Genomic DNA, 72,089 nt, shown 5'->3' on the forward strand with positions numbered 1-72,089 from the left:
ATTCATTAAATGGATGGTGTGACAAAAGATCTTGTAGTACAAAAGCATTTAATAGCTCTGAAAGAACTAATTTGTTACTACCCGGATGAATAAAATTGTTCATGACATTAATATTGTAGTAAGTCTCAATAAAAACATTTTGATTTGAAAATATATTAGCCAAAATGGTTGGCATATTGAGACTATAAATGAAAAGAAGATTGAATATCTTTATATTACTATAATCATACCGGGTAAATATGAAATGTTACCTGACTTTTCTTCTATTTGTACTACACAAGTATAAGTATGATAATGCAATCACAAGCCACAAGTAAACTAGAGGTTTACTGAAATAAATATTAGTTGGCATGACCGGTTGACCATCTCGGTTCAATTATGATGCGAAAAATTAATTGAGAATTACATTGGCATATATTAAAAAAAATATAAGATTCTTCAAGAATTCTCTTGTGCTGCTTATTCTCATGATATACCAGTTAAGGTTGGGATTGAATCCCTTGATTTCTGGAACGAATAAAAGGTGATAAATATATGGGCCCAGTCACCTTCCATGTGGACCGTTTACTATTATATGATTTTAATATATGCATCTATTCTATGGTCACATGTGCATTTGTTATCAACTTGCAGTTTGGCTTTTGAAGATTGATTGCTCAAATTATTAGAGCACAGTTCCAGAATATAATTATGATGATTTATCTTGATAATACTGATTTAAATCCAAGTTGGTTTAGCAGAAATTATATGCCTCCAATTATATCTAAACCATTGGTTATGAGAACAAAACTGCCAAAATAAAATTTGGTATGTGATGTATTATTTAATATACAACATCACTTGTACGCATCTAGCCAAGTTATGATAAGTTCTCCCTATCACAATTGGTTGAGGGTCAGGAACTAAATAATTTCCATCTAGAAATATGAATGCACTATATGATTTAATTGTTCCACCACAATGCACAAAGATGGATCCCCGAATAAGGCTAGGGATATGTGTTGGTGATCCCAATAATATGGAGAGAAAATGGACAGCTGAAAAAGTAACGCATGTAATGAATTATTATGAGTACATCTAGATTCTCGTACGAGAAAATGTGAACTTGAAGTTCAAGTGATAATTCATTTGCAAAATATTGCCAGGCGTATTTGCTGACCCAAAGCTAAATGTCATATTCAGCTGCTAATGCTCCAAATAAAATAAAGTTCATAATGAATAGAGTCTATGGCATGCATGAAGCATAATAGACTAATCGGTTCCAAAGATAAAACTCCTTGAAGAAGGAGAGAGGCAAATGTTCAAGATGGTCAAATTAAGAGGCAAGTGCTCTAGAATAGCACCACGACATAACACTTCATAAAACCTCATGGGAGAGGCTCAGGTACCTGAAAATAATAAGATAAAGAGATCTCAATAAGTTATGTCTTTATTGGGTAATAGTAGAACTGATATAAAATGATCGTCGACGATATTGTTAATATAATGTAGCGCTCAATATTATTAATATTGACGAGGATCTTGAGCTCAAATCTGTCATAAAATTTGGATAGATAAATGATTTGCCAAATGAAAAATACGCAATGAAAATTAATTTCACCTGAAAAATATGAAGTTGGACGGATAGTCCCAACACCTAAAAGTATAAAGCCAGTGGAGGTATAAATGTATTCTTGTAACGGAAAAAAAAAGGTCAAGTCGATAGACATAGCATTGATTATATAGAGACATGTTCTCCTATGGTGAATGTCGCCATTTCAGGTTTTAATCTGGCAATACAAGAAAAATGTGATATGCGTATAATGGAAATCATTCAAGGATTTAAATTGTTCTGAAGAATATTAAGGTTTCCAAGAAATTTATTAAATAAAACTTCAAAAATCCTTATACAGATTGAAACAATCGGGGCGCATGTGGTATAATCGCCTGAGTGAGTACCTGCTGAAAGAAGGGTACAAGAATGATTCAATTTGTCCTTGTGTCTTTATAAAAATATCTGGATCTAAATTTATTATAATCACCGTGTATGTTGATGATTTAAATATCATTGGAACTCCTAGGGAGCTTTCTAAAGCAGTAGACTATTTAAATAAATTTGAAATGAAAGATTTGGGAAAGACAAAATTTTGTCTTGGTCTACAAATTGAGTATATGAAAGATGTCCATCAATCAGCATACACTAAAAAGATTTTAAAGCGATTCTATATGGATAAAGCACATCCATTCCAACCTCATGAAAATAATAAAGAGCTTCTTGGTCTCGAAGTACCATATCTTAGTGCAATCGGTGCACTAATGTATCTTTCTAACATTACAAGGTCTGACATAACTTTTTCAGTTAATGTCTTAAAAAGATATAGCTCTGCTCCTACAAAGAGATATTGGAATGGAATCAAACACATATTGCAGTATCTAAAAGGGATTACCGATATGGGATTATTTTATGGCAATGATTGCAGTCCCGATCTTGTTGGTTATGCCGATGTTGGGTATTTATCTGACCCACACAAGGCTCGATCTTAAACAGGCTATGTGTTTACATATGGAGGCACTGCCATATCTTGGCAATCGACTAAGCAATCAATCGTGGCTACTTCATCTAATCATGCTGAGATAATTGTTATTCATGAAGCAAGTCGAGAATGTGTATAGTTGAGGTCTATAATACACCTTATTCGAGACAAATGGGGTTTGAAGTGTGACAAACTACCCATAATTTTGTATGAAGACAATGCAGCATGCATAGCCCAATTGAAGGGAGGATTCATAAAAGGGGATATGACAAAGCAAATTTCACCAAAGTTATTTTTCACACATGATCTTCAAAAGAATAGTAATATCAATGCGCAACAGATCCGTTCAAGTGATAATATGGCTGATTTGTTCACCAAATCTCTACCGACGTCAACATTCAAGAAACTAGTGTACAAGATTGGGATGCGAAGGCTCAAGGATGTGAATTGATGCTCTCATCAGGGGGAGTTAATACGCGTTGTACTCTTTTTCCCTTACAAAGTTTTGTCCCACTGGGTTTTCCTTGCAAGGTTTTTAACGAGGCAACCAAAAGACGTATTTCTAAACATGTGTACTCTTTTTCCTTCACTAGAATTTTTTCCCATAGGATTTTTTCCTAATAAGATTTTAATGAGGCACATTATCTATGGACATCCAGGGAGGTATTCTAAGAAAAATCAAATTATGGTGGATGCCTACTCTTCTTCCATGATCTTCTCAAATGCTTAATGACATATTCAATGACATATTTTTCTTCACTTTTCATGCATATATAAAGGCCTTGTAATAGATAAGAAAATATACACAATTGAAGAAGAAAATCTCTTCCTTCTCTCTATCTGCATTTTTTGTTCATATTTTACTAAATTGCTTTTATTTTATAACAATATCTAAATTTTTAGGCAATTTGTTGAAGACTTTGAGCAGGTTTAATAGGATTTTCAGTCATAGGTCGAAGGAGGAAGAAAAACGTGCTTCAATTTAATGAATTGTACACATTTTTATAACTGGAATGACCATCCAAGAAATTAATTCATTTATATTTACGCTATTGTTTCTTTCAGTTAGGAGCTACATTCTGATTTTTGTGGTGAGAACCAGTCAAGAAATAGATAATACTTTAAAAAAGCAAAACTTTTGAATTACTAAAATACCTGCAACTGAAATCATCCGAATATATAGAATTTTGTATATGGGTGAAACCAAGCTCTTTGGACGCCTCGGTTCCCGATGAAGTAAACGGAGCACATATGTGACTGTAAGGAACTGGAGTCGGGGCAAGGAGCCCCTAGAGTCGGGGTCCGGGCAATACACCTGCCCTCATAAGAATCGAGGCCACGTCCCCCAGGTCCGATTCGAACCCCAAAACTTCTAAGAGCATTACCAGATAATCGATCACGACAAACAAAGGGTCGTGATATATCCGTGCCCAGTCGAATGTTACGGCGTGAATCTCGATACGTATCGGCAGAAAATCAGTGATTAGTAAAACGGAAGATTTTTACCTCTTTTGGAATTGTACTTAGGGTAAAACTCCCCTACTATATAAAAAGGGGAGTCTAACTATTCATTAGGCATCATTGTTGTCACGACCCAAAATTTCACTATAGGTCGTGATGGCGCCTAACGTCACCGTCAGGAAAGCCAACCTTGATTTATCAATTTATTCATGCATTTTATTACCTTGGAATTTCTAATTACAAATAATTTAACAGTATAAAATATAATTTACAGAGTAAATGGTGATAATTATGTGATCTACGATAACAACAACCAACAAGAACTCCTAAAAATCGGTGTCACAAGTGCATGAGCATTTTTCTAAGGAGTACAACAATAATACACATTTGTCCCAGAGGTAATAAGACAGGGTAAAATGAAAGATGCAATGGATACTCGGTGGACTACAGTGCGTAACCTAGATTTGCAGCTCACATAAAGTCTCCCCAGCATGTGCGCCTACACGCCAAGATGATCACCAAGCGACCTGTCAGATCCTGCACATTTAGTGCAGAAGTGCAGCATGAGTACGTAAATCAACGCGTACCCAGTAAGTATCCAACCTAACCCCTGAGAAGTAGTGACGAGGGATCGACATTGACACTTACTAGAGGTCCAAATAAATAAGTGATACGATAATTCATAACAAATATGAAGTGCATAGCAATAGTGGAGTAAATCTGAAATCTCATAATTTTTCTGATTTCCTCTTTTAAAACATAAATCCTTCGATCTTTTATTCTACTATAAGAGCTCAGAAAGATGCCAAGTGCCAATATCAAATAAATAAGAAATACCATAAAAAATTCTGGGCATCAGTGAAAGGTTTATCTCGTGAATATTTGGACTAGTAACGATATAACGCACGATTGTACCGACGTCGTTCGGCCCGATCCAGAGTGGTATGTACACTGTCGAGGGTCGAACGGAACGAAACAGAGATGTACCTCTATATACTACCGAGGCATTCGGCCCGCTCCACAAAAAAGGAAGGAAGTTTCTGAATCACGAGACACGTGTTTACAACATAGTACATGAGCACAAAGTGAATATAACCTTTACTGTTTTCTCAATTTTTCTTGCCAACAATTCAAGTGATAAGATTGGGCCTAAGATGTATGAAATTTCTAAATCAAGTTCAATCATATTTCCAATTAATTAAGTCAACAGAATAAGTTCAAGAAATTCAGATATTGCATGATAAAATCCTAAGTCTACTCGGGCATAAACACGCTTTAGCTACGTATGCACTCTCGTCACCTCGTGCGTACGTAGAACCCACAACTAGTAGCACATGACAATTAATATCACCTAGGGGTAGCTTCCCCCTCACAGGGTTAGACAAGAGACTTACCTCGCTCCGAAGTTCCATAGCCGGCTCCAACGCCACTCTAACACCTCAAACCAATGCTTGACTATCCAAAACTATGAAAATAATGTGAAAACCAATCAAAATGTGTTCTAATACCCATAATTACTTAATTTAAACAATTTTCAACTCCGGTCGAAAGTCGATAAAATCAACCCTCAGACTCACGTGCCTGGATTCCGAAAATATTCGAAGATAAACTTCACCCATAACACCACGAACTCAAATATATGATTTATTCCAAATTCCATGTCCAATTTCATGGTAAAAATCCAAAATTATCAATTCTAGGTATTCTCACCAAAATCCCACAAATTTTCCTAAATTCTCTTCTATAAATCCACATATAAACCTTACGCTCACAATAAGCGGAAAATTACTTACCTCATGTTACATGATGAAAACTCCTCAAAATTACTCAAGAACCGAGCTCTAAAAATCCAAAACGAAGTGGGAAAAAAGACTAAGTTCGACCCCTTAATAATCTGCCCAGTTTTGCTTATGCGGCCAATTATACGCATATGCGGACCCGCTTCTGCGGTTAAACCTCCGCTCCTGCGGAATTCACTTACCCAGCATGCCTCCGCTTCTGCGACCCTTGCCCCGCATTTGCGCAATCGCAGGTGCGGAATTCACCATCGCACCTGCGAGCATTCCGCTCATACGCCCCTAAACCCGCATCTGCGTTCACGCAGGTGCAGAAAATGACCTCGCACCTGCGACTTCTGCCCGCTTCTATGGCCCTCTTCTCGCTTCTGCGAGCTCGCACCTGCGGTGCCCACTCCGCAAATGGGTTTACACTAGCAGTGGCAAATTCTTCAGCAACTCTTCAACTTCAAACCTTATTCCGAAAATCATCCGAAATCAACCCGACGCCCACGGGACCTCGACCAAACATACCAACAGGTCCTATAACACAATACGAACTTAGTCGAACTCTCAAATCACCTCAAACAACATCAAAAACACGAATCGCACATAAATTCAAGCCTAATGAATTTTGAAACTTCCAATTTCTACAACCGATGTCGAAACCTATCAAATCAAGTCCGATTGACATCAAATTTTGCACACAAGTAATAATTGATATTACGGACTTACTCCCACTTCCGGAATCAGAATCCGACCCCGATATGAAAAGTCCACTCCCAGTCAAACTTCCCAAAAATTATCCAAATTTCCAACTTCCGCCAATTGACATCAAAATGACCTACGGACTTCCAAATCAACATCCGAACACACTCCTAAGACCAAAATTACTATACGGAACTATTCCCTGGCTCGAAATCCCAAACGGACATCGATAACATAAAGGTCCACTTCAACCCAAACTTAGGGAATTCAACCTTCTGTAATAAGCGCCGAAATACCCTCGGGCCACCCGATACTCGACCCGAACATACGTCCAAATCCGAATTCATCATACAAACCTATTGGAACCTTCAAATTCCGATTCCGACTTTGTTTACTCAAAAGTCAAACCTTAGTCAATTCCTCCAATTTAAAGCTTCTAAAATTAGAATTTTCTATCCAAATCAACTCCGAACTTCCCAGAATTCAATTATGACAACACATACAAGTTATAATACCTGAAGTGAAGCTACTCAAGGACTCAGACCGCTGAACGACGTGCTAGAGCTCAATTCTCCCCCGTAATTTCACGAATCTGATGCCCACAATAGACCTCATGACGCATGTAAGTCATGTTCCAACTCTCGCAATTCTGCCACGACGGAAGAGCTATGTAGAAATTCATAACCACCTGCCGAATCACCAAATCAGTGAGTCTCTCCTCCTGACAAGAACCATTACCTCATTCTGAACTACATAACGATATTTGCTCTTTAATATGCCTTATATAAATCCGATCGCACTGATCCCAGGTCCAATAATATCGTCTCACCCAGTACAAGCTGCTCCAGCAATAAGCCACCGCAAACACTATCTAAGATTTCATATGACGCCATCAATGTGCCAATAAGCTACAACTTGAATATGACACATAAGGAAGAACGAACTCTGAAAAGGAACTATCCAGCCCGTGTAACGAATAAAATGGCCATCAAATACTATGAGCCTTTCTCAAAGGTAAGAAATAGGACATCCAAAATAAATATATAGAATTGTGCTTAACATCTTGCTGTTGCAACGTGCAACCCGATCCAATGTGACACTATTGCGGCGTGCAACCCGATCTAAACATAACAATATTGCGGCTTGCAATCCGATCCACATTACATACCCGTGGCGGCATGCCACCCGATCCAAACAATATACATGTGGCGGCATGCCACCCGACCCGTACATAACAATCAAAAGTAAACACACATCAAGCTATAACACTTACACTCACGAAATGTCTGAATATCAACCACAAGTACGCTAAGTGCATAATACAAATCCTGGGGAGACGGATAGCGCCATACGCTATGAAACGCAAGCACAACTAAGGTGCGATATATGATCTGCATCCCGAGAGTCATCCTGCTCACATAACACCACAGCTATACGGGACCTCAACACATATGCGAATAATCAAGTTGTTTCACAACCCACATGGCACCATAGAGTATTACATAAAATAGCCGACGACAAAAACAACATCCATTGCTCGAAGACTCCTCCATAAGGAATTTTTATGTTGAATGAACACACTTGGCCTGGCGTAGGCCACACATCCACATTTGGATTCATAACGGACCTCAAGCCGATATTGATCAAACTATACTGGGCTAATAACCTTTCAAGGATCCACAATAACCTATTCATGACACATAAGAACAGCCATCAATTTCGGAACAAACTCACACGACCCACAACCCAAGGAATAGAACGCCTCTCAGGCATAAACTCTCGCATTTTCGATATTACCATAACCTCCATACTTGGTTTCAATCTTTAACGATCAAGTGACTAACATGCCACACTTATACAAATCTCTTCTTGGGGGTACACTCCCACGACCTTCCGCTCAGGTAGCAAAGTCTGTACATCTATACCACCATCCTCTCAAATTCTATAAAGCAAATCAAAATCCGTAAGTCAATACACAAAGCCTCTTCCACAGAACACCATTCTCAGGTGACACTAAAGAAAATGCCAGCTTACTCTGAACATCTGTATTCACCCCTGTTCATCCGAGCTCGTGACATTCTATCAACACCGAACCGCAACCTTGACCTTCAACCTCTAGTTCCCATGCCGCTCACTGCACTTATCATGCCGCTACGCGAGAATACCAGAATCCATCATACCTAATGAACTACTAGTAGAATAAACATTTCATTGGCTGGAAAGCCTTTCACTTAGCTCATTTCAGAAGAACCAACGCAACACGCAACTGAACTCTCAAACCGCAAAAAATACAAACCTCAAGTTGTGATCTAAACCGCCATAACTCTTTCGGAATTCCATTTACATAATAAAGCCACTCAAATCAAATACCTCCAAAATCAACCAAGTTGTGGCGGTGCTCAAGCCCAAGTGTACAACCACCAACTACATGTATAACTTCACGCTGAAGAAATTGATCTTTGCCACGATCATACTGATTCAACCATTACTAACCTACCTAACTTCTTCCAATTTATTCTCGACATGCCTTAGAAATAATAATAATAGCTCCATTCAAAATATAACGAACTCAATCTGCACTCATCCCGAGTGACCCGCATCACGAGACCACATCGTCTCATTACTCATGAATCATCTCTTATTCTCTTTACGCGCACAATAGCATCACCAACAGGTACGCCCAGTCTGCAAGACCTTTCGCGAATACGAATCTATTTCGTCCCTTCCTCCAATACTGCACTGCATACCCAATGATAATGTAAATCATTCCAAGTCCTTAGGCACTGCACTTAAATTCTTGAACCCACTAGGACCACTGTTGAGAGTCACCCACTTTGACTTGGCCCCGAATATAAGCGAAACTCTAGTACGTTGTTAGCACGGGAACACCCTATCAAAGAAGCACCCGACTGAATTATTTTCCTTGTACATTACCCCCACAAGAGACATAAACTCTGAGTTTTCCCAAAACCTGAACATGAATCGATAAGGCCAAGTATAGCACACACTCCTCAAATCCTTTGCTCGAATTACCACTAATATTTTCTTTCGTTAGTCATAATAACCCACCAATACACCGATGACCAGAAACCACACCAGAAGACAACCACGTGATCCAAACATTGATGGTAGGGCTCCCTAACTTAGCTTGAAGCTATGATTTCATAACCCTGGAACCCGCCAAGATTCCTCCTTCCCAATTACCATGATCTCGCACAATCAACCCGCCAAATTTATCGAAATTTTTCTGTTAAACATTTCATGAACATTCTGAATCACTAGCCACATTCACATATTCGACCTATTACCGGATAGCCAGTACATTCTTCGTAGAAGCTTCATCAACACCATACAACCGCTAACCTGCTTACAGGAGATAACTCACCTGTGGAAATTCCATGACGATATCTCCCAACGACGCTGCACTGGGTACAATTACTATGAAATCAGTAAACCCTCCTGAGCCCGTGCTCACTCACTAGTTGTACAAGTCCGTTCACTCCCCATTGACATCAACTAAAAGTATGACAATACATTCCAATCCAAAGTCATGTTGCATTCCCCTTCATATCAAGCAAACTCCTTTTTGTCGTATCCAATCTTCCTCAGTATAGTACCCAACATTCCAAATTAAGTTCGTAGACCTAGTCTCTATCCACAAAGATTCCCAAATCACTCTAAACATTTCTCAAGTCATGTGGCTATCCTACCACAGAACCTATACGCTACTCTGTCACTCCCACTTCGGTTAAACCATCTCCTTTAAGCAACTTCTCGACCTCAGTTTATCATACTTGACCTTCTAGAAATTCAACCACCGCAAGACACCTCCCACATGTCCTTCCTCATCCTTCACTGCCCAATTATTGTCTAAAATCAAAATCCATCTCTGTAGCACTTGAACTTATAAGTCGCTACCAATTCTAAACCTCTTCGAAGATCATCTCTCTCGTTCCATCGGCATTAGAAACACCGATTCGATTATGAAACCGCCATACTCTGCTACCCTAACAACCGCTTCTCAAGCACCACTCCACCACACCCTGCCCCGAAGGCGAATCAAAGAAGTCCATAACACTGGCGAACATTAATACATTCAAACAAGGACAACGACACCACATAATTAATGAAAATTCTACCACACTCAAAATATCAAGTCTCAGTACCCCACCAACTCAAGCCTGAACAGTTATAGCTCGATCGCATTTCTTTTGCTAGAATGAAATGCTGAACCTCCAAATCGTGCACTGAGAAATCCTCCTTTCAAGTCGTTCACTGCTTTGACGCATTAACAAGCACCCTACCACTACATCAATACTGTGAGATAACAACTCATGAACATAATAGCAACCCGTGCATAGCCTCAAAACCATCAGAAATACAGCTACTGAGCCGAAATGATAGAACATCCTTCCGTAAGAAGACGATAATAACCTGCTCCAATGAGTAGGGAGAAATATCCTCCTCCACATCTGTAGTACCACTGCAACTCCTCGAGGCCCAATTGACATGAGTGCTCAACACCGTACAAGAATGAATAGGAAGGAAATAAAGGCATAAGCCTCGAAGGAATCAAATCGCACGATGAGGAATCAAGAAGGGAAGTGCTCCTAACAGCCTTGTAACCTCTTGAAGATAAGTACAGACGTCTCTGTACCGATCCGCAAGACTCTACTAGACTTGCTCATGACTCGTGAGATCCAAGTGAATCTAATGCTCTGATACCAAGCTGTCACGACCCAAAATTTTACTATAGGTTGTGATGGCACCTAACACCGCCGTCAGGTAAGCCAACGTTGATTTATCAATTTATTCATGCATTTTATTACCTTGGAATTTATAATTACCAATAACTTAACAGTATAAAATATAATTTACAGAGTAAATGGTGATAATTACCTGATCTATGATAACAACAACTAAGAAATCCCAAAATCCGGTGTAACAAGTGCATGAACATTTTTCTAAGGAGTACAATAATAATACATATCTGTCTCGGAGGTAATAAGATAGGGTAAAATGAATGATGCAATGGACACTCGGTGGACTGCGGTGCATAACCTAAATTTGCAGCTCACATAAAGTCTCCCCAGCAGGTGCGCCTAGGTGCCAAGATGATCACCAAGTGATCTGTCAAATCCTGCAAAAACTTAGGGAATTCTTAAACCTTCAAAATGCCAACCTTCCGTAATAAGCGCCGAAATACTCTCGGGCCACCCGATATTCGACCCGAACATATGCTCAAATCCGAATTCATCATACGAACCTATTGGAATCTTCAAATCCCGATTCCGAGGTCGTTTACTCAAAAGTCAAACCTTAGTTAATTCCTCCAACTTAAAGCTTCTAAAATTAGAATTTTCTTTCCAAATCAACTCCGAACTTTCCGAAATTCAATTCCGACCACACGTACAAGTCATAATACCTGAAGTGAAGCTACAAAAGGCCTCAGACCGTTGAACGGCATGCTAGAGCTCAAAACAACCGGTCGGGTCGTTACATTCTCTCCCACTTAAACATACGTTACTCCTCGAACGTGCTAAGAACTACTCCGGAGTTGTCCGAAATCACTGTTTAACACCCCATGTACCTACCCGTGCCACCACATTCTAGTTGAGCACATTAGCTCAAGCTAGTCAGAAGATCCCTCCCTATTATTTAGTCAAGTAATCCAAATTCCAACATCCGAAATTCTCTACCAGGCCTATTCCCAAAATACGAATACCGTATCAATCACTACACATTGTACCAAAACATGATTATATACCTTTTCCGAATTCACACCATGCACCGCATAATTCACATGACCATAGTAACATCCGCTGGCAACAATATGAATTCCCCTTCATATCAAGCAAACTCCTTTATGTCGTATCCAATCTTCCTCAGTATAGTACCCAACATTACAAATTAAGTCTGTAGACCTAGTCTCAGTCCACCAAGATTCCCAAATCACTCTAAACTTTTCTCAAGTCACGTGGCTATCCTACCACAGAACCCATACGCTACTCTGTCACTCCCACTTCGGTTAAACCATATCCTTTAAGCAACTTCTCGACCTCAGTTTATCATACTTGACCTTCTAGAAATTCAACCATCGCAAGACACCTCCCACATGTCTTTCCTCATCCTTCGCTGCCTAATTGTTGCCTTAAATCAAAATCCATCTTTGTAGTACTTGAACTTATAAGTCGCTACCAATTCTAAACCTCTTCGAAGATCATCTCTCTCGTTCCATCGGCATTAGAAACACCAATTCGATTCCGAAACCGCCATACTCTGCCACCTCTAACAACCGCTTCTCAAGCACCACTCCACCAGACCCTGCCCCGAAGGCGAATCAAAGAAGTCCTTACCACTAGCAAACGTTAATGCATTCAAACAAGGACGACGGCACCACATCATTAATGAAAATTCTACCACACTCGAAATATCAAGTCTCCGTACCCCACCAACTCAAGCCTGAACAGTTATAGCCCAATCGCTTTTCCTTTGCTGGAATGAAAAGTTAAACCTCCAAATCGTGCACTGAGAAATCCTCCTTTCAAGTCGTTCACTGCTTCGACGCATAAACAAGCACCCCACCACTATATCAATACTGTGAGATAACAACTCATGAACATCATAGCAACCCGTGCATTGTCTCAATACCATCAAAAATACAGCTACTGAGCCGAAATGATAGAACATCCTTCCACAAGAAGACGATAATAACCTACTCCAATGCGCAGAGAGAAACATCATGCTCCACGTCTGTAGTACCACTGCAACTCCTCGAGGCCTAATAGACACGAGTGCACAATACCGTACAAGAATGAATAGGAAGGAAATAAAGGTATAAGCCTCGAAGGAATCAAATCACACGATGAGGAATCAAGAAGGGAAGTTCTCCTTACAGCCCTGTAGCCTCCCGAAGATAAGTACAGATGTCTCCGTACCGATCCGCAAGACTTTACTAAACTTTCTCATGACTCGTGAGACCCAAGTGAACCTAATGCTCTGAAGTTGTCATGACCCAAAATTCCACTATAGGTCGTGATGGCGCCTAATTACCAATAATTTAACAGTATAAAATATAATTTACAGAGTAAATGGGGATAATTACCTCATCTACGATAACAATAACCAACAAGAAATTCCAAAACTCGGTGTCACAAGTGAATGAGTATTTTTTTAAAGAGTACAATAATAATACACATATGTCCCGGAGGTAATAAGATAGGGTAAAATGAATGATGCAATGGAGACTCGGTGGACTGCGGTGCATAACCTGAATTTGCAGCTCACATAAAGTCTCTCCAGCAGGTGCGCCTACGCGTCAAGATGATCACCAAGCGATCTGTCAGATCCTGCACATTTAGTGCAGAAGTGCAGCATGAGTACGTAAATCAACGCGTACCCAGTAAGTATCCAGCCTAACCCTGGAGAAGTAGTGACGAGGAGTCGACGTCGACACTTACTAGAGGTCCAAATAAATAAGTGATACGATAATTCATAACAAATATGAAGTGCATAGCAATAATGGAGTAAATCTGAAATTTCATAATTTTTCGATTTCCTCTTTTAAAACATAAATCCTTCGATCTTTTATCTACTATAAGAGCTTAGAAAGATGCCAAGTGTCAATATCAAATAAATAAGAAATACCATAAAATTTTCTGGGCATCAGTGAAAGGTTTATCTCATGAATATTTGGACTAGTAGCGATATAGCGCACGATTGTGCCGACGTCGTTCGGTACGATCCAGAGTGGTGTGTACATTGTCGAGGGTCGAACGGCATGAAACAGAGATGTATCTCTATATACTACCGAGGCATTCGGCCCGCTCCACAAGAAAGAAAGAAAGTTTTCGAATCACATGACACGTGTTTACAACATAGTACATGAGCACAAAGTGAATATAACCTTTACCGTTTTCTCAATTTTTCTTTCCAACAATTCAAGTGATAAGGCTAGGCCTTAGATGTATGAAATTTCTAAATCAAGTTCAATCATATTTCCAATTAATTAAGTCAACAGAATAATTTCAAGAAATTCAGATATTGCATGATAAAATTCTAAGTCTACCCGGACATAAACATGCTTTAGCTACATACGGACTCTCGTCACCTCGTGCTTACGTAGAACCCACAACTAATAGCATGTGACAATAAATATCACCTAAGGAGTAGTTCCCCCCCCCCTCCCCCCCCCCTTACAGGGTTAGACAAGAGACTTACCTCGCTCCAAAGTTCCATAGCCGGCTCCAACGCCACTCTAACACCTCAAACCAATGCTTGACGATCCAAAACTATGCAAACAATGTGCAAACAAATCAAAATGTGTTCTAATACCCATAATTAATCAATTTAAACAACTTCCAACTCCGCTCGAAAAGTCAATAAAATCAATCGTCGGGCCCACGTGCCCAGATTACGAAAATTTTCGAAGATAAACTTCACCCATAACACCACGAACTCAAATATATGATTTATTCTAAATTTCATGTCCAATTTCGTGGTAAAAATCCAAAATTATTAATTCTTGGTTTTCTCACCAAAATCCCACAATTTTTCCTAAATTCTTTTCTTTAAATCCACATATAAACCTTACATTTAGCTCACAATAAGTGAAAAATTACTTACCTCATGTTACATGATGAAAACTCCTCAAAATCGCCCAAGAACCGAGCTCCAAAGAAAAAGACCAAGTTCGACCCCTTAATAATCTGCCCAATTTCGCGTCTGCTGCTAATTATCCACACCTCCGGACCCGCTTCTACGGTTAAACCTCTGCTCCTGCGGAATTCACTTACTCAGCATGCATCCACTTCTGCGACCCTTGCCCCGCATCTGCGCAATCACAGGTGCGGAATTCACCATCGCACCTATGAGCATTCCGCTCATGCGCCCCTAACGTCGCATATGCGTCCACGCAGGTGTGGAAAATGACCTCGCACCTGCGACCTCTGCTCACCTTCTCATTACCCGCTTTTGCGGCCCTCTTCCCGCTTCTACGGGCTCGCACCTGCGGTGCCCACTCCGCAGTGCGTTTACACCAGCAATTGCAAATTCTTCAGCAACTCTTCAACTTCAAACCTTGTTCCGAAAATTATCCGAAATCAACCCGAGGCCCCCGGGACCTTGACCAAACATACCAACGGGTCCTATAACACAATATGAATTTAGTCGAACTCTCAAATCACCTCAAATAACATCAAAAACATGAATCGCACATAGATTCAAGCCTAATGAACTTTGAAACTTTCAATTTCTACAACCGGCGTTGAAACCTATCAAATCAAGTCCGATTGACCTCAAATTTTGCACACAAGTCATAATTGACATTACGGGCCTACTCCCACTTTCGGAATCGAAATCCGACCCCGATATCAAAAAGTCCACTCCTGGTCAAACTTCCCAAAAATCATCCAAATTTCCAACTTCTGCCAATTGACGCCGAAACGACCTACGGACTTCCAAATCAACGTCTGAACACGCTCCTAAGACCAAAATCACCATACGGAACTATTCTCACGCTCGGAATCCCAAACGGACATCGATAACATAAAGTCCACTTCAACCCAAACTTAGGGAATTCTTAAACCTTCAAAATGCCAACTTTCCGTAATAAGCGCTGAAATACTTCCGGGCCACCCGATACTCGACCCGAACATACGCCCAAATCCGAATTCATCATACGAACCTATTGGAACCCTCAAGTCCCGATTCCGAGGTCGTTTACTCAAAAATCAAACCTTAGTCAATTCCTCCAACTTAAAGCTTCTAAAATTAGAATTTTCTTTCCAAATCAACTCCAAACTTCGTGAAATTCAATTCCGACCACACGTACAAGTCATAATACCTGAACTGAAGCTACTCAAGACCTCAGACCGCTGAACGGCGTGCTAGAGCTCAAAACGACCGGTCGGGTCGTTACAATTGTAATACGCATATCAAGATAATATACTCTTATTTTCTTTGTTATTCAAAGTTCTTACTTTTGTTCATTAGTTCTTCGTTATCAAATTTACATATCACCAATGCAGTTGCGTCTAACGGTCTAACCTTGCAATTAATTTTCCCTCCCAGTTTTAAGGTTGGCATCATAGTAATGAATGACATTGTTTCTCCAGCACCCACTAGCAGATGGTGACAATACTACACCTTTCTAGTTGCTAGTCATGGAATCTTGGGAACACATCTTTCTAGTTGCTAGTTCCTGAATCTTGGGAACACATCGTATAATATAACAAATCTTTAATCATGATTCTATCAAGGAAGATCCTTTCATCTAAAGGAGCGTGAAGCTTTAGGTTGGTAAATCTGTCGGCCCAAAGGAGATAGATTTGGTAAAAATAGCAGTCTAATGCACAAAGTATCTCGCGTTCACACAAGGTACAGGGAAGAGCCGCACCCCATGCATATGGTATGGACAACCTACCCTAATACAAACATTAGTGGTTGCTTCCACGGCTCGAACACATAACATATAAATCACACGAGGACAACTTTACCGTTGCCCAAAGGCTCCTATCCACGAGATAGATTTGGTAATACTAAAATATTTTCTCATTATCTGCCCAAAGGGGTACTATTTGTCAACGTCATAAACCAAATACACAAATAATGAAAAGTTGCAATTTATCATAGTTCCCTTCCTTTCTTTTTCTTTCATACGGTGTTTTTTTTTTTTTTCGGTTCTGTTATGTTCATTCATTTTTTATTTTGGCAAGGAGAACAGAAAAGTCATAATTTGGACTAATGTGAGATGGTAAAAGCACTTGATTTTCAATTTGAATTTGGACATAAATTCTTTAAGTTTTTGGGAATAAAATTTGCATATATGAAGACTATATAAAAAATATCATAAGTCAAAAAATTTAATAATTCAAAATATTAAAACAAACGTGGGCAAAGAAGAATCTTCTAACTCTTCAAATAGTAAAGTGAAATAGGGGAGTATGTATTTATTGTAAAGATTTTTACCTGCTTATACTATATTATAAACTTATTTACCACTATTCTTTAGATTTCTTAAAAATTATATTGTGTATTTATATTTACTATTTATATACAAAACATAATAAAATAAGGATTCCTTAAATTTAGGGATTAAACTGTACCCCCCCCCCCCCAACCAAAATTCCCACGTCTATCAGCTTAATTACCCCCTTAAAATCACGATTTTTTTCCAATTTCAAAATTATTCTATCTTTTTCATAAAAATCAATCAAAACCTCTCTTTCTTTCACACAAATCAAGCGCCTATCTCTCTAAAATTGTACATCATATGTTTCTTTGAATCAATTCCACCAACAACCATTCAAAAGCTTCAACTATTGATAAATTCATCGATATTATTTCTTAAATTGTAGCAGTAAAGGGTTTACCATTAATAGCTATTAAAAAAAAACTTGAAGCTTTGAATTCGATATTTGGATTTTACAAATTTGTGATTTGTTTGGATTGGGTGTTCTTGCAAACGATTAAAAATATCCTTTGGAGTTTATATCTCAATTTTGAGTGAGATTGGTTAAGTCTAAAGTTGATTTTAGGTGAAATTTCAGATTGAAGAAGAAGAAGAAGAAGAAGAAGAAGAAGAAGAAGAAGAAGAAGAAGTTGTTGGAATTGTATGATAATTGTATCGTAATTGTATCATAATTATATGTGATACATCAATTCCTAAAATATAATTGTATCATACTTGTATCAGAATTGTATTTAACTTGTAGCAAGTACATTAATACCCAAAATAATTGTGTTTGGGTAATTGTATCAAATTTGTTTCAAAATTGTATCACAAATGTATCAAAATTATATGTGACTTGTATATGATACATCAATACCTAAAACAATACATGATACAATACTAGTACAATTATAATACGATGTTATATTATATTTCAAGTTTAGAGTTGTGATTGAAACTTGAAGAAGATGAAGATCATAAATGTATCATAATTTTTCAAAAATGCATCGCGATTGTATCATAGTTGTATTCGTATCATAATTATTGCAGGAATTGTATTACAAATGTATGATAAATGCATATTAATTGTATATCATTACAAGCAGTTGTGAGTTTGTAACCAATTTCATAGTGTGTATCACAAATATATGATAATTGTATATTAATTGTGTTAGTATTATATCAAGTATTATTTTTTAGTATTAATGTAACAGATACAAGTTAGATACAATTATGATACAAGTATGATACAATTATGTTTTAGGCATTGATGTATCAGATACAATTCTAATACAATTACAATACAATTATCATACAATTCCTATAACTTCTTTTTCTTCGAGTTTCAATATGAAATTTCACCTAAAACCAACTCTACACTTAACTAATCTCCTCAAAATTGAGATATAAACTCCAGAGGACATTCTCAATCATTTGCAAGAACACCCAATCCAAACAACTCACAAAATCGTAAAACCCAAATATCGAATTCAAAACTTTTTAATGGAACGACATTGAAAATAATTCTAACAACAATCTCAATGATTCTTCATTTTCAGTGTTGTCCAGAGCGATGCAATTGACAATTTTTTTAGTAATACAGAGCTATCGTCAATGATTTTTTTCCTCGAATCTGTTATGCGTTGAACTTTGTTCTTCAATTGTAGCAAAATACCGATTCAATCGATGTTATTTTGATTATACGGAGGTATTGTTAATGGTAGAAAAGAAGAAAGGGAGATTTTGGGCGCAGATTAATCGATTTTGAGGTAATATGAATCCAATCTTTTTCGCTTGTAACTGATCGCGCATATCACAGTCGTATTAAAGGAAAATAATACGGGCTGGGACAGCTAATACAATAATTGTATATAAATTGTAAAAAACCTAGGGTATTTGTTGAAAACTACTAAACCTAAAGAAAATAGGTAATAAAGTCCTAATTATAGTATATCTAAGAAAAGTTCCCTTGTAGTGTACCTCCATGTAAAAGTCTAGTCCAATAGATCTTCGAATACAAGAAGAAAGATGAGTGCCCAAAAAAAAAAAAAGGGAAACGAATTTCTATATTTGGTTAATTTGATTTATAAATTTAGTAAACTAACATAGGGAAGCAAATATAAACATGAACAACCTTACTCGCAATGCAACGAATTGAAGGAGTTAAAACTCCAGAGAGCGCTTACTGCTTACATCCTCAACAAAAGCAAATGGCAACCTTACGTACCCCACGTTTAAATATTTGGATAACTTCTCCCTTATGGCGCGTGGGTTACAGCCACCTGAATCTAACACAATCTCTGTATTCAATTACATTCTGGATTTCTTTTCCCCACATTCTGGATCAACTTGTGAAACCAACAATTACCGTCATCTGACATTTCTCGGCCTTCAAAAATAACAATATTATACAATAATAATTCATTGCATACGCTTTTCATCGCTTATAGTCATGGTATCATCACATATTCATTGCATAACCGGATAAATGATTTTAAATATATATAAGTAAATCTTCATATTTTCTGCTTATAAATAAGGAGTTAAAGCCATATTTGAAACAAGGAAAAAAAAGGAGGAAAAATGGAAAAGAGCTCAGCTTCACCAAATGATTCATTTACTAGTGCCATGACACTTACCGAAGAGGGTCTAACCAATGTTCCCAAACGTTACATTCTTCCGGCATCCTTACGCCCCGATGGAACCCTGTCTAACACATGCCACCCTCTTCATCGATCTATCCTTTCTGCGACACCCTCTTCATCGGCCTCGGATAATCGAGAAAGTACACCTGGCTTGCAAGGAGCTAGGTTTCTTCCAGGTGCTTCTCTCGTGTCATGTCACCTGCAATCATGTACTAAAATGATATAGTTTTTTATCCTATTTTGTTACATATAAAGTTCCTTCATGCTGATATGATTCAAGGAAGAACAATATACACACACCACGTAAATAGAAGATGTTGTCAGATTCCCCACAGAGAGACAAAAGCATTTGGAAATCAAGAAAAAGAAACTTCATGCAGCACACATGGTGCATTTGGTTTCTAGACATATCTCCTCCTCTTCCTCCTCCTTCTCTCTTCCCTTTATTTTCAGTTGATCAGTTAAAAGAGATGTCCTAGATTTTACATACATAGCGGTTTAACAGGAAAGAGAATAAGATCACGTGCTTCGCTAATTCAACCTGGACGTAAAATAACAGCATGCATGCAATAAATGACTCTGTAGGTAGTCAACCATGGAATCCCATTGTCAGTCATGAAAGATGCCTTAGAAGCTGCGACTGAGTTCTTCGATTTACCAAATGAAAAGAAAATGCATTTCTTGTCTTCAAATGTTCATGATCCCGTAAGGTATAATACCAGCCTAAATGATATCAAAGACAAAGTATCCTTTTGGAGAGACTTCCTCAAGCACTATGCTAATCCAATCTCAAATTGGATTGATTTGTGGCCATCGAATCCCACAGGTTACAAGTTTGTTTTGCACCCTTATCTGAAATGATTTCTGATATATTTTCTCACCATTCAAGAATGATATAATTATAGGTGCCTAAAGCAGTTTATCATGCAGGGAGAAAATGGGAAATTATACTATGGCAGTACAACAGTTGCAAGAAGAACTCATGGGAGTGATATTTGAGAGCTTAGGACTAAACCCTAGTTACTTACATGAAGGCATTGCAGAAGGCTCCCAGGTCATGGCCGTTAACTGCTATCCAGCATGTCCTGAGCCAGATCTTACACTAGGCTTGCCACCACACACAGATTATGCTTTGCTATCAATCATTCTTCAAAATCATCAGGGCTTACAAATCATGGATCATGACGGAAAGTGGCATTCAGTTCCAGTCATAGAAGGAGCCCTCATTGTTCAGCTGGGAGATCACATGGAAGTATTAAGCAATGGTCGATACAAAGGTGTTCTCCACCGAGCAACAGTTAACTCAGAGGAAAAGCGCCTTTCCATTGCCAGCCTTCTCAGAGGAGATTAACTAGTCTAAAACCAACTCTACACTTAACTAATCTCCTCAAAATTGAGATATAAACTCCAGAGGAGATTCTCAATCATTTACAAGAATACCCAATCCAAACAACTCACAAAATCGTAAAACCCGAATATCAAATTCAAAACTTTTTAATGGAACGACATTGAAAATAATTCTGACAACAATCTCAATGATTCTTCATTTTCAATGTTGTCCAGAGCGATGCAATTGACAATTTTTTTAGTAATACAGAGCTATCGTCAATGATTTTTTTCCTCGAATCTGTTATGTGTTGAACTTTGTTCTTCAATTGTAGCAAAATACCGATTCAATCGATGTTATTTTGATTATACGGAGGTATTGTTAATGGTAGAAAAGAAGAAAGGGAGATTTTGGGCGCAGATTAATCGATTTTGAGGTAATATGAATCCAATCTTTTTCGCTTGTAACTGATCGCGCATATCACAGTCGTATTAAAGGAAAATAATACGGGCTGGGACAGCTAATACAATAATTGTATATAAATTGTAAAAAACCTAGGGTATTTGTTGAAAACTACTAAACCTAAAGAAAATAGGTAATAAAGTCCTAATTATAGTATATCTAAGAAAAGTTCCCTTGTAGTGTACCTCCATGTAAAAGTCTAGTCCAATAGATCTTCGAATACAAGAAGAAAGATGAGTGCCCAAAAAAAAAAAAAGGGAAACGAATTTCTATATTTGGTTAATTTGATTTATAAATTTAGTAAACTAACATAGGGAAGCAAATATAAACATGAACAACCTTACTCGCAATGCAACGAATTGAAGGAGTTAAAACTCCAGAGAGCGCTTACTGCTTACATCCTCAACAAAAGCAAATGGCAACCTTACGTACCCCACGTTTAAATATTTGGATAACTTCTCCCTTATGGCGCGTGGGTTACAGCCACCTGAATCTAACACAATCTCTGTATTCAATTACATTCTGGATTTCTTTTCCCCACATTCTGGATCAACTTGTGAAACCAACAATTACCGTCATCTGACATTTCTCGGCCTTCAAAAATAACAATATTATACAATAATAATTCATTGCATACGCTTTTCATCGCTTATAGTCATGGTATCATCACATATTCATTGCATAACCGGATAAATGATTTTAAATATATATAAGTAAATCTTCATATTTTCTGCTTATAAATAAGGAGTTAAAGCCATATTTGAAACAAGGAAAAAAAAGGAGGAAAAATGGAAAAGAGCTCAGCTTCACCAAATGATTCATTTACTAGTGCCATGACACTTACCGAAGAGGGTCTAACCAATGTTCCCAAACGTTACATTCTTCCGGCATCCTTACGCCCCGATGGAACCCTGTCTAACACATGCCACCCTCTTCATCGGCCTCGGATAATCGAGAAAGTACACCTGGCTTGCAAGGAGCTAGGTTTCTTCCAGGTGCTTCTCTCGTGTCATGTCACCTGCAATCATGTACTAAAATGATATAGTTTTTTATCCTATTTTGTTACATATAAAGTTCCTTCATGCTGATATGATTCAAGGAAGAACAATATACACACACCACGTAAATAGAAGATGTTGTCAGATTCCCCACAGAGAGACAAAAGCATTTGGAAATCAAGAAAAAGAAACTTCATGCAGCACACATGGTGCATTTGGTTTCTAGACATATCTCCTCCTCTTCCTCCTCCTTCTCTCTTCCCTTTATTTTCAGTTGATCAGTTAAAAGAGATGTCCTAGATTTTACATACATAGCGGTTTAACAGGAAAGAGAATAAGATCACGTGCTTCGCTAATTCAACCTGGACGTAAAATAACAGCATGCATGCAATAAATGACTCTGTAGGTAGTCAACCATGGAATCCCATTGTCAGTCATGAAAGATGCCTTAGAAGCTGCGACTGAGTTCTTCGATTTACCAAATGAAAAGAAAATGCATTTCTTGTCTTCAAATGTTCATGATCCCGTAAGGTATAATACCAGCCTAAATGATATCAAAGACAAAGTATCCTTTTGGAGAGACTTCCTCAAGCACTATGCTAATCCAATCTCAAATTGGATTGATTTGTGGCCATCGAATCCCACAGGTTACAAGTTTGTTTTGCACCCTTATCTGAAATGATTTCTGATATATTTTCTCACCATTCAAGAATGATATAATTATAGGTGCCTAAAGCAGTTTATCATGCAGGGAGAAAATGGGAAATTATACTATGGCAGTACAACAGTTGCAAGAAGAACTCATGGGAGTGATATTTGAGAGCTTAGGACTAAACCCTAGTTACTTACATGAAGGCATTGCAGAAGGCTCCCAGGTCATGGCCGTTAACTGCTATCCAGCATGTCCTGAGCCAGATCTTACACTAGGCTTGCCACCACACACAGATTATGCTTTGCTATCAATCATTCTTCAAAATCATCAGGGCTTACAAATCATGGATCATGACGGAAAGTGGCATTCAGTTCCAGTCATAGAAGGAGCCCTCATTGTTCAGCTGGGAGATCACATGGAAGTATTAAGCAATGGTCGATACAAAGGTGTTCTCCACCGAGCAACAGTTAACTCAGAGGAAAAGCGCCTTTCCATTGCCAGCCTTCTCAGAGGAGATTAACTAGTCTAAAACCAACTCTACACTTAACTAATCTCCTCAAAATTGAGATATAAACTCCAGAGGAGATTCTCAATCATTTACAAGAATACCCAATCCAAACAACTCACAAAATCGTAAAACCCGAATATCAAATTCAAAACTTTTTAATGGAACGACATTGAAAATAATTCTGACAACAATCTCAATGATTCTTCATTTTCAATGTTGTCCAGAGCGATGCAATTGACAATTTTTTTAGTAATACAGAGCTATCGTCAATGATTTTTTTCCTCGAATCTGTTATGTGTTGAACTTTGTTCTTCAATTGTAGCAAAATACCGATTCAATCGATGTTATTTTGATTATACGGAGGTATTGTTAATGGTAGAAAAGAAGAAAGGGAGATTTTGGGCGCAGATTAATCGATTTTGAGGTAATATGAATCCAATCTTTTTCGCTTGTAACTGATCGCGCATATCACAGTCGTATTAAAGGAAAATAATACGGGCTGGGACAGCTAATACAATAATTGTATATAAATTGTAAAAAACCTAGGGTATTTGTTGAAAACTACTAAACCTAAAGAAAATAGGTAATAAAGTCCTAATTATAGTATATCTAAGAAAAGTTCCCTTGTAGTGTACCTCCATGTAAAAGTCTAGTCCAATAGATCTTCGAATACAAGAAGAAAGATGAGTGCCCAAAAAAAAAAAAGGGAAACGAATTTCTATATTTGGTTAATTTGATTTATAAATTTAGTAAACTAACATAGGGAAGCAAATATAAACATGAACAACCTTACTCGCAATGCAACGAATTGAAGGAGTTAAAACTCCAGAGAGCGCTTACTGCTTACATCCTCAACAAAAGCAAATGGCAACCTTACGTACCCCACGTTTAAATATTTGGATAACTTCTCCCTTATGGCGCGTGGGTTACAGCCACCTGAATCTAACACAATCTCTGTATTCAATTACATTCTGGATTTCTTTTCCCCACATTCTGGATCAACTTGTGAAACCAACAATTACCGTCATCTGACATTTCTCGGCCTTCAAAAATAACAATATTATACAATAATAATTCATTGCATACGCTTTTCATCGCTTATAGTCATGGTATCATCACATATTCATTGCATAACCGGATAAATGATTTTAAATATATATAAGTAAATCTTCATATTTTCTGCTTATAAATAAGGAGTTAAAGCCATATTTGAAACAAGGAAAAAAAAGGAGGAAAAATGGAAAAGAGCTCAGCTTCACCAAATGATTCATTTACTAGTGCCATGACACTTACCGAAGAGGGTCTAACCAATGTTCCCAAACGTTACATTCTTCCGGCATCCTTACGCCCCGATGGAACCCTGTCTAACACATGCCACCCTCTTCATCGGCCTCGGATAATCGAGAAAGTACACCTGGCTTGCAAGAAGCTAGGTTTCTTCCAGGTGCTTCTCTCGTGTCATGTCACCTGCAATCATGTACTAAAATGATATAGTTTTTTATCCTATTTTGTTACATATAAAGTTCCTTCATGCTGATATGATTCAAGGAAGAACAATATACACACACCACGTAAATAGAAGATGTTGTCAGATTCCCCACAGAGAGACAAAAGCATTTGGAAATCAAGAAAAAGAAACTTCATGCAGCACACATGGTGCATTTGGTTTCTAGACATATCTCCTCCTCTTCCTCCTCCTTCTCTCTTCCCTTTATTTTCAGTTGATCAGTTAAAAGAGATGTCCTAGATTTTACATACATAGCGGTTTAACAGGAAAGAGAATAAGATCACGTGCTTCGCTAATTCAACCTGGACGTAAAATAACAGCATGCATGCAATAAATGACTCTGTAGGTAGTCAACCATGGAATCCCATTGTCAGTCATGAAAGATGCCTTAGAAGCTGCGACTGAGTTCTTCGATTTACCAAATGAAAAGAAAATGCATTTCTTGTCTTCAAATGTTCATGATCCCGTAAGGTATAATACCAGCCTAAATGATATCAAAGACAAAGTATCCTTTTGGAGAGACTTCCTCAAGCACTATGCTAATCCAATCTCAAATTGGATTGATTTGTGGCCATCGAATCCCACAGGTTACAAGTTTGTTTTGCACCCTTATCTGAAATGATTTCTGATATATTTTCTCACCATTCAAGAATGATATAATTATAGGTGCCTAAAGCAGTTTATCATGCAGGGAGAAAATGGGAAATTATACTATGGCAGTACAACAGTTGCAAGAAGAACTCATGGGAGTGATATTTGAGAGCTTAGGACTAAACCCTAGTTACTTACATGAAGACATTGCAGAAGGCTCCCAGGTCATGGCCGTTAACTGCTATCCAGCATGTCCTGAGCCAGATCTTACACTAGGCTTGCCACCACACACAGATTATGCTTTGCTATCAATCATTCTTCAAAATCATCAGGGCTTACAAATCATGGATCATGACGGAAAGTGGCATTCAGTTCCAGTCATAGAAGGAGCCCTCATTGTTCAGCTGGGAGATCACATGGAAGTATTAAGCAATGGTCGATACAAAGGTGTTCTCCACCGAGCAACAGTTAACTCAGAGGAAAAGCGCCTTTCCATTGCCAGCCTTCTCAGTCTAGCTCTAGGTAAAAAAGTTAGACCTGCACCAGCACTTGTCGATGAACAACATATCTTGTCCTACAAAGAAGGAGGCTTCAGTGATTTCCTTGACTTCATTTCTGGAGAAGATATTGTGGAAGCAAAGTACATAGACAAATTAAAAATAAATCCATGACTAGTCCATGGACAGCAGAGCAGGGCATACACGAATTCTCATTTTTACACTCTTCACATCCACGTCATACAATCTGTTTGCACTTGTTAAAATGCAAAGGTTATAACCAGTAGCCATCTTTCCTATGTACTTTGTTCAAACATCGCTGGTGTGAGGCTCTTCTTTCTTCAATTTTTTTTTTGAAAAAGAAAAATAAGGGCTCTTCTTTCTTCATGCTAGGAGGCCTCACTGTGAAAAATAAATTTGGAACAGACTTTACCAGTCATTTCATCTTAATTAGGGTTCCCTCAAGGCCACTTATGATTTAAGGATCCATAATGTTTGCACCACCAACAAAATTAAGATGCATCATCAGGATCTTCACTAAACCCAATGATACCTCGGTTAGAAGCCAGCAACTGGAAAATTCAAATAATTTCCAAATTGGAAAAGAGTTCTAATATTCACATCTAATCCAGTTTAAGCCAAATGTAGGTCATACCACAAGTTTAGAACTCAAGCCACATTCATCACTGGTAGATGGCTAGACGTGCTTATACGAGCATGTGCTCTCACAGAAGATAACATTTTGATGGTAAATTGACACAGAATGTTTAGTTAAGAACTTAAACTAATTAGGCATGCAAAGAACATTATATTGATTTACAACCACAAACATATACGGCCAAAATGACCTTCCAACAATACTATCTGTAAACATAGCGCAGAAATAGCCAGCACAACACCTGCTCTCATATTAATATTATCATTTTTTTATTCTTTCTGGTTTTGGGTTGAGAAGTTACCATTGTAAGCTAACAGGGACGCATGGCTTCAAACCCAAGTTCCATGACTCAGGTAATGCTCAGATATGATACCCAGCGCTAACTACCATATAATATTGTTTGTCAGTGTAGACCTCGCTAATGTTCAGACATCCAAGCTGTTTTTTCTCCAACATTATCCTACTCGTTTCCATCCTCCTTTAGACTAACTTGAAACTATATCAAACCAAGGAATAAATTTTCAGGCGAATACATCTGAATTTCTTTAACTAAATTGGTTGTTATACGTAGATTTGATTTCCTATTGCACTAAATAGCTGCATTCATCACCTTTGTTAATCAGATAACATGGCAAACTTGCGATGCTTTACACCTCCTAAAAGGTTATCTCCATGCATCATCCGAATCGGTTATTAATGTTTCTATAAATGAACACATGCACTTTGTTTATCTTAATTGCTTCTATTTACTTCCAATTGATTCATTATATTACCACATGACAAATAGGATTCAGTCATCGTTAGTCCATAATTCAAGCTGATAACTTATCATTTCCTCCATAGAGTGCAAGCTTATCTCTTTAGAAATAAGCATGAAATATCCTCAGATCTCATAACAAAACCGTCATCTTTCCCCTATTTTTCTCAAGAGAAAATTTTAACTTGACAATTGATTTAAAATATAGCATGAATTTCTGTTTTTACCCATTCAGATAGGCACTGAAATCAGATTTTCCTCCCTTTTTGGTGCAATTAGTCGACTCTCGAGTTATACCTAATCAACACCAAATTATAATCTCAACTATCCTTTTCTGTCCGGTTTTACTAATTTCCCTAAGAGGATAATGGATAACATTAAATGCCAAAAACATCGGATTATTCAAGGAACAAGACGTGTTAATCATATATCAAGTGATTAATCATTCATTTTCCTCAGGGAAAAAAGGTATTCATTTTCCTCCTTGATCTTACTAAGGATTTCTAATTTCTTCAGCTGTTGACGCCAATTTTTAGAAACTCAGATTCTAGCGCAATTTTAAGTACAACAACAACGACCCAGTAAAATCCCACAAGTGGGGTTTGGGGAGGGTAATGTGTACGCAGACCCTCTAGCGCAATTTTAAGTATTTAAAAATTATTAAATCAAATTCCCCTCGCTAATTCAGTATTAAAACGTAGTTAAACAAACCAAAATCAGCTATTTTGAAGTTGCTAAAACGATTGCTCGATTTCTTCTCGATCTGATGATAAATTCTTATGTTTAATTTGCATATAATCTCAAGATATATGAATAGCAACAAATAAAATTGCAGATATACATGAATCTCACTATAATTAGTAAAGAATTTAACTACACAAAAAATCATTAAAAATACAGAAAATCTCAACTGATTCGAGGCACAAAAGAAAAGCGCGGGAAAAAACACTTACGAAGGGAAGAGAAAATTGATTCAAAAAATTAGCCGTAACTCTCTGCCTTTTTATACGTCTCTGATCTTCTCTGTCCCTACCGCTAAAGCTCTCCTCCATTTTTACTTTTTTATGATTTTCAATTTTCAACGAAGGGGGCTTCGGAAATTCGCGGAGAGGTGGATTGATTTCCTGCTCCGCGGGTTTATCGTATGCGTTTTCAATTCGGCCCCTTAGTTAGTCACGTGTCTATTCTGACGGCTCACATTTGTATAGGCTTTTGAGCAGTTTTGAAGTGTTTGCGAAGATCAACTTCTAACTTTTTTAAGAAAATTTAAAATTAAAAAAAAATCTAACTTTTTTTTAATCGAAAACTTAATTTTTAATTTTTGCAGCAACAACCACCTAATAAACACTTTTAGAAACATTACAACAACAAAAAAGTCACCAAGTTTCGGAGGGGCAACGAAGTGGTTACTGTTTTTCAATTAAATTTGATTCTCTGTTTAAGAACGGAAAAGAAAAAAAAAAATAATGAACATCATGTTCGTCATTACAACTATCATTACGTCTCAAAACTATTTACATTATATCAAATAAATTACTTAATAATAAATTCTTCCAACTCGTTCTGATCCCAGTTTATACATCAAAATTCCATAGAACACCATATGCATATCTCATTAATTATGATATTAAAAGGGAAAAAATTATTTTAGCAAATTACATCATTTTTAGGAACGATAAAAAGATTATTAGGAAGAGAGGAAAGAGGTAAGAATAGGAATCGAACATTAGCAAGAGTTTCTAAAAAAATCATTAAAATTAGTTGTATGCTAGACAATCCTCCTCGGATTACAGGATACTGTTTAAATTGAAATAGGAATATTTTCAACACAAAGAAAGTTCTTAAAACCATTAACAATGCTTTTTTAAAAAAATAAAACAAAAGTTTTTGGAAACTTCAGAGAGTAAATAAAAAGAATATCAATTGTAGACAAGCTTTTCCTCGAGTGAGCTGGAACAGTCTTGAATCCAAAATAGATGCTTCTTATACTTCTACTTTTCACCTGAAAATGCCAACGTGTGCTTAAGAAAAGATAATGGAAAAAAATAATTCATGCATAAAGCATCATGTATTTATTAAGGAACCGGACAATGACCGCAGTCCAGTAGTAATAATCTACATAATTTACCTTGCAAGTATTAGTAATTGCTTTTGCCCAGAAGCCAAGCCAGAAGTTTAATTTTATGAGTTTTGAATTTTAAAACGATAATTTTGAGTTCTAATAATTGGGTTCTAAATGAATATTGGTGGTACATACTTAATGAATTTCTTAATACAAATATATTATTTGAACAAAAATATTGGGTTCGACCGAATCCGCACCCAAACTTTTAGCTCCGCCCCTACTTTTACGGCTCAAATGACTTATAGGTCACACGAAAAAATTTACCATTTTTTCAAGACTTCACTTCTAAAAGAAAATAATGTAACACATTAAAATACCAGTTCCATCAGCTCAACACAAGAATTCTAAAACGCATACACAAGGCCATGCATTCACATATATATCTTATTCTACCAACAACAAAAAACCATTTTTATATATCATATATTTTATCCACATATTATCTGTATTTATTCATAATCAAGAATTCTATTTTAATTTAATATTTATTTAAATTGATTTTATGCGGGCGAGTTACAACCTAAAATTTAAATTGTGGACAGCTTTTTTGGAGTTAGCTCCACTTTAACAGTGAAATTGGATCAAATAACAAGATAAAATAAATTTTTACTGCTCTAAAAGAACTTCCCCTGAATCAACAATGTGATTCACCAGTTATAGCATTTATCATCTAATTAACATTTAGAAAATACACTTTGAAGAAAAACTAAAAGTTGCAATTTATGTTGGTCTCTTATCAACTAGAGTATATACCACAATAAAATAGCAGAGTTCTCAATCAATTTATATTAATAACTTTTTAAAAAAATCAATATATGCAACTGAATATGTAGAAAATGCCTCAAAGAATTATTTTCCTACTTTAAGGAGAATTTAATATTTTATATTTTTTCAAGTGGAATAATCTTCCTGTTCTCTTATTGGCTAATCAAGCATCTCCATATTTCTTCGCCCTTGAGATATGCTAAAAGTTTTGAACATATATAAAGATCAAAAAGCAGAGTTTCCCACATATATGAGAATCAATTTTATTAAAGCAGAGTTTCTTCCAATAAATTAATAAGACAAATTAAACATCTAAAAATTTATCACCTGCTGTATCCAGTAGCAATACCAACTAATAAAAACCTGTTTATTCCAAAATTATAAAAAAATCAGAAAACAGGAGATCCCAAAGATAAATTTTCATTTGATGGAAATTATTAATATTGTTTCTTTTTAGAATTTCTATACTTAATTTGATCAAAGATAAATTTGCTTCAAAAGAAAGATAAATTGAAAGAAAGTCATGATTAACTTTACATATTTGGAAAACAAAATGTATATCAACAACAACAACAAATCCAATGAAATCCACAAGTAGGGTCTAAAGAAAATAGAATGTATATGTAAATGCAAAAGAATAATTGAATAAAAAAGTGTAATTGGCATGGCGTTTATTAATGATTATCAAACAAGTGAAAAATCAGAAAGAAAGGAAACCTGCAATAGTGGAAGTACTCAACAGAAAAGGGTAGAGATTATAATATAGAAGTGGAAATTAAGTTGTAAATGCATGTTTTTTTATCCCTAAATTCCATGCAAACGTACCATGCATAAGTAGTATTTATCAAGTACGTACACAAGCCACTGCTTCTCAAGAATCACTTTTAGCAGAATTTATATATCAAGTTGATGTTGAATGCTGCCTTGGTATACTTCTGTTTTCCTTCTTTCTCACTGGAGTATTATTTTCTTACCACCTTAGAAAGGCAAGAGCACTCTATACAATATTCTCCCACTCCCATCACATCACAAAGAATTTATATATATAGGCTCATGGCTGTACTCTTAGGTTGTACTTTGCCCAACAGTGGAGTGTGTTTGAGGTTTTATTTTTTTAAGATGTAATATTCTTAAAATGAGGGTGAATGGGAAATGGAGGGAAAATGAAATTTTGAGTAAAATTTTAAGTTTCCCCCTCTTAACAATGAGACATTGTCCCATATTGGAAGTGGAAGACATTTTTGGTGGGTATATATAAAATTGCTCTTCTTGTAGCTCTTAAAGAGTTAAGAAGAAAGCAAGCCTCGCGCCGTCGTCGTCGTCGCTCGCTCGGCTACGGCTTCGGCTTCGGCTTCGGCTTCGGCTTCGGCTTCGGCTTCGGCTTCGGCTTCGGCTTCGGATTTGGATTTGGATAGGCCGTCGTCGTCGCTCGCTCGGCTACGGCTACGGCTTCGGATTTGGATTTGGTCAAATGATTGATTGATTAATTTTTTGGACCAAATTTATTTGTTAATAGTAAATATTAACGTAAGATTATCCGTATTTGTAAACGGATATTTTCCAATCCGTGTATTGATAATTTGGCAGCCGGATAATGGTCTTCCCACCATGAAGTGCTTGCTCCACAAATATGAAATGCTTGCTCCACAAATATGTAATGCTTGATCCACCATGAAGGGTGGACGTTTGGCCTTGCACTCCTTCTTGGCTGCTATATATATATGAGCAGCAAATGTTGAAGAAATACTCAACTCAACATACAATTCGCTCAACAAATTGGCTATACATTGCACTCCTTCCTCTCAGAACTTCCATACGTTTTTCTGAGTATATACTCCTTCGTTCTGCATTGTTTTTTTAACTTCAAACAAAGCAACTGTAAGTGTGATTTGCTACCGAACTTTGTGTTCGCCGAAACACTGGGGTTTGAAGTACCGCTACACCAGTGTGTTATTCGTTCTATCCTGGGAGGAAATAATCCATTACCTTGGGTACTAGGAGGGGATTAAATTCCTTAAGGAAACACTGTGAATTCAGTGGGCTCGAATTTATTATTATTGTTTCATTACGTTAACTTATATTTTGCAGAATTAATATTTACAAATACAGCAATATTGACCGGGAATAACAATCTTAAGGAATTTAATATTTATTTCTGTACTTGTGTTATTCTTATTATTCTGCAAACTAAAACCTTTGTGGTTTGTGTACTCCCGTTTTGGAGAGTTAAGCCTTCGTGGCGTTTTGTTGGATATTAAAATCTACGTGATTTTTACTCCAGTTTGAAAACGTGTATTAAACGTTTGTTTGTGTCATTCTTTTCTGAAAAAGATGATGACTGAAAACGAAAACCAAGCTGTTCCGATGGCGACTGCCAACGCAACGACAAGCCGAACATCGGCGTTGGCACCGGCAGAAAAACCCGAAAAATTTTTCGGGATTGATTTCAAACGCTGGCAGCAGAAGATGTTCTTCTACTTAACTACGTTATGTCTACAGAAGTTCATCAAGGAAGATGTTCCTGATCTGCCGGATAAAACTCCAGATAATGAACGCTTTCTCGTGATTGAAGCGTGGAAGCATTCTGATTTTTTATGCAAGAATTATATTCTTAGCGGACTGGATGATAATCTGTATAATGTATACAGTAGCATGGAGACATCCAAAGAATTGTGGAATGCGCTTGAAAAGAAATATAAGACTGAAGATGCCGGGATGAAGAAATTCGTTGCCGCAAAATTTCTGGACTACAAAATGATAGATAGCAAGTCTGTTATTACTCAAGTCCAGGAATTGCAAGTGATTATTCATGATCTACTTGCTGAAGGTCTTGTAATCAACGAAGCATTCCAAGTAGCAGCAATGATTGAGAAGTTGCCTCCGTTGTGGAAGGACTTCAAAAATTATTTGAAACACAAACGAAAGGAAATGTCCCTTGAAGATCTCATTGTTCGGTTGAGAATCGAAGAGGACAATAAAGCTGCTGAAAGGAGAGGCCGTGGAAATTCAACAATAATGGGAGAAAATATTGTTGAAGCTAACAAAAAGAGGAAGAAGGCTTCTGGTCCGAAATACAACCCAAGCAAGAAGCGGTTCAGTAGAAACTGCTACAACTGTGGGAAAACCGGACATAAATCTACGGAGTGTCGTGCTCCGAAGAAAGACAAGAAAATGGGTCAAGCAAACATGGTAGTAAACCATGATGATGTTGATAACTTGTGTGCCATGCTCTCTGAATGTAACTTGGTGGGAAATCCTAAACTGTGGTGGTTTGATTCAGGAGCCACTCGCCATGTTTGTGCAGTTAGAGAGGCTTTTGCTACCTATGCTCTTGCTGAACCCGGAGAGACAGTTTATATGGGAAATGCTTCAACAGCAAAAGTTGAAGGATATGGGAAGGTATTTCTAAAAATGACTTCTGGCAAGGTCATGACTTTGAACAATGTCCTTCATGTTCCCGAAATGAGAAAGAATTTAGTCTCTACTGGACTTCTTGTTAAGCACGGTTTTAAGTGCGTTTTTGTATCCAACAAGGTTGTAATTAGTAAGAATGAAATATTTGTGGGAAAAGGTTACCTCACTGAGGGCCTTTTCAACCTAAATGTAATGGTTGTTGAAAATAATAATAATATTTCAGCTTCTTCTTACTTACTTGAGTCAAATGATTTATGGCATGTACGTTTGGGTCATGTCAATTATAAAACCTTGCGGAAAATGATTAACTTGGAAGTACTGCCCAAGTTTGAATGCGAAAAATCAAAATGTCAAACATGTGTGGAATCTAAGTATGTTAAACATCCTTATAAGTCAGTTGAAAGGAATTCAAATCCTTTAGACTTAATTCACACAGATATTTGTGACATGAAGTCAATACCATCTCGCGGTGGAAAGAAGTATTTCATAACTTTTATTGACGATGGTACTCGATATTGCTATGTTTACTTACTGAATAGTAAAGATGAAGCAATAGACGCATTCAGGCAATACAAAAATGAAGTTGAAACGCAACTTAACAAGAAAGTAAAAATGATAAGAAGTGATAGGGGTGGTGAATATGAATCTCCTTTTGAAGAAATATGTTTAGAATATGGAATTATTCATCAAACAACAGCCCCTTACACGCCCCAATCTAATGGGATTGCGGAAAGAAAGAATCGCACATTAAAGGAGATGATGAATGCGTTGTTGATAAGTTCTGGTTTGCCACAGAACTTGTGGGGGAAGCCATTCTTACGGCTAATCGAATATTAAATCGAGTGCCCCATAGCAAAACACAATCCATTCCTTATGAACAATGGAAAGGAAGGAAGCCCAACTTGAATTATTTTAAAGTGTGGGGGTGTTTGGCAAAAGTGCAAGTTCCTAAACCCAAAAGGGTAAAGATAGGACCGAAAACCGTTGATTGTGTTTTCATAGGATATGCGACAAATAGTAAAGCATATCGATTTCTGGTTCATAAATCAGAAAATCCCGACATTCATAATAATACGGTTATAGAATCAGATAATGCTGAGTTTTTTGAAAATATATATCCGTATAAAAAGGAATGTGAGTCGTTTGGTGAAGGATCTAAACGACCTCGGGAAGAAACAAAAGAAAGTACATGTAATCAGGAGAATCCAAGACGTAGTAAACGTCAAAGAACGTCTACTTCATTTGGACCAGATTTTGTGACTTTCTTATTGGAGAATGAGCCTCAAACATTTAAAGAAGCTATGACTTCTTCGGAATCATTGTTTTGGAAAGAGGCAGTCAATAGTGAAATAGAATCCATATTGAACAATCATACATGGGAATTGGTTGATCTTCCTCCTGGAAATAAACCTTTGGGTTCTAAATGAATTTTTAAGAGAAAAATCAAAGATGATGGCACTATTGATAAATTCAAGGCAAGGCTCGTAGTCAAAGGGTATAGACAACGAGAAGGTCTAGACTACTTTGATACATACTCTCCAGTTACAAGAATTACGTCCATACGGATGTTAGTAGCATTAGCTGCAGTGTATGGTCTTGAAATTCATCAAATGGATGTTAAGACGGCCTTCTTAAATGGAGAGTTGGAGGAAGAAATTTACATGGAACAACCTGAAGGGTTTGTGGTTCCAGGTAAAGAAAAGAAGGTATGTAGACTTGTTAAGTCTCTTTACGGACTAAAACAAGCACCCAAACAATGGCATGCGAAATTTGACCAAACAATGTTGTCAAATGGTTTTAAGATAAATGAATGTGATAAATGCATGTACATTAAAAATGTTCCAAATCACATAGTCATTGTTTGCCTATATGTGGATGATATGTTGATAATGAGTAATGACATTGCCAACATAAATGCTACTAAGCGTATGCTCAATAGCAAGTTTGATATGAAAGACTTGGGAGTTGCATATTTAATTCTGGGAATTAAGATCAATAAGACTCCTCAAGGTCTGGCATTGTCACAATCTCATTATATTAAGACAGTACTTGAAAAATTCAAGCACTTGGGCTTTAAAGTTGCAAAGACTCCAATTGACGTGAATCTTGCATTAGCAAAGAACAAAGGCCAAAGCATATCACAATTGGATTATGCTCGTGTATTGGGATGCTTAATGTATATCATGAATTGTACACGACCAGACATAGCTTGTGCTATAAGTAAACTGAGTCGATATACGAGCAATCCAGGCCAATCTCATTGGATGGCAATGAAACGAGTTTTGGGATATTTAGAACATACACAGAACTTTGAATTGCACTACAGTAATTTCCCTGCGGTGATTGAGGGATACTGTGATGCAAATTGGATCACCGGTTCAACTGATTCTAAGTCCATGAGTGGATATGTATTCACTATTGGTGGAGGAGCGGTATCTTGGAAGTCGTCCAAACAAACATGTATTGCCCGCTCTACAATGGAGGCTGAATTCATAGCCTTAGATAAAGCCGGTGAAGAAGCTGAATGGCTCCGGAATTTCTTGGAAGACATTCCATTTTGGCCCAAACCGTTGGCACCAATATGCATACATTGTGATAGTCAAGCGGCAATTGGAAGGGCTGGGAGCGTCATGTATAACGGTAAATCTCGTCATATACGACGAAGACATAAAACCATTAGGCAATTACTCTCTAGAGGAATTATCACAATTGACTATGTAAAGTCAAGTGATAATGTGTCGGATCCACTTACAAAAGGCCTAACTAGAGAGGTAGTTGAGAAATCATCAAGGGGAATGGGGCTATGGCCGAGAACAAGTCATTGTGGCGGTAACTCTACCTAGAAGACTGGAGATCCCAAGATCTAGGTTCAAAGAGATCAAACAAAGTCATTAATGACGGTTCAACATTGTCAAATAAAATTTTAGTCCATTCTCGTGATGAGACAATGTTCAGTACCAAGGATAAAGCATTAAGGCTTTTTAATGATTTCTAAATTTGATACGGGGTATATCAAATAGTGTATCTATAGGATGACACGTTTAGGAATCACCTATTTAAGTGTGAAGTGTGAGCCGCTTCAAGGAGAACTTTGTAAGGCCAGTTCTCTACGCACTTATGAAACCAGGCGGTGTTCATGGCTGAAACGAACACAACAATGAGAACCAAAGACGGTTAAGGGTTGATTGTGTGACTTATGGTTGTCTAGGTATACACCAAAGATCGACGGTTCAAAGATATCAAATCTACCGATTGACCGAGTATATCCGACATAAGTTTACTACGGAAAGTTCAAAGGGAAACCTACTTATCCAGATGCAATTAATCCTTGCTTGTAAATCACACAGTTTTTTCATGCATACTTCCGTGATATAGCCATTCCCCATTCATGTGGGGGATTGTTGAGGTTTTATTTTTTAAGATGTAATATTCTTAAAATGAGGGTGAATGGGAAATGGAGGGAAAATGAAATTTTGAGTAAAATTTTAAGTTTTTCCCTCTTAACAATGAGACATTGTCCCATATTGGAAGTGGAAGACATTTTTGGTGGGTATATATATAATTGCTCTTCTTGTAGCTCTTAAAGAGTTAAGAAGAAAGCAAGCCTCGCGCCGTCGTCGTCGTCGCTCGCTCGGCTCGGCTTCGGCTACGGCTACGGCTACGGCTTCGGATTTGGATTTGGATTTGGATTTGGTCAAATGATCGATTGATTGATTAATTTTTTGGACCAAATTTATTTGTTAATAGTAAATATTAACGTAAGATTATCCGTATTTGTAAACGGATATTTTCCAATCCGTGTATTGATAATTTGGCAGCCGGATAATGGTCTTCCCACCATGAAGTGCTTGCTCCACAAATATGAAGTGCTTGCTCCACAAATATGTAATGCTTGATCCACCATGAAGGGTGGACGTTTGGTCTTGCACTCCTTCTTGGCTGCTATATATATATGAGCAGCAAATGTTGAAGAAATACTCAACTCAACATACAATTCGCTCAACAAATTGGCTATACATTGCACTCATTCCTCTCAGAACTTTCATACGTTTTTCTGAGTATATACTCCTTCGTTCTGCATTGTTTTTTTAACTTCAAACAAAGCAACTGTAAGTGTGATTTGCTACCGAACTTTGTGTTCGCCGAAACACTGGGGTTTGAAGTACCGCTACACCAGTGTGTTATTCGTTCTATCCTGGGAGGAAATAATCCATTACCTTGGGTACTAGGAGGGGATTAAATTCCTTAAGGAAACACTGTGAATTCAGTGGGCTCGAATTTATTATTATTGTTTCATTACGTTAACTTATATTTTGCAGAATTAATATTTACAAATACAGCAATATTGACCGGGAATAACAGATAGATAATTTTAGTAGAAATATCATTACACAAAAAGAAAAAAAAAAAAAAGGGAAAAGAACCTTTTTGATTCTCTCATGTTTAATTCTAATGGTTTAAACTAATCAAGATACTCCAATAAGAATGAAATGGACAGTGGTAAAAATAGAAAAAGAAGCATGTGTAAACGGTGTGTTGCTTGCGAAAGAGTTGAAATTCTTGAAAATTGCTGGCTACAGATATTTGCTAGATTCACGCATGTTCTTGGATGATATTTCAATGTCCTTTAGTGCGTTATAAATATTACTATTAAATGGTACTGTACATTCATTGTATTATTGCTTCTTCTTTTTTTATAGTATAGTACGTACATCAAACAAACTGAAACAAGCAGATTTACAAAACAGCTGCAAGCGGAGTCTGCAGTGTAATGGTTTATTGGATTTCCGGAATTGTCAACTTGGTCACATGTGGACAAGAATATAACTTTATAGTGGTGAGAGACATATATATAATGTTTTTGTCATCTATATGGAATATTGTTCTTTTGCTATTAATAATGATATTGTTATGCCTAGCTCATATGCATGAACGCTTTCATGGATTAATTATACTTGATTTTTATTTTCATTTTTGAATGCATTTTTTAAATTTTTACCCTTTCTTTTGGATGGGGGAAAGCGGAGAAAATGAGATATTAAATTTCAGGGTTACGCTTGATTATTATGAATTAAAATCCTCTAAGTGCAATAGTTTAATTTTAACCATTCAACTTTTAAAAAAGGATAAAATCTCTAGAGAGAATACTTAGTGTACGTACCAAAATTAAAAAATAACATATATAATGAAATTAAGTTTATATTGCACTATTTACAATAGTTTACATAATTAAAAATTTACTAAACAATAGTATAAAGTTATAATGAAAAACACTCTTAAAACTTAATGAGTCAGTACTCTTAAATCTTCACCATGAACAATATAACAAAGGTTTGACATATTAAACGTAATAGGCATATAGGTAATGATGTTTGGCATATTTCGATATGTGTTGATGTTACTTTACCCATGTTTTAACCGCTTCTTGATGTTATTTGATCTTTAAAATGCCCAACATGGTTTAATTATTGATTTTATGACTAATTGAGTTGTGTGTGGTGAATTAGGGTGTTTGGAGTGCAAAAATATGAATAAAAGGTGCTCTAGGTAGAGGAAGAGAGATTGGATGCGTCGCATCCAATCTAGAAAAAGATCAGATTTCGTGCACCCTTAGCAGTGAAGTCGGCCCATAGCGTCCACCGTAGCATCCGAAGCTGAGAAGTGGAGGACGAGGTGGATGCGACGCATCCACCCTAGCATCAATCCCTGAAGCTGATTTGGATTTAGAAATAGGAGAACTTTGGCCCACGACTTTGGTACGCAATATATAAGCCAAAAACGCCTCTTTTAGGTCATCTAACATAGTGGGAAGGGGGAAAAAGCCACGACAAAGCTGTGGAGGCCGGAATTCATCAAGTTTCATCTTTCTCCCACCAAACTTAGTAATCTTTATGTTTCTTTGTATGATTTGTTGTTTGGCTACCATGTCTATATGGAGCTAAACTTCACGTTCTAGGGTTGTGGTTCTTTCATGACTATTGTTATTCGGATATTGATTTTGACTTCTTGATTTATCATATTAGTTTATTTATTCAATCGTGCACTTAATTATTTAATTGCTTGATCACCAATTGAATATTATCTACGAATCTAGAATTGAACTCGAAAGTGGGAATCCTATATTGCATACAGGATTGAGTAGGGCAAGTTCTTGAACTCGGGCATCGGGGAACGGATTCGTAGTTAGGATAGACATATACCTAATTGCCTTGCTTGGTTGATTTACAGGAATTATAAATGCGTTCTTGTTGATTCTAACTCCATAGACATATAGGCGTTAGGTTAGCTTGAATAGGCGAGTAAGAACTCGACAGATTCTTATGAGCATTAACCCTGTCAACCAATAAGCTAGATAAATCAGTCGGTCAATTAAATTGAAGAATACAATAAGATTGTTAGATAGCCCATAACCCTAGATCGTTTTCATTATATTGATATCATAAAAATCTGCTCTTTCTCTGTTCACAGTTTATTATTTATATTTTTCTTATTTAATTAGTTGGAATAAAATATTTTTAGATTTAATTCTTGTTTAGATAATAAGGATAGTCTAATTTAGTTAATAGTTAATTATAAGTCCTCGTGGGTTCGATATCCGACTTTTAGTCACTTTATTACTTGACGACCGCGTATACTTGCGTGAGTGTGTTTGGTCGCAACAAGTTTTTGGCGCCGTTGCCGGGGACTTAGAAATTTGCTATTTTTCTAGATTAGACATTTTTTTATCTATTCATGTTTTTTTTTATTATTTTATTTTAGTTAGTATTTTTTATTTATTTTAGCATGGCATCTTGGAATAAAAATTGTTCGAATGATGGTTATTCTTATTTTGATGATCCTTGTCCATATTGTGGAGGACCCCACTGGTGGAAAAATTGTCAGAATGTTCCCAGGAGCGAGTTGTGCGCACAATCTCAATCCTTTGAGTGGAATATTTGTAATATGTGTGGTGGTCAAGATGGCCATTGGGATGGTTGTCCTAATTTTGTTCATCCTTCTCTGAGCCCTTATTATGATCTTTCTAATGATATTTCTGAGTTTGATAGGGACAATGAAGTGCAGGATATGGAGCCTGATGCATATATTAGGGATATTCTGAGGCAAGTAGCAGAGCAACAGGATGAACTCAAAAAAGATATGAAAAGAATGAGGGCAGCAATCACAAGAATGAAGGCCAATATGGAAGAATTGAATGAAGAGAGCGAGTACCAGCAAGAGAAAATTTTTGAAAAAGAGGAGATTTTGAGCCAAACTTGGCTGGCAGAACAGGCTGAAAAGTTAGAAATATATGAAGCTCAACATGAGGAACTTACTGATGGGATGAGACACTTTATAGAGGGAAGATCTAAACTGGGACAAGGGATCTATAAATTTGTCACTACTATTCACGACTTGCAAGATAAATTAAATGCAAAGGTTGTTGCGTCTATCGCCCAACAAAATAGTAATGAGTTGTCAGAAGCTGAAAAGGAGCTTATACGCCAAATTGAGGAGCTAAAAGTGGAGAGCCAATCATTCGAGCATATTTCTGTTGATGATGCCCATGTTGAGAAAAGTACACTAGAGCCATGCGAGGTAGCAGATAATGTTATATTTGAAGACTCTAATGTGTGCACATATGAGGATATAAATAGTAATACAATTCTAAAGTTGGGGCGTGTTGGTCCTCATTCTAAACATTTTTCGACATTGTATTTGGATGATGACATGGAAATCGAGTCATCTAAGCCTTTGGAGGAGTCGATGGAAGAGGAAGATGATGCCTATATTTTTGAATTTGTCATGCCAAAAAGCAAAAAATACATTCCTCATCTAAAGGCCGAGAAGTATAGAGTGAAAAATTTATTACTTGGCCTGGTTATCTTTGTAGCCCCACCACTGGAGCATAGCCGCAAACTGGATGCCATGTTAGGGGCTCAATTCATAAGTTCGAGGTGGAGGCAAAAAGTGGTTCACGTCGTGCCGCTACGTTAAATCAGGCGCTTGTTGGGAGGCAACCCAGATTTACTACTTTCTTTTATTTTTGTTTACTTTTTATTTTATTTTATTTTTATTATTTTGTAGTATTTATTTTTGTTTTGTAGGATTATGAGCATAGGAAAAGCGAGCTAGATGGTGAGGACTAAGTGTGGGGTGCCCATACAAAGGACGATGCCTGGGGGAAGTCTGAGCACCTCGTGAGCCGCTATTGCTTCGGCCTTTGGCCTACCAGGGAGTCTCGTTTACCCTCTTATTATTTATAATGTGCATTGAGGACATTGCAAAATTTTAAGTGTGGGGTGAGGAGATCGTTTGGATGAGTTTCTGTGCTATTTTAGCTTAGTTATAGTACTCATTCTTAAGTGTAGTAGCTTTTGTGAAAAAAAAACAAAAAAATTAAAAAAAATAAATAAATCAAAAAGTAGAAAAATTGGACTTTTCCCGACGATTGATCTCCTAGACAGTTTTCTTGAGGGATTAAAGTCTAAACAAAAATCCAAAAATATGTCTTTTAGCTTTCCTTAGGTAGTAATAATCCCCTGTGGTTTTTCTTTGTGCCTCGGTTCTTTTCCATGGGATGTAGTTTGAACCGGGTAGTTTTTTCTTTCCGAGTAGATTAGGAATTTAGGGAATAAAAGGAGCAAGAATGATGAACCTAGGCGCCCTTGACTTGTTTGATAGTAACATATTTATACTTTCGCATGTGTAGTATCTTCTGTATGATTTGAATTTATTGATGATGCCTTGTTAAATTGGATAGCATGTTTTGTGGCGCCTATGTCTCGTTTACATGACTTATGTTCACCTTGTGTTTAATACTTAATATCTCGTGGCTCCGTGAATACTTGCATTGCTTAAGAGTCGGAATGTGATCGTCCTTAATGAGTCATGTGCCATGTGTGGTGAGTTTTTTGTGTAGTCCATGTAGTGTACTTGTGTCTAGAACTTGCCCGGTATGTGAGTTGAAGCGAAATTTTAGGTGATGCTCGGTTTGAAAAATAATTTTAGGCTTTCTTTGATCTTTTTGAGCTTATTGCTTATCACAAATAAAATCTATCCCTAGTTAAACCTTTTGAGCCTGTAGACCTTTTATTTGGTACCCACATTACAAGCCTACACCCTTTTTATTCTTAATTGACATTGTTTTGATCCTTTTACCTCTTAAAGCACTTTAAGTGTTAGATGAGCGCTAAAAGAAGTAAGAAGGGACTAAGTGTGGGGTGACTTTTGAGTGGAACCAATGAAAGAAAGAAGGGTGCACTTATTTTGTAAAATAATACGCCACTAGCGAAAAGAAAAAAAAAAGAAAGAAAAATATAGAGGAATAAATTGTTGTCTTATTCTTGCTAGTGGGTATGAATTAAAGTAGTGCTTAAAAAAAGAGGAAATATTGTTGGGGTAATATTATTTGTGGAATTGAAGTGGTGTTGAAGAATTTGCGCTTAAGTTATTTGATGATGTGTTAAAGTGCTTAGGAGGTTGAGTCACTATTCCTAAAATATATCCTACCCGTCCCTTAGCCCACATTACAACCATGAAAAAGTCCTAATTGATTTTAGATCGAGCGAGCTTACATTAGTAGAGATTTACATTAAGGGCAAGCCTATGGTACCAACTACATGCATGTGACTTCTTTTGTGAGAGTGAGCGATTTTCTTTGTGAGCATGAGATTCGAATGTGTGGATTGATTCTACTCTCTCTGCTTTTGTTGTGAGGGCACATGGTTTCACGAGGGATAGGTAACGTTATTAGACTTCTCTATGATGTTGGTTGTTCAAGCCATGAGTGCATAGTGACATTGAGTCGGTTTTTGAGGTTAGGGTTGTTGTGAGCATGTTGTCTTTGTTCGAATATGTTTAAAGAAGGGCATAAGTAAAGGGAAGTGTATGTGATGCATAGTCTAGAGCCTAATTGTTGCAAATAACCATGGTCATAGGTGCAGTGTGCTTTGAATGATAAGAGCTTAATTTTGTTTCGTCTACTATATGATGGTTTGTTCGAGGACGAACAAAGGTTTAAGTGTGGGGTAGTGATGTTTGGCATATTTCGATATGTGTTGATGTTACTTTACCCATGTTTTAACCGCTTCTTGATGTTATTTGATCTTTAAAATGCCCAACATGGTTTAATTATTGATTTTATGACTAATTGAGTTGTGTGTGGTGAATTAGGGTGTTTGGAGTGCAAAAATATGAATAAAAGGTGCTCTAGGTAGAGGAAGAGAGATTGGATGCGTCGCATCCAATCTAGAAAAAGATCAGATTTCGTGCACCCTTAGCAGTGAAGTCGGCCCATAGCGTCCACCGTAGCATCCGAAGCTGAGAAGTGGAGGACGAGGTGGATGCGACGCATCCACCCTAGCATCAATCCCTGAAGCTGATTTGGATTAGAAATAGGAGAACTTTGGCCCACGACTTTGGTACGCAATATATAAGCCAAAAACGCCTCTTTTAGGTCATCTAACATAGTGGGAAGGGGGAAAAAGCCACGACAAAGCTGTGGAGGCCGGAATTCATCAAGTTTCATCTTTCTCCCACCAAACTTAGTAATCTTTATGTTTCTTTGTATGATTTGTTGTTTGGCTACCATGTCTATATGGAGCTAAACTTCACGTTCTAGGGTTGTGGTTCTTTCATGACTATTGTTATTCGGATATTGATTTTGACTTCTTGATTTATCATATTAGTTTATTTATTCAATCGTGCACTTAATTATTTAATTGCTTGATCACCAATTGAATATTATCTACGAATCTAGAATTGAACTCGAAAGTGGGAATCCTATATTGCATACAGGATTGAGTAGGGCAAGTTCTTGAACTCGGGCATCGGGGAACAGATTCGTAGTTAGGATAGACATATACCTAATTGCCTTGCTTGGTTGATTTACAGGAATTATAAATGCGTTCTTGTTGATTCTAACTCCATAGACATATAGGCGTTAGGTTAGCTTGAATAGGCGAGTAAGAACTCGACAGATTCTTATGAGCATTAACCCTGTCAACCAATAAGCTAGATAAATCAGTCGGTCAATTAAATTGAAGAATACAATAGGATTGTTAGATAGCCCATAACCCTAGATCGTTTTCATTACATTGATATCATAAAAATCTGCTCTTTCTCTGTTCACAGTTTATTATTTATATTTTTCTTATTTAATTAGTTGGAATAAAATATTTTTAGATTTAATTCTTGTTTAGATAATAAGGATAGTCTAATTTAGTTAATAGTTAATTATAAGTCCTCGTGGGTTCGATATCCGACTTTTAGTCACTTTATTACTTGACGACCGCGTATACTTGCGTGAGTGTGTTTGGTCGCAACAGGTAACCCCATTTCAAAATGAAGATAGAGCTTTTAAACAAAGGAAAGAAACTTTACATGCACCCATGAAATTAAAAGATTGATGTGTTATAAATAGAATTGTATTTAAGGTGAATGTCTATATTTTAGAGAGATTTTAGGGTTTGTTACTTGGTAGCTAAGTCACTTTTTTCTTTATAAATAGAAGGGTTCTATTCCATTTTAATTAATCTCAAATCAATGAGAATTCTATCCCTCTACTTTTCTTTGCTATACTTGTTTCTTCTTTTATTATTTTATAACACGTTATCAGCACGTGACTCCAACCAATTGAGTAGAGGCTCTGGGATGCATGCATGGCGCTCAACTTATACATAATATTGAGCATAATGATTGTCAATTATTCCATGAACGTCCTTCACAAATAAATTCTGGATTTAAGGTAAGTATTTTACCTTATTTTTCTCTTTTATATTCTTGAAATTCTATCATTTGATTTTAAATACAAGTAAAGACAATAAATTTTGATTATAACTCTAATGGAATTTGTAAGAAATTATAACCACCCGAAGTGGTAAAATTTTTCTATCTTGCCATGATCAAATTCATGTATGATTGTGAGCACAAAAAGTAAAAATCCATCCTATTGAATTTGCTTCATTCTCATTCCTTTAAGAGAATATGGTAGCAATATATAATAAGTCTAAAATAAGAAAAAATTATTACCGTGAAGGTATCAATGGATGTGGATGTGGCAATAGACGAAATTATAATCGTCATCATTATGGCAATGAGAATAATAAGGATTCTCAAAATAATCCTTCACTTTGTGAAAGTACGTTTGTCATCGATTTGTCATGAGATTTGGTAAAGCACATATAAAGGATTATGGTACATTCATGATATGAATGTGATAACATGTAATTTATGAATACGTATTTATTCTTGAAAGAATATGAACGTGCTAGTGGTAGTGAATATACCACACTCACCTCTAGAAGAAGGTTTGAGATGAAATAAGAAAATAATTTTATTATTATGGCATGAATGGTCATTGATCACGTACCTATTGTGATTATGCCAAAATATTATGGCAATGTGATTATTACAAGGATAAAAGTAATGGAAGCAATATAGCTTTATTGCCTACTATGATTTTGACCATGATCATAATGGTATAACTTTCTCCTTGAAAGAGATATTCATCATATGGATATTGATGAATATGTGGTAGTACAAAATTAATTGAGAGCTCTGAACGAGCCAATTATACTATTTTGGAAAAATAAAATTAATTATCAATAAGGTATTGTGTCGTAGTAAGTCTCAAAGAAACTTATTTAGTTTCTAAAGTATTTGCGAAAGCGGTTGGTTATATAGAGACTATAAATAAAGAAAATATTTAATATCTTCTATTACTATAACTTGTAGCGGGGGTAATATGTATGTGAAAAGTTACCCGCTTTATTCTCTAGTTTGTACTACCACATATTAGAGTATGCAACAATAAAGTAGAAGTTTATTGATATAAGAACCTATATCATAATAAACTTAGAGTTTATTGATAATTGCATACGTCATGTTGTAAACTTGAAGTTTGTCAATATTGATAATTTATCCGATTGGCATAATTGGTTTAGCCATGTTAATTCAAGTATGATGTGCAAAAATAAAAGTGAATTCACATAGGTAAATATTAAAGAACTAGAAAATTATTTACGAATTCTCTTATGTTGTTTGTTCTCTTTAATTAATAGACCAACTAAAATTGGGATTGAATCCCATGAATGCTGGAAATATCAAGGATGAATATGGGCACATTCACCTGTCATGTATACCACATAAGATGCATCTATGAGATGGTTACATGTAAAATTATTACTAACCCACAACCTGGTGTTTGCGAGGTAAGTTGCTCAATAATTAAATTTAGAGCATAATTTCCAAATTTTCTATTCAAGAAGTTCATCTTGATAAGTTGGTTTATATTATAGTTAATTTAGCAAAATAATTTATTGAGTGCCTCCACTTAATAGCTAAACTACTGCTCATGAGAACAAAGTTATATGTATGAGTGATATACATTATATACGAAAGTATATTATATTCTCCCCTCACAAATGGTTCAGGGTCATGAACCAAATAATTTCTTCTTATTATTATTGATGTGCGGTGTAAATTTTGATTAACACCATAACGCACAAAATTGATGAAGCATGTTGGTTTTTGTAACATGAGGGGGAGACAGGATAAACAGTTAAGAAAAAGTTATGGAATGAATTATCATTTGTACATCTAGATCTTCGAATAAAATAATATAAACTTGAAGTTCATAAATAGATAATTCATCTGCAATATGTTGCAAAGCATGCTAGATTTATTTGCTGACCCAAAGGAAGTAACTATATTCTCACTGCAAATGCTCCTATTAGAATAAGTCCTAGAAGGACAAAATCTATGGTACGCTTAAAGCGTATTAGACAAATCGGTTTCAAATAAAATTTTTAATTAAAAAAAATGAGCAAAGGATCAAAATGATCATAATAAATAGGCAAGTGCTCTAGAAGAGTACATGACATAATATTTCATAAAACCTCAAGAGAGGTTCAAGTACCTAAAATGAATGAAGAGGTCTCTATGTTATGTCTCTATGAAAAATATACTGGAACCGATATATAATATTCCTCGACTATATCTATGATAGCGCTAAGTATAGATGAGGATCTGAAGTCTGTCGAATACAGAAACAAAAATGGAAGAGACACAATTCGAATATAATTGGTTTCACAAGAAAGACATGTAGTTTTGGACATGTAGTTCAAACACTCGAAAGTATAAAGTCAATGATATGTGAAATTATTTTTATCTATCTTATATGTCTGGCATGACATGAAAACTTGATATGCATCTAAAGTCCATTTATATGGCTTATAAAGACTTATGACAATCCCCGAAGGATTTAAATCGTTTAAAACATAAATAATTCTTGGTCCTGAAGTACCACATCCTAAGTGCAATTTGTATACATATGTATCTTGCTATAACTAGAAGCATGATAATATGATAGCGAGAATTTTTACCTTTATGGAGATATTGAAAAGGACATTCCACGGCATTATATGAAGACATTACATATCTATCAAGAATGATGATTTCAAGGTGCAACATATTCATCCGAGTTAATATGACTGATTTATTTATCAAATCTCTACCAACGATATTTTGAAGATGCTGTATAAGATTGGAATGAGGCTCAAATATGTAAATTGATTGTCTCCTTAGAGAAAGTTAAATATGCGTTGTACTCTTTTTTCCTTATAAGATTTTGTTCCATTGGGTTTTCCTTGCGAGGTTTTTAACGAGGAAACCAAAAGTCATATTTCTAAACATGTGTACTCCTTTTCCATCTCTAAAAAAATTTTTCACTGGATTTTATTTTTGTTAAAGTTTTAACGAGGCACATTATCTGTTGAATAGACATTCAAGGGGGAGTGTTATAAATAGAATTGTATTTAAGTTGAATGTCTATAATTTAGAGAGATTCTAGGGTTTGTTACTTCGTGGCTAAGTCACTTTTTTCCTATAAATTGAGAGGTACTATTCCATTGTAATTAATCCCAAATCAATAAGAATTCTCTCTCTATACTTTTCTCTGCTATACTTTTGTAACGACCCGACTTGTCGTTTTAAGAATTAACGCCTCGTTCAGTGACTTAAGGTCTCAAGCAGCTTCACAATATGTATTATGACCCACGAGTGTGGTCGAGTTTGATTTACTGAAGATTCAGAATTAAATTAAAAGAACAATTCTTATTTAGAAGCATAAATGGAAAGAGTTGACCGGAGAGTTAACTCTTGAGTAAACGATCTAGGATTCAAATTCTCATGGTTCCAATAGCTCTGTATGGTAATTTTGGATGTAGGAGCGTGTCCGAAAAATTATTTAGAAGACCGTAGTGGAATTTAGCTTGAAATGGCGAAAATAAAAATTTTGAAAAGTTTGACCGGGGAGTTGACTTTTTGATATCGGGGTCGGAATCCAATTCTGAAAATTTTTATAGGTCCGTTATGTCATTTATGACTTGTGTGCAAAAATTTGAGGTCAATCGGACGTGATTTGATAGGTTTCGACATTAAATGTAGAAGTTGAAATTTCTTAGTTTCATTAAGATTGAATTGGGGTATGATTCGTGGTTCTAGCATTGTTCGATGTAATTTGAAGTTTTGACTAAGTTCGTATGATATTTTAGGACTTGTTGATATGATTTGACGGGTCACGAGGGGCTTAGGTATATTTTTGGATCATTGGTTGAAAGACAAAGTTAAGAAATTTGAGAGTTTTACCATGGTCAATATCGGGTTAAGACGACCTCCTTGCAGTATTTTGAGTGCGCGAGCAGGCCCGTAGCATGCTTTATGATTGAAATTCATATATGGTTTGTGTCCACGAGGTTCCGGATGAGTTTCAGGGTGGTTTCAGATCATTTCGGAGAAGTTTGAGTTTGCTGGTTTCTCGCGAAAACACTGTTCATTCGCAATTGAGAACCATTTATGGTAATTGCGAAAACACTGTTCATGTGAGGTACTGTTCATTCGCAAATGCGAAAATTTTGTCCGCAAATGCGAACCTGGGCAGAAACTTAAGGATTGAAAATCTGTCATTTCTTCATTTTCGATTGGGATTTTTGGAGCTCGGTTTTTGGGCGATTTTGAGGATTTCTTCACGACTTCGACTGGTGTAAGTGTTCTATATCCTAAAGTGATTATATTTCATGAATCTATGATTATATTCATCGTTTAATTCGGATTTAAATGGAAGAAATCAAGATTTTTACAAAATCTTCCAAAAACGAAAATTTAAGATTTGGAGGTCGAGTTGTTATTGAAATTCGATAAAATTGGTATGGTTGAACTCGTATCGGAATGGGTGTTCGCATTTCATAAAAATTATGTCGGGTTTAGAGGGGCAGGCCCCGCATTGACTTTTGTTGACTTTTTGGAATAAAATTTTAAATTGACGTATTATTATCCAGAATTATTTTCGATGAATTTTAATGAAGTTATACAATTAATTTAGATAGATTTGAGCTGTCCGGATGCCAATTCAAGCAAGAAAGCTATTTTGGAATATCGGCCTAACTTCAAAAAGGTAAGTGTCTTGCTTAACCTCGAGTGGGGGAATTACCCCTTAGGCACTGAGTCTTATGTGCCATTTGTGAAATATGAAAAGCCGTGTACGCGAGGTGACGAGTACGTACTCGGGCTTATACATGCAAAATTCATTGAAATAAAGTCTTAGGCATTATTGCGTAGTAAATTGGAAAATTATAAAAAATTATTAAATCATCTATTTGCCATGCCTAAATCCTTATTGTTGAATTTGTTTTTATATGATAATTTGATGTGATTATTACTTGAAATATTTATGAAATTTAGTGAGTATTGTTGATTTAATATTTCTTGGAAATTAATTTCAATATGAATCTTCTTATGTAAATAATTAATTTAAGCGAGCTTAAGAATAAGTGTTAATATAATTATCTAAATTTGCATTAATGAAGGTTTTGCTTTATGCTGAGTAATTTCTATCTCAATTGATTGTTTTGGGTGTTATATACATTGTGTGGAGCCTTGGGATATTTGTTGTGAAATTAATTAATTTTGTTATATCTTTGAAATTTGGTTGTGGCCATTGGGTAAATTATGATATGAATTGATTTTATTATATTGTCGTATTAATTTCTCGTGTAAATTGTTGTGTTGTGTGAGTTACTATTTGGGGGAGATAAGGGTGCCATTTCACCGTTGATATTATGTGGGTATAAGGGTGGCATTTCACTGTTGTTGTGTTTGTTGGAATATTGTCTGGACGGAGCGATAAGGGTGGCTATAGGAGCGATAAGGGTGGCTATTGATATTGTCTGAGCGCAGTGATAAGGGTGGCTATAGGAGTGATAAGGGTGGCAATAGAAGCGATAAGGGTGGCTATTGTCAGGGACGATATGTGATGATGTGGGGTTGTGGTATTGATAATTTTCATGTGATGTGATGATTTTCTTGTGTTTATTTTTATACCTTGTGCAATTTGTCTTGTTGTTGGTAAATTGATAACAATCTGATTTATGTTGAAATTGAGAGCATGTGGCTATTGCCAGGCGGATTATAAAATGAAATGTGGGCACGAGGTGCCGTGAGTAAATAATGAGAATATTTGGCACGTGAATTGTCCGTACAATTGTGATATGAAATGTGGGCACGAGGTGCTGTGATGAAATGATAATGATAATTGGCACGTGAATTGTCCGTGCAGCTGTGATATGAAATGAGGGCACGAGGTGCCGGAAAAATATGATGATTTAATTATGGGCACGAGGTGCCGTGAAAATATGAAAATGGTTTGAGACCCGTGTTTACGAAAAATATGAAAATGGGTTGAGACCCGTATTTTTATGATTATGAAATGAGGTGTCACATGGTGACTTTTTAATTGAAAGAATTATATTCAAAATATTTATTTGGAAGGATTTTTACTTAGAAAGTATTATATGAAAGAATTTTATTTGAAAGATATTTATTTGAGGAAATTATATTTGAAAAGATTTATTGAAAGAATTATATTTGAAAAATAATTATTTGAGAAAATTATATTTGAAAGAGAGTTATCTGGAAGAATTATATGTGAAAGACATTTATTTGAAGGACTTGATTTAATTGGGTGTACTTATGTTTATTAATTGTTGAGTGATATTTATGGTATTCTTGTTGTCTTGCTGCGCATACCACTGGTTGTTCCATGTTGTCCTATTGTTATTTATTTTCTATTATTTTGTATATTATATTGCACAGGTTATTAGACTAGTGAGTGTCTTGATTGTACCTCGTCTCTACTCCATTGAGGCTAGTCTTGATACTTACTGGGTACCGACTGTGGCGTACTCACACTATACTTCTGCACATTTTTTTGCAGAGCCAGATATTGAAGATATCGGACTTGAGCAGAGTTAAAGCGCGATCATAAGGATTCAAGGTAGAGTTGCTTGGCCATCGCAGTCCCTTGGAGTCTTTTCATTTCATTGTACTGTTAATTTGTAATCAAACAATATTGTATATTCGGTCTTCGTGATCATTCCATGTATTCAGTTAGAGTTCGTGACTCAGTACTACCAGTCTTGGGAGGTTGTGTATTGTAATTATTTTCGCTGTTAGATTTTAATTCAAAAAAAAAATGGCTTCAAAATGTAATAGAAATCAGCTTACCTAGTCTTAGAGACTAGGTGCCATCACGACGCATGTGGTGGGATTTTAGGCCGTGACAACTTTTTTCTTTCTTTTATTGTTTATAACATGATGGAAGTTTTATGTACGGAATAATTTGATTAATGGATTTGCTCATAAAGTGAAAAATAAGGAAAGGAAGTAACTCTCAGGAATCAAGCAAAGATAATTCCAAAAGCTAACTGATCAAGAGGTGAGAATTACTCAAGCCGTGTTAAAGAGACCTTACATCCCTTAGGAACCCAATATGGGACTCTATAGATTAGAGATGATGTCTTTATCTTATTTTTATTAGGCAAAGTACATATTTTACCCATTAACCTTGTACTCAAATCCCTCTTACACACTTGTTAAATATGAAAATAGTATTACACCTCAAAACTTTTAAAAGTGTATCAATTATACACCTCTTTTGCTATATGTCACACGCGTGTATTACACATAAACGAGGTGCATGAAAACCAAAAAATTCATTTGAAATTAAGTTTTTTTTCCTTTTAAAACTATTTTCCTTTTTAATTAAGGAAAAAAATATAACACGTCTTCTTCCCCAAACCCAAACCCCAGTCCCCCTCCCCCCCCCAACACACATTTCATCTTCTTCCCCAACCCCATCCTAGTTTTGTCTACCCCTTCATTTTTCGCCTCTCCAACCCCATGACTAAGAATAAAAAGAAGAAGAAGAAGAAAAGATGAGCTATTGGGTCTTGTAAAAATCACCATTATTGACCTTTTAATAAAGCTTGAAAATTTAATCGGGTCTTGTTGATTTTTGTGTTCCATGACCTAAAAAATTAGTTTGAATTCGTGATTATTGTTGAGTAAACATTTACTAAAAATATGCTGAAAATTTGGTGATTAATTTTGATGAAATTCAGAAAACACCATTAACAAATTTGAAGCTTTGGTTTTGAGCTTGAATTTGAAATTTGTATAAGGATTTGTGATGAATGTTATTAAAACTTATTAAAAATCGGCAAAGAGTTGAATCTATAGTTAGGGAAGAAGGTGCTTGTGGTGGAAGGGTTGGTGGTAGTATGGTGGTGGTGGAGAAGATGATGGGGTTGGAAAGATGAGGAGGGACAGGGTTTTTTCTTTTCTGTATTTTTTTCTTTGGGAAGATGAGGAGGGGGGAAGTGATTTTTTTTCTCGATTTATGACACGTGTCAGATGCTGACTGGTGCGTGTAATAGCAATCTTTAAGCAGATGTGGTCAAACACTGAAGTGGTGTGTAATTGACACACCTTTAAAAGTTTTAATGTGTAATATTATTCACGTATTTAATAGGTGTATAAGAGAAATTTGGGAAAAAGATCTACGGGTAAAGTATGTATTTTGGCTAATAGGTATCGTTATTGAGACATAAGTGTACAGATGAATTCAACAAATTAACTGGGGCAATGTGACCCGATCGATCAGTCGGGTAAATGAAATAGCTGAGACTTGAGAGCCATGATGTAGATGTGGGAGTAGTTCTAGGGGTAAAGAAAATATAAGATGTTTAGGCCCATTTACTATGCAAGAAGGACATTAAATGATGCTCAAGTCAACTATGCCACTACTGAGAAAGAGTTCTTTGATGTGGTATTTGCTTTTGACAAGTTTAGATCATACCTATATATATATGTATGTATGTATGTATGTAAGAAATCATCTTTCAAGCTACGCATTAATATTATGAGATTTTACACAAATAGCCCGTCGAATTAATTTTTTTCTTTTTTTAGTCGGTATACATAGATTATATAAAATTATACACATATTATATAGATTATACATATATTATATATCTGCCGGCTATTTTTAGTTTAAGTGGTTGGGTGAGCTGCTATTTGGACTAATACTTCTAATATTATAGCACTATTCTAATGGCCATCACTGTTGAAGGAGTGTGTGTGTGTCAGAGGTGTAAAGTAGATTGTAGTGTTGCATTTCAAAGTACTTTTGGTTACAAGACAAATGATTGAGTCAACACTGAACGTATGTATTTTATAAATTACTATTAGATTGAGTCAATACTGAACGAAAGTCTTTAGACTCGTAAGATGAATTCACTAAGTTATCCAAAGATGAAATTAGTATTAATTAGTAGTAGTTGATTTTGACATTAATTTAAGGCTTTTATTTTCTTTACTTGAAAATTCTAGTTTCTCTATACATTTCTTGTTTTTAAATTGAAGAATTTGTGTGTTTTCTACGCCAAATGTATTCTTTTCAATGGAATATTATTCTTGTTCATTTTTAATTTCATAATTTTTACATTGAAATCAAATACTACTTCTAATAAATAAAATTAAAAAAAAAAACTCAAAAAGAAAGAAATCAAGGCGGACTAGTCATCAAAGGCCAACGCTTACAGTCCAGTGATATCGTCGTACCCTTTTAACATATTTTACGATCGATTAAAAATAATTATAATTTCTATTTAAATATATGAAAATTATACATTGATTATATATAAAAATATATTTATTATATGGTAAAATCGTCAAGCAGATAAAGCTTTTACTAAAAAGCTTTAACTTTAGCCAATGAAATTGCTCAATAGTACATGAAGGCCACGTTGCGTCCATATCAGAATTAAGTGTCAAATTAGCTGAACGAATAACAAAACTACCCTCAAGTTACTTTCTTATTTCAGCAATCATACACGACGACGAAGAGGAGCTTCGATTAATATAAGTAGAAATAATGGATAAACAACTCTATTAGTCAATATATTCTTGGCAAGAATTAAACAAACGGACAAACTTATTATCAATTAAATTATTATTATGTGAGAATTTTTCTCCGCAACACCTGCTAATGACGCCTAAAAATTTCTCAATATAGGACACAAAATTCAATATGAAACCTAAATAATAATATGCTACATTTAATTTTAAGAACCATTAGATAAGCAAAAATGGATTATTCAGAATAATCATATTAAAGATAACATTACAAATAAGGATCATGAATATATACGGAGTAATTATTAAAGAAAAAAATCACAGAATTTTTGTGAATTGTCTATGAGAAAAGATATACTGTATTTAAAAGTCAGCTCACAGAAATTTTCTTATTCAAACCATAATCAAGTCCAAAAAAAAGAATTTCAAACCAAATCAAACCAGAGACATGTTAACTTTTTATTTCATTTGATTTTTCGATTCAGGAAAAAAAAAATAACAAATACTATGAGGATTGCCGCCTTAGTAATTTACTCTGTTTCCTCCACGTCTCGTCACCACATTGAGTAGGAAAAATGCACCTGATAGGAAATTAGCTCACCATTCTCCCTCATGGCGCGTGGGCTCACCCCCACTTGAATCTGAACACTGTTACTCTATCGGATGCAACTATTGGAACCGACAATTACCTTCACATGAGAGTTACAAACCTATAATGTTCATTCTGTGGCTCTTCATGTATGAGTTTTCTCCATTGGTTATAGTCATGGTACCATCACATTGTGCGTATATTCGTTACATATATAACTGGATAAATAATCAAAAACTCCAACCTTATCTTCACATTTGTTGCTTATAAAAAGGGAGATAAGCCATTAACATAAAGGGCAAAAGAGCACAATATGGTTGGAAAAATGAGAGATAGCTCAGCTTCACCAAATGGTTCATTTACTAGTGCCATGACACTAAATGAAGAGAGGATAACCTATGTTCCCAGGCGTTACATTCTTCCCCCATCCTTACGCCCCGAGCGAACCCTGTGTGACACATGCTTGCCCGTTGTGGATCTATCCTTTCTGCAACACCCTCTTCTTCGGCCTCAGATAATCCAGCAAGTACACCTGGCTTGCAAGGAACTAGGTTTCTTCCAGGTACCCTACTTGTCGTGTTACGTCCATGTCACCTGCAATCACGCACTAAAATAAGATAGTCTTGCCCTATTTATTTACTTCAGTATACATAAAGTTCCTCAAGATAGGATCCAGTGAATAATATTCACACACCAAGTAAAAAGATGTTAGATCATCCGCATATAGAAAAAGCATTTGCAAATCAAGAAGAAGAAAGAACTTCATGTCATGCACATGGTAGGGTTCTAGGCTTCAACTCCTCTGTCTTCTCTCTTCCCTTTATTTTCAAATTTTTTAAAACAAGTGTCCAAGAATTCAGCTACTTTAGGTTGTCTAACAGGAAGGAAATACAACATCCTTCATAATTTCAACCTGAACATTAAATAACAACATGCATGTGATAAATGACTTTGCAGGTAGTTAACCATGGAATCCCATTGTCAGTCATGAAAGATGCCATAGATGCTGCGAGCGAATTCTTCGATTTACCAACTGAAGAGAAAAAGCATCTCTTGTCTTCAAATGTTCATGAACCCATAAGATATGGTACTAGTCTAAATCATGTCAAAGACAAAGTACACTTTTGGAGAGACTTCCTCAAGCACTACGCTAATCCAATCTCAACTTGGATTGACCTGTGGCCATCAAATCCCACATGTTACAAGTAAGTCTCTCATTTTCCTTTGCAATATGCTTTTGCTATCTTATAGATGCATATTCTTACTGTTCAAGAACGATATAATTTTTTCAAGTGCCTAAAGCAGCTTATCATGCAGGGAGAAAATGGGAAATTACACAAAGGCAGCGCAAAAGTTGCAAGAAGAACTCATGGAAGTGATATTTGAGAGCTTAGGACTAAACCCTAGTTACTTACATGAAGACATTGCAGAAGGCTCTCAGGTCATGGCCGTTAATTGCTATCCAGCATGTCCTGAGCCAGATCTTACACTGGGATTGCCACCACACACAGATTATGGTATGCTATCCATCATTCTTCAAAATCATCAGGGCTTGCAAATCATGGACCGAGATGAAAAGTGGCATGCAGTTCCAGTCATTGAAGGAGCTCTCATTGTTCAGCTGGGAGATCACATGGAAGTATTGAGCAATGGCAGATACAAAAGCGTTCTCCACCGAGCAGCAGTTAACTCAGAACAAAAGCGCATTTCAATTGCCAGCCTTCATAGTCTAGCTTTAGGTAAAAAAGTTAGACCTGCACCAGACCTTGTCAATGAACAACATATCTTGTCCTACAATGAAGGAAGTTTCAGTGATTTCCTTGACTTCATTTCTCAAGAAGATATCATCAAAGGAAAGTACATAGACAAACTAAAAATAAAGTCATGATGATTATGGTCCCTGAGAGAGCATATGTGAAATCTCTTCTTCACACTCAAACTCCATGCTGCACAACCTCTGTGTTTGTACTTGTTTAAATGCACAATCAAATTATCAGTACCTATTTTTCCTATGAGTCAATCTAATATCAATGGTGAGAGGCTCTTCATTCTTCACGTAAGAGACCTCACTGTGACAAATAAATTATGGGACAAAGTTTACCAGTCTATTTATTTTTAAGTAGGATTCTCGCGAGAGGCTTTTCATTCTTCGCGACGGAAGTTTGACTGCAAGTTCAAGTTCCATAAGTCTGGCATGTCAATTGATGAGTCTTTAACCATAGAAAACTGTTTATCAGGGTGATCTCGCTAAATTTCAGAGGTCCAAGCTGTCTATCACAATCTACTTTATCATTTCAAAACTCCTTTCAACTAATTAGACATTATGACAAATACATCTACAGTTTCTTAAACCAAATCGCTTCTTTTTACGTATAACTAGTTCCTTACTGCACTTAATGGAATAAATGATGCGGTCATCACCTTTGCTAATCAAGTTGATTAGTCGCTATATTTTCACACTATAAAAGGAAAATATCAGAATCCATTGTTAATGCTACTCTAAGTGCCTGCAATTTCTCTATCTTAATTTTTTTGGTTTTACTTACAAATAATTCTTTATACCACCAAATGGCATAAACGATTTAGTTATAAAAAAAAAAAGGGCAGCCCAGTGCACAAGGCATCCCGCGTTCACAAAGGCTACGGGAAGGGCCGCACTCCTAAGGGATATGATATAGACAACCTAATCTAATGCAAGCCGAAACCATGAGACAACTTTACCGTTGCTTCAAGGCTCCCATTCAAACGATTTAGTCATCATTAGTCCTAATTCAAGCTGATACTTCATGTACTTAATAGAGTGAAAGGTTATCTCCTTAGAAACTAAGTAAAAGTGCTAATATTACTTGACAACAATATTTTCTTCAATCTAAAAGATAAAAGAACCATAAATCCAGGATAGTGATATATATATATATATATATATATATATATATATATATATATATATATATATATATATATCTTAAGATGTATATATAGTATCTCTCTGTCTAATTTAGAAAATGGCATGTTATATGTTTTATCTATTCAGAAAAGTACAGAGAAAATTCTGATTTTCCTCCATTTTGGGACAATCAGATTCCCCCTGGATAATTTTGTGAACATCATAGTATAATCTCAACCATCGTGTTAACGATTTTGCAAAGAGAATAACGGGATAACTCTAGAAAGCTAAAACCATCAACTTATTCAGAAGCGCATTAATCATAAGTGAGTAAATTAAGTAGTTTTCTTCCTCATTGATTTAATTTCTAATTTCTTAGATATTGATCCCATAGTTCAGAACTTAGCTTATCATGCAATTTAACATTGTTAAACCTAATTTTCCAAGTGTATGCTCGCCGGTCATATTATTAACTTAGTAACTAAACCACTATGAGCTTGAATTTGCAGTTTAATGGCTCCATTTCAATTATAAACAGTGATTTTTTGCTTGATTTCCATGGAATCTCATATTATATGAATAGCAACAGTTAAAATTGCAGATATACATGAATCTAAGTATCATTAGTAAAGATTTAATTACAGGAAAAAAATAGAGAAAATTTCAACTGATTCTTGGGGGGAAAAGCGCGGGAAAAAAAATACTTACGAAGCAAAGTGAAAAATTAATTCAATAAATTAGCGAGTTACTTCTCTCTGTCTTTTTACATCTCTGATCTTCTCCATTGGCGCCTTCTTTCTACTGATTCTCAACCGAAGTGAGCTTCGTAAAATGGGAGAACGGGTGATTGATTCCATGCCACGCGGGTCTAAAGTAAAACTATTCACTTTGGTCAAGTAGTCTGACACGTGTCCCTATTTGCGGCCCACAATTTTATAGCTTCTTTTTTTTTTCCATGTTAGAAAAAGCACATTGCTAATACGTTTCAAGTTTCAACATTTCAAAAATATGTTTCACAAAAATTTGAAGATATGTTTGCTCTTAGTTATTATCCACTAACTTAAAATCATATATAGATTCTACATCCGTTTTATAGCAATATATGAACTCTATAGATTTGTGCACTAGCTCTTCTTCTAGTGTGTTGGAAACGGTCGAGATTTTGGCACTTGATCCAAAATAGATGCTTCTTCTTATGTTTTAATTACCAAATATCGTGACTCCTGTAACAGAGAAGAAAACACCAAAATTATGTTTTTAATTCATTTCATTAGCTAAATAAAAAAAGAATTAGCTATAAAAATACAATTTATTGGTTCCTTACAAAGTACGATATGAATCATATAGTGTGAAGGGATAATTGTACTTTTGATCCCTCAATTATTAATAAATCCTAATTTAATCTTTAATTAATCAAGGACCATGTCTTTGTTTCCTTTACATAGGAAATATGTCATTTTTAGATGATTTATAAATCGAAGTCCTTAAATACAGAATAAAGTTTCAAGTAATTGAAAGTTAAATGCGTTTAAACAAATATCAGGCGGAGCCAGGGATTTAAGTGTGTGAGTTCTAAATTTTAAAATAAAATATTGCTTTTCAGGGGGAATCGAACCCTCATCTTTTCCAACGAACCCACAACCCTTACCATTGAACCAAGACCTCTTTTGTTACTGGGTTCGGCAGTATATATTTATATAGATTTAGTAAATATTTCAATACAAATACAAGATTCCGGAAAAAGTCACTGGGTTCGCCCGAACCCGCACCTGCTACTGTAGCTCCGCCCCTGATCACATGTTCAACTTCATTAGGGACTAAAATATCATAAGTTCAACACTTCATCAGGGACTAAAAGTGCTAATTTCCCATAGTAAAATTACACTTTTCAATTTATTAACTCCAAAAAATATTCTTAAATTATACGTATAGCTGAGTATAAAATAAATGCGTTCAAAAGTTATCTTCCCATTATAGAGCAAGCAGTATTCTATGTTTTTAAATGAAAAAATCTTTTCCTACCCTCCCATTGGTTAATCAACCCCATAGTCGGCGACTTTCCCAAGATATCACATTTTTTTATATACTAGATTTATGCACGGATCCAATATTGTGAAGTCTGGAATCACTGTCTGTGAATAATTTTATTTTAATATGAAATTGCAAAAAGAGACGAAAATTGAGGCATTATTGGAAAGTGGCACAATATTCATATCATGAGAATACTACACATATATACATAAATCTATTTACATATTGATAAAATGAGATGCATTTTACTACGAAAGTGGCATAATTTTTATATCCATGAGAGTACTACTTATATTCATAAAAGGTGATTCTTTCTCCATAATGTAATTGTTCTTCTTCTTTGCAGTGCAACAAAAGTATTTGCATTGACACCTGCAAAATCACAGAAAAAAGATCAAGTTTCAGTACCCATATAGCATAATGTATTATATGTTTTAGGGCAATAACAATCCAATTGATTCTTTTTAAAATATTTTTAAAGTCTGGTATGCTCTTTCTACCAGATCTAAACAGTTCAAATTTCAACGATATTCGAAAAATTGTTTTAAAAAAATTATGAAACACAGTTGCCCATCAATATCTTATTTTTAACATTATTTCAATCACAAGTGTTCAATTACAACAATCATGAGAATGATTTTTACAATATTCTAGATGTTTTCTCTGCATAGTCCTGGATTTCAGTTTCTATGTCAGTGGAGTAATATGTTCCCATGCTTGTAGTAATAACATGTATGTAAATATAGGATAATGGCAGTATGTGTTATTAAGCTTCCCTCTCATCTTTAAAGAAGAGATAATGGCAGTATATGTTATTTAAGCTTCCCTCTCATCTTTAAAACTTCTTTAGTAACAATTATCCATTCGGATAAATGGAAGTGTAATAGATGTTTGCACATTTTAGCTGTGAATGACATACCTTTTTAAATATTGTCGTTCTTTGCACATATGGTTGTAATTGTGTGCCTGTTTGAAAAAGAAAGTTCATTTATTGAGCTTAGAACTTTAATCAGCAAAAGTTAAAAGAGGACAACAGTATTGACAATACCAAAAAAGCCAAACAAATAAAAAAATAATGGAGTTAGCAGCAAGACAACTTTCAAAGTGACAAATACAGCTTTATCTATTAAATAAATGATAGTATTAAGTCATTCCATAAATTCAAAAGTCCAATAAATACATAGCTAGAATGCTTACTCCATTATTAATAACTCAATCTTTGCCTCTAAAAAGATGGTATAACCTGATGCAGTTCTAAGATGAAAATTAAAGACTAAGTTATTATGTTCTTATGGAGACACGATAGTGAATCGAACACTTGGAAAAAAATATATAATACTTGGAGAATGAGTTAATTAAGTAATATGAGAGATGGGGTAGTACCGTAGGCAGATTGTAAACAAGTAAACTTACCTAATATCACAGCAGCAAAAGTGGCTTTAGCCACATCCAGAAATAGCATCAAAATGCCTTCAACCGCATTCCAAAATAGTAACAAAATAACTTTTACCGCATCCAAAAATAGCAGCAAAAAGTGGCTTCAAATACACCGCAAAACAACAGCATAGGCGCTTATTGAAACATTTAGAAGTGGTAACAAAAATGTGTTCAACAATGGTCAAAAATAGCTGTAAAATCTCTGCCACAACACTTCAAATCAACAACAAAATTGCTTTTAATTATAAATTATATATTTCTGGTGTGGACCTCTACTATAGACTCCTTGGCTGTATTGACATTTATTTTTGCAAGAAAAACTTCCATACATGAGTACTCTTTCATCACATGTATTATATGTGTATCTCTATGAGATACAAAAATCTGATCGCAGCACTGTGGTGCCTTAGTGCTAGTAATAATCTGGCACTATTCTAAATACTATAACTTTATATTAGAAGCTAGAGATCGATGGTTATACGAAATCAAACTTCTTTCTTTCATAATTTTTGGATGTAATTTCATTTTAATCTATATCGCTCTTGCCACCTAAAACAAAACAAAGCATTTAGTAAAAAAGTTATAAAATTAAAGATCGAGGAAACAATCCATAAACTAATAATTGGAATGTTTTAGAGTTATTACTTTATGCACTTCTAATTTGAGATTAGAAAGCAAACAAAACTAAGTAAATATGTTGTACATCAATTAAAATTGCTAGAACTTTGCAAGAAAAAATTAAACAATGCTAAAAGATGTAAGAACATGTGTATGTAGAAACTACACATGTATTGGGCTATTTTTTAGAACTATTGTATTAATTACATCTCAAAACTAATAATATGAGCAGATAAAGGAACAACAACTGAATGTAAATTATATACTCGTTGATCTAAACCAACATTACTTTTAAGCGCAATGTAAAAATTAGATAATTGTGAAATATTTATTAAGGATTTTAAAAACATTGAGTATGGATTAATTTTTAATATATCCATCAAACTTTTTACAATATCTTCATTCAGTTTGTTTGAACATGCCATTCGATTTCTTACTTCATTTTCACTATCAAAGAAGTATAACTGAAGGTTTTTTCCTTTTTGATTAGTTGGTATCAAGTCATTTATAAAGTGATACATCTGTCCTTGAACACGAAATGTATAAATACCATTATTTCTCTTTGCTAGCTCTTTATCATATGTTACTCCAAGAGATGTGAACACAAATATATTATTGTATGTTCTGATGTAAGTTGAAAATATTTTGATTCCTCACTATTTCTCAGATAAAGGTTTCTTAACTCTGTTGGCATTTCATGGGATATTAATTGAATAAAACTGTTGCCACAACAAAATACAGGCGGTTCATATTAAAACTTTGTTGCTCCACAAAATTGGCATTTCGGTGCATCTTTTAATTTGACATACGATTTTCTGCTTGCATACTACTCGAACAACCAGGTTCTGTGAAAACATACCCTGCATATGAGAACTCTAGTTATGAGAAAATTTCAACCTATAAAAGAGGTAATTACTATTGTTTTTAATAAATGCAGTTTAAACAAATTTTGAATTTTAATCTTACATGTTCTTCTTCTTGAAAAAGGCAATGAGTCTCTTACATTAAGAGAGCCCTGATTGGTAGAAACATTGGTAGCATTAGAGGTTGATGCGTTAGCAGCATCAACACTAATTGAACTTTTCGTAAGCCGTCGTCTTTTCAATTCAGCTATGTTTGCACGTCGTCGAGCCAAAAGGGCCTCTTTTTTATCAGGTGGCATAAGTCTATATAATTCACGTCTCCTAGCCCTTTTGTCATCACGTGTTTTTCCAAAGGTCTGGTTATTTTCATGATTTCTATCCGCCATTAAGGCGACTTTTCTATTGCCTGAATATTTTTCTATTGACCAAGGCTTAAAAAAGGAAAAAACTATAATTTTAGCTATATGTTTATCATCGATGAATGATATACATAATTACATAACTAATTTTAGAGAGAATATATTACCTTGTAATCGAAAAGAGTTAAAGTATGATCATTTGATAACCAGAGCAAATGGTATTTAAAAAATGAACAACTTTTGATGCTTTGGCCAACACCTCCTTAATACGAAGAAGCTACGTGAAAAAAATTAAATCCAACAAAGAGCAGTACTTACCATACAGTGATTTTGTCACGACCCAAAACTAACCACTGCCGTAATGGCGCCTATCGTGGAATTAGGCAAGCCGACTCATTTATAAAACAAACCGATATTTTTATTTTAAAGATAATTCCAAGGTTATTTAACATAAAACCTCCATTTAAAGAGTTCAAATCAAAGAAAAACAGAAGTGCGGAAAAGAAAAACCCGACATCGGGGTGTCACTAGTTATGAGCATCTACTACAATCTGTCTAACAATATCAAGGCTAACTCAGCCTGAAAAATAGCTAAATATAACTAGAGGAAGATAAGAGGGAGAGGAGCAGGGGCTGCAATCGCCAAACAGCTACCTTGCTATCTCTAAGAAAATCTGCAACCAGAACACTCAATAATCGCTACCGTGTCTAGCTACACCTGAATCTGCACACAAGGTGCAGGGAGTAACGTGAGTACGCCAACTCAGTAAGTAACAAAAATAAATAAAGACTGAGCAGTAGTGACGAGCAATAAAGCATATAACATTCATATCATGAAATCTCTGTAAAGTAAAACATGCTTTAAAATCGGTGTTTGAATCAAATCATCTCGTTTAAACCCGGTTCCAGTAAAAATTATTTAAATATATTTTTCCAACAGTTTTTCAAACAAAGGCTCAATGCAAAGGTGAGCAAAAATGATAAAATCATAAACAGCCCCTCAGGCAAAATATCACTCATAAACAGCCCCTCGGGCAAACCTCACAGTCACTCGTGCCACTCGGGCATACCTCATAATCACTCTTGCCACTCGGGCATACCTCACAATCACTCATGCCTCCCAGTCACTCAGCACTAGCACTTAGTAGGTACCTGCCCTCACTGTGGGTGTGTACAGACTTCGGAGGGGCTCCTTTAGCCCAAGCGCTATAATCTGCACGAACAACTCACGTGCTGCACGGACAACTCACGTGTTGCACGGACAACTCACGTACTATAATAATAAAGTATGCTGCAGGCGGGCAGCCCGGATCCACACTCATCCTCACAAATCAGGCCCTCGGCCTCACTCAGTTATAAATATGCTGCAGGCGGGCAGCCCCAATCCACACTCATCCTCACAAATCAGGCCCTCGGCCTCACTCAGTCATAAATCTCTCGAGCCACTCGGGCATTTCAGTAAAATGGGACATTCGGTCCAAAATATTTATATGCATCAAAAGAAGAGTCATAAAACTGAGTTATGCGGTAAACAAGTATAAACATGACTGAGTATAGATTTTCAATCGAAAACAATGAGAGGATAGTAAGAAAAGGCCCCTAAGGGTCCAAACAATACTGGCACAAGGCCCAAACATGGTATTCAACCCAATTTACATAAACTCTTTCTAAAATATATAAGTATCATATAGTTTCAACAAAATATGCAACTTTACAGTTGCTACGGGACGGACCAAGTCACAAATCCCCAACGGTGCACGCCCACACGCCCGTCACCTAGCATGTGCGTCACCTCAAAGTAGTAAAATGATACGAAATCCGGGTTTCATACCCTCAGGACTAGATTTACAATCGTTACTTACCTCAAACCATGAAATTCTTATTCTGCAATGCCCTTTCCTCGTGAATTGGTCTCCAAACACCTCGAATCTAGTCATAAATAATTCGTTTCAGTCAATAAAATTTATTGGAATTAATTCCACAAGATAATAATGAGTTTCCATAAAAATCCAAAAATTAGCTCAAAAACACGTCTCGGAACTCGACAAAATTTATAAAATCGGGAAACCCATTCAACCACGAGTCTAACCATACCAATTTTACAAAAATTCGACCCCAACTCGAATCTTCCATTTAAACCAAGAGGGTTTTTAAATTTTTCCAACTCAATTCACCAATTAAATGATAAAAATAACCATGGATTCGGGTAATTTAACCAATATTGAGTTAAGAACACTTACCCCGTTGTTTTCTCTGAAAATCACCCAAAATCGCCTCACTTCCGAGCTCTAAATCGCCAAAAATTGAAAATGGGACGAAGTGCCTCGCAAAACTCACTGCCCAGACTTTTTTTCTTCGCGAACGCGGTCAGTGCCTCGCATTCGCGAAGCACAAAATAGCTCCCGTCCAAATTCCTCCTTCGCGAACGCGACATCACCCTCGCATTCGCGAAGCAAAAAATGCCTCTGCCTCAATGCCTTCTACGCGAACGCGATGATTCTTTCCCCCTCACTACGCGAGCGCGACACCCCCTACGCGAACGCGTAGACCAATTGCCTGGGGTTTTTGGCTGCTTCCTCTCTTCTTCGCGAACGAGTAACACCTCCCGCGTCTGCGATGCACACCCAGTCCACCCTTTGCGAACGCGAGCTTCTTTTCGCAAACGCGAAGAGAAAATATTGCCAGCCGCTTAGTTCCTCTTCGCAAACGCGAGGCTCCACTCGCGAACGCGATGAAGGAAACCAGATGGTGTATCGGAAAAATTCTAGCAGAGTTCCAAGTTCAAAATCCAACCCGATAACCATCCGAAACTCACCCGAGCCCCTCGGGACCTCAACCAAATATACCAACAAGTTCTAAAATATCATACAGACTTAGTCGAACCCTCAAATCACCTCAAACAACACTAAAATCATGAATTACCCCCCAATTCAAGCCTAATGAACTTTGAAATTTCTAATTTCTACAAACAACTCCGGAACCTAACAAATCACGTCTAATTGACCTCAAATTTTGTACACAAGTCCTAAATGACATAACAGAGGTATTCCAATTTTCAGAATCGGATTCCGACCCCGATATCAAAAAGTCAACCCCCTGGTCAAACTTCTCAAAAATAAAACTTTCGGCATTTCAAGCCTAATTCCTCTACGGACTTCCAAATAATATTCCGGACACGCTCCTAAGACCAAAATAACCATACGGAGCTATTGGAATCATCAAAATTCAAATCAGAGGTCGTTTACACATATGTCCATATCCAGTCCACTTTTCTAACTTAAAATTTTTAATTATGAGGCTAAGTGTCTCATTTCACTCCGAGTTCCTTCCGGACCCAAACCAACTAACCCTATATAACATAATTTAGTTGAATAACACAAAAAGAAGTAGGAATGGGGAAAATGGGGTTATAACTCTCGAAACGACCGGCCGGGTCGTTATATCCTCCCCCTCTTAAACATCCGTTCGTCCTCGAACTAGTCTAGAAACATACCTGGAGTCTCGAATAGGCGTGGATATCTGCTCCGCATCTCCCGCTTGGTCTCCCAGGTGGCCTCCTCCACAGGTTGACCTCTCCATTGCACCTTCACTGAAGTTATATCCTTTGACCTCAACCTTCGAACCTGCTGATCCAAAATAGCCACCGGCTCCACATCATAAGTCATATCACCCTCCAACTGAACCGTGCTGAAATCCAAAACATGGGACGGATCTCCAATATACTTCTGGAGCATGGAAACATGAAACACTGGACGCACACTCGACAAGCTGGGTGGCAAGGCAAGCTTATAAGCCACTTCCCCTATTCTCTGAAGCACCTCAAAAGGCCCAATGAACCGAGGGCTCAACCTGCCCCTCTTCCCAAACCTCATAAAACCCTTCATGGGTGATACCTTCAGCAAAACCTTCTCCCCAACCATAAAAGACACATCACGGACCTTCTTATCCGTGTAGCTCTTCTGCCTAGACTGCGTCATGCGAAGCTGCTCCTGAATCAATTTCACCTTATCTAATGCATCCTGGACCAAGTCTATACCTAAGAGCCTAGCCTCACCCGACTCAAACCTTCCAACCGGAGATCTACACCTCCTCCCATACAAAGCCTCGTGCGGAGCCATCTGAATACTCGACTGATAACTGTTGTTATATGCAAACTCCGCGAGTGGCAGAAACTGGTCCCATGAACCCCCAAAGTCAATGACACAAGCACACAACATGTCCTTTAATATCTGAATAGTGCGCTCGGACTGCCCGTCCGTCTGAGGGTGGAAAGTTGTGCTCAACTCAACCTGAGTACCCAACTCTCGCTGCATGGCCCTCCAAAACTGCGATGTGAATTGAGTACCCCTATCTGAAATGATAGAAACTGGGACACCATGCAGGCAAACGATCTCTCGGATGTAAATCTCAGCCAACCGCTCTGAAGAGTAAGTAGTACCAACTAGAATGAAGTGCGCGGACTTGGTCAACCGATCCACAATAACCCAAATAGCGTCGAACTTCCTCGAAGGCCGTGGGAGCCCAACTACAAAGTCCATAGTGATCCACTCCCACTTCCACTCTGGGATCTCTAACCTCTGAAGCAAGCCACCCGGTCTCTGATGCTCATACTTAACCAGATGATAGTTTAGACACCGAGCCACAAACCCAACTATATCCTTCTTCATCCGCCTCCACAAATAGTGCTGCCTTAAATCCTGGTACATCTTCGCAGTACCCAGATGGATGGAATACCGCGAGCTATGGGCCTCCTCAAGAATTAACTCTCGAAGCCCATCTACATTAGGCACACATGTCCGGCCCTGCATTCTCAACACGCTGTCATCACCAATAGTCACATCCCTAGCATCACCTCTCCGAACCCTGTCCTGAAGAACGAGCAAGTTAGGGTCATCATACCGACGCTCCCTGATACGGTCATAAAGAGAAGACCTGGATACCACACAAGCCAATACCCGACTAGGCTCCGAAATATCCAATCTGACAAGCTGGCCCGCTAAGGCCTGAACATCCAATGCCAAAGGTCTCTCTGCTGCTGGAAGATATGCTAAACTCCCCAAACTCTCTGCCCGACGACTAAAAGCATCGGCCACCATATTGGCCTTCCCCGGATGGTACAAAATAGTGATATCATAGTCCTTGAGAAGCTCCAACCATCTCCGCTGACGCAAATTAAGATCCTTCTGCTTTAACAGATACTACAGACTCCGGTGATCAGTATAGATCTCACAATGAACCCCATACAAATAATGACGCTAAATCTTCAAGGCGTGAACAATGGCTGCTAACTCAAGATCATGGATAGGATAGTTCTTCTCATGGGTCTTCAACTGGCGCGAGGCATAGGTGATCACCCTACCCTCCTGCATCAAAACACAACCAATGCCTATCCTCGAGGCAACACAATACACACTGTAAGAACCTGAAGCTGATGGCAGAACTAACACTGGAGCTGTGGTCAAAGCAGTCTTGAGCTTCTGAAAGCTCTCCTCATACTCATCCGACCACCTGAATGGAGCACCCTTTTCGGTCAATTTGGTCAAGGGCGATGCAATAGATGAAAATCCCTCCACAAAGCGACGGTTGTAACCCGCCAAACCAAGAAAGCTCCTAATCTCCGTGGCTGAGGACGGTCTGGGCCAACTCTGCACCGCCTCTATCTTCTTCGGATCCACCTGAATACTCTCATTGGACACCACGTGCCCCAAGAATGCTACTGAACTGAGCCATAACTCGCATTTGGAGAACTTTGCATAAAGCTTCTCCTCCCTCAATCTCCGCAATACAATCTTCAAATGCTGAGCGTGCTCCTCCTGGCTACGAGAGTACACCAGGATGTCATCAATGAATACAACAATGAATAAGTCCAAATAGGGCTGGAATACACTGTTCATCAAATGCATTAACGCTGCTGGGGCATTAGTCAGCCCAAAAGACATCACCAAGAACTCATAATGGCCATATCGGGTCCTGAAAGCTGTTTTAAGAATATCTGAATCCCGAATCTTCAGCTGGTGATAATCGGACCTCAAATCAATCTTGGAGAACACCCTCGCTCCCTGAAGCTGGTTGAATAAATCATCAATACGAGGCAAAGGATATTTATTCTTGACTGTGACCTTGTTCAACTGCCTGTAATCAATACACATTCTCATGGAACCATCCTTCTTCTTCACAAATAGAATCTGTGCACCCCAAGGTGACACACTAGGCTGAATAAACCCCTTATCAAGGAGTTCCTAAAGCTGTTCTTTCAATTCCTTCAACTCTGCCGGTGCCATACGATATGGTGGAATAGAAATGGGATGAATGCCTGGCACCAAATCAATACCAAAGTCAATATCCCTGTCAGGCTGCATGCCAGGTAGGTCTGCAGGAAACACATCCGAAAAATCACGTACCACCGGAACATAATCAATGACAGGAGTCTCTGCACTAACATCCCTCACAAAAGCCAAATAAGATAGGCAACTCTTCTCAACCATGCACCTTCAAATATGAAATCACCCTACTTGGTACATAATCTATAGAACCGCTCCACTCAACCCTTGAAATTCCTGGCATAGCCAATGTCACCGTCTTAGCGTGACAATCTAGAACAGCATGACATGGAGATAACGAATCCACACCCAATATCAAATCAAAGTCAACCATATTGAGCAACAATAGATCCACTCGGGTCTCAAGACTCCCAGTAGTCACCACACATGATCGATATATGCAGTCCACAATAATAGTATCGCCCACTGGAGTAGATACATGTACAAATGAAACTAAGGACTCACGGGGCATATCCAAAAAATGGGCGAAATACGAGAAAATATATGAATACGTGGAACCATGGTCAAGTAATACTGAGGCATCTCTGTGGAAAACTGAGACAATACCTGTAATCACAGCATCTGAAGCAATAGCATCTGAACTGGCAGGGAGAGCATAGAAACGGGCCTGACCACCTCCTGATCTGCATCTCCCTCTAGGACGACCCCTAGCTGACTGACCTCCACCCCGAGCTGACTGAGCGGGTGGTGAGGTAGCTGGTGCTGTAGTCGGAGGCTGACTCCTCTGCTGAGATAGACCTCCATGATGACGAGGACACTGCCTCCACATATGCCCAAGCTCCCCACACTCAAAACAATTTCCTGATGTTGGCGGCAGAAACTGAAGGGAACCCCAAGCACCGGGATGACTGGTAGAAGAACCTGGCATGGAAGAGCCCTGAACAGGTGGATCACGGGACGAACTCTGAACTGGAAGGGTACTAAGTGATGAGTGGCCCTGATGAGAACTGTGAGAACCATGGCCAGATGATGCACCCCGATGAAATGGCTAAGCTGACTGAGCCTATCTGAAATGACGACCTCTACCATGCTGGAACTGACCCCCAAAAGGAGCACCACTAAATCCACCCTGACCACGAGGCCTCTTGGCCTCCCTCTCAACCCTCTCCTGACCGCGAACCATCTCAATCTACCGAGCAATGTCGACAACCTCATCAAAGGTAGCACCCGAAACCCGTTCCCTGGTCATGAGCAACTATAGCTGATAAGTGAGGCCATCAATAAACCTCATGATCCTCTCCCTGTCCGTGGGAACCAACCAGATAGCATGACGGGCCAACTCAGAGAACCGCATCTCATACTGTGTCACAGACATATCACTCTGACGAAGCCGCTCAAACTGTCTGCGCAGCTCCTCTCTGCGAGATCGAGGCACGAACTTCTCCAAAAATACCACGGAGAACTGTTGTCAAGTAAAGG

The 72,089-nt window shown here is 36.8% G+C and overlaps 2 protein-coding genes, 1 long non-coding RNA gene and 1 pseudogene across 8 annotated transcripts; 3 read left to right on the forward strand and 1 right to left on the reverse strand.

Annotated features, from left to right (window-relative positions):
- Positions 1–19,657: 19,657 nt before the first annotated feature.
- Positions 19,658–29,135, reverse strand: LOC142173323 (uncharacterized). Of its 6 annotated transcripts, none has more exons than XR_012703050.1 (7): positions 28,964–29,135; positions 26,297–26,672; positions 23,690–25,467; positions 22,687–22,860; positions 21,082–22,436; positions 20,048–20,265; positions 19,658–19,797 (listed from the first exon to the last, which is right to left on the reverse strand). It is a non-coding gene; the product is annotated as an uncharacterized LOC142173323 (long non-coding RNA). The 6 variants fall into 6 exon arrangements; XR_012703049.1 differs by having other exon boundaries at positions 20,048–20,252; positions 21,082–21,287; positions 28,964–29,133; XR_012703046.1 differs by having other exon boundaries at positions 20,048–20,252; positions 28,964–29,133.
- LOC142173322 (putative 2-oxoglutarate-dependent dioxygenase SLC1) lies at positions 19,992–22,182 on the forward strand (annotated as a pseudogene).
- LOC142173321 (flavanone 3-dioxygenase 3-like) lies at positions 25,238–27,057 on the forward strand. Its single transcript, XM_075238797.1, has 3 exons — positions 25,238–25,444; positions 25,854–26,101; positions 26,199–27,057. Exons 1-3 carry the CDS (start codon positions 25,238–25,240, stop codon positions 26,767–26,769), a joined length of 1,026 nt encoding a protein of 341 aa, XP_075094898.1. The 3' UTR covers positions 26,770–27,057.
- Positions 29,136–55,949: 26,814 nt separating the features above from the next.
- LOC107820781 (flavanone 3-dioxygenase 3-like) lies at positions 55,950–58,989 on the forward strand. Its single transcript, XM_016647125.2, has 3 exons — positions 55,950–56,696; positions 57,092–57,339; positions 57,452–58,989. The coding sequence occupies exons 1-3, from the start codon at positions 56,448–56,450 to the stop codon at positions 58,020–58,022; spliced, it is 1,068 nt and encodes a 355-aa protein (XP_016502611.1). The 5' UTR covers positions 55,950–56,447; the 3' UTR covers positions 58,023–58,989.
- The last annotated feature ends 13,100 nt before the right edge of the window (positions 58,990–72,089 follow it).

Source organism: Nicotiana tabacum, chromosome 19 (genome assembly GCF_000715075.1).
Source record: "Nicotiana tabacum cultivar K326 chromosome 19, ASM71507v2, whole genome shotgun sequence".
NCBI lineage: Eukaryota > Viridiplantae > Streptophyta > Magnoliopsida > Solanales > Solanaceae > Nicotiana > Nicotiana tabacum.

Bases quoted from the DNA above. Each gene is read 5' to 3' on its own strand.
- LOC107820781 (XM_016647125.2), top strand. From the start codon at position 56,448: ATGGTTGGAAAAATGAGAGATAGCTCAGCTTCACCAAATGGTTCATTT. The intron at 56,697-57,091 runs GTACCCTACTTG...ATGACTTTGCAG, and splicing joins AGGAACTAGGTTTCTTCCAG to GTAGTTAACCATGGAATCCC. The intron at 57,340-57,451 runs GTAAGTCTCTCA...CTTATCATGCAG, and splicing joins TCAAATCCCACATGTTACAA to GGAGAAAATGGGAAATTACA.
- LOC142173321 (XM_075238797.1), top strand. From the start codon at position 25,238: ATGGAAAAGAGCTCAGCTTCACCAAATGATTCATTTACTAGTGCCATG. The intron at 25,445-25,853 runs GTGCTTCTCTCG...ATGACTCTGTAG, and splicing joins AGAAGCTAGGTTTCTTCCAG to GTAGTCAACCATGGAATCCC. The intron at 26,102-26,198 runs GTTTGTTTTGCA...TTTATCATGCAG, and splicing joins TCGAATCCCACAGGTTACAA to GGAGAAAATGGGAAATTATA.